This window comes from Pezoporus flaviventris, unplaced genomic scaffold, assembly GCF_033815535.1.
Source record: "Pezoporus flaviventris isolate CSIRO_AGI_PZ_B2104156 unplaced genomic scaffold, CSIRO_AGI_Pfla_v1 ptg000054l, whole genome shotgun sequence".
Lineage (NCBI taxonomy): Eukaryota > Metazoa > Chordata > Aves > Psittaciformes > Psittacidae > Pezoporus > Pezoporus flaviventris.
The window spans coordinates 7,163,474-7,235,183 of NW_026892602.1; the positions used below are offsets into that span (position 1 = coordinate 7,163,474).

General features: G+C 42.2%; 2 protein-coding genes across 6 annotated transcripts; one reads left to right on the plus strand and one right to left on the minus strand.

Moving 5' to 3' along the window:
• Positions 1-5,376: 5,376 nt before the first annotated feature.
• Positions 5,377-32,140, minus strand: LOC133277345 (uncharacterized protein F13E9.13, mitochondrial-like). 2 transcript variants are annotated; one of them, XM_061469102.1, is made up of 7 exons: positions 32,065-32,140; positions 31,795-31,869; positions 30,750-30,832; positions 23,179-23,359; positions 15,006-15,156; positions 12,730-12,857; positions 5,377-6,726 (listed from the first exon to the last, which is right to left on the minus strand). In XM_061469102.1, exons 2-7 carry the CDS (start codon positions 31,865-31,867, stop codon positions 6,536-6,538), a joined length of 807 nt encoding a protein of 268 aa, XP_061325086.1. In that variant the 5' UTR covers positions 31,868-31,869; positions 32,065-32,140; the 3' UTR covers positions 5,377-6,535. The 2 variants fall into 2 exon arrangements, with proteins under 2 accessions (XP_061325086.1, XP_061325087.1); XM_061469103.1 differs by having other exon boundaries at positions 6,565-6,726; positions 12,710-12,857.
• A 121-nt stretch (positions 32,141-32,261) lies between these two features.
• CCNE1 (cyclin E1) lies at positions 32,262-47,265 on the plus strand. 4 transcript variants are annotated; one of them, XM_061469104.1, is made up of 11 exons: positions 32,262-32,731; positions 32,848-32,938; positions 33,178-33,246; positions 39,505-39,647; positions 39,721-39,856; positions 40,681-40,827; positions 43,933-44,028; positions 44,394-44,528; positions 44,649-44,760; positions 44,847-45,004; positions 45,794-47,265. In XM_061469104.1, the coding sequence occupies exons 1-11, from the start codon at positions 32,718-32,720 to the stop codon at positions 45,914-45,916; spliced, it is 1,224 nt and encodes a 407-aa protein (XP_061325088.1). In that variant the 5' UTR covers positions 32,262-32,717; the 3' UTR covers positions 45,917-47,265. The 4 variants fall into 4 exon arrangements, with proteins under 4 accessions (XP_061325088.1, XP_061325089.1, XP_061325090.1 ...); XM_061469105.1 differs by having other exon boundaries at positions 33,187-33,246; XM_061469106.1 differs by lacking the exon at positions 33,178-33,246 and having other exon boundaries at positions 32,263-32,731.
• The last annotated feature ends 24,445 nt before the right edge of the window (positions 47,266-71,710 follow it).

A 71,710-nucleotide genomic window follows, 5' to 3' on the forward strand; every position in this document is an offset into this window, starting at 1 on the left:
CCTCCCCTCTCCCCAGGATTATCTTTAGTTATGCCTCTCTGAAACAGCAAAATTGCTACAGACTTGCATGTACATAAACTCTTAAAATCAAGACTCAAGTCTAAGAACACCAAATGCAGGCCTTTAACAGTCAGTATACACGTGCGAGCTGAAGATTTGTGCACATCCAGGGATATCTGAAAGTTAAACACTTTGTAGAAAAAATCATTGCAGGCTGCCATGCAAGGAATAAAATAAGTGTTAAAATATTGAGCTGGAAGTAAGGCCAGACTGTATTTCTCCTCCTGTAATAAATCAGCACTATATGTATATATTAAATCCAATCCCTTGAAGTGTCCAGTTTCAGTGATAAAAACTTAGTGAGCAGGGCAGAAGTTACTGGGCAGAGATCAATATGCCTGTTTGTTGTCCTTGATTGGCAATAACGCGACATTTTCTCCTTGACTATAAGAGGCGCTTTTGTGATTTGGGAGCATAAAGAAATTCTGTACTTGACAGATTTATATAGTAGGAATACACTAATGTCCTTTGACCCGCTTAAGAATAAATACGACCTACCAAATTGTCATTTTTATGGGTATTTACAACTGAGGCACTTTGTAAACCAAAGAACTAATATTTCCCAAAGGAAATCTTTACTCTCAAATCTTGATAAATTATTGAAAAATACAAGCCACTACCAGCCCTACAAATTTTCTCTGCTATTTCTCCTATTTTTAGTTACATAGAAGTTGTCGAAGCAGATTGGACCACTGATCTATTTCATCAGGTATGTTGCTGCAGTCAGGGCTAGTGCTTAAAAAAAATCCTATATTTTTGGCCATTTGCTCAGGATAGTGTACAAAAAAAGTTCTTTCCTGAAACTTGAAGGTTTTCAGTAATAATTGAAATATTAGTCATATAACTCTTTAAACTCTCAAATTAGAAAAGCATTACAAAATGTAATTTCCACAGCTGAAATGTCAGCAGCTGCATTTGCTCTTGTGAATGCTTCAGTTGATACTTCAAAGATACAGTGCCAGGAGTGGAATAAGACACCCAGTTCACCCAAACTCCAGAGCTTGCCACCTCATTTTGATACAGATACTTTGTATATTTCATAACTCCTTATTGACCAACTACATCCCTAGTTTCTTAATTCCCCAGGCCAGGTGACCCAGGAAGCCTACACTTGATTGCTATATCTCAGCTCCAGTTCATCCTACCTGCCCACACACTTGCCATATAAATTTTTCTATCACCTTTATGGTGTTTCTGCCCCCAAAGGCTTTCAGTAGAGACAAACCAACTATCCACAGAGGAGAGATGGAAGCTAATAAGACTATGACCTTCACCCTTCAGAACCTTCCTCTGGAAGATGACAGCACACAGCTATACTTCTACTGCTTGGTCTTAAGGAAACAGAAGGCTTTGACATGAAACTGATTATTAATATTGTCATCCTTAACAGAAGACTTGGAAGCTATTTCTTTTTATCCTTATTCTCCACCTGAAAGTTGACAAAAAAGTCAACAATACTCAGGACTGTATCAAAGACTGTATCAAGGCAGTGTTTTTCCAGCAGAAGCTTATTGTTTCTCCTCTTGGTTATATCCCTGTACAACAGTACAGATCTTCTCAAAGACTTCAAACACATCAGATTTTGACTAAAGCATCATGACGTGGCAGTCATCTCTACTTTTGCTCAATTTCTAAGGGCAGCTGCTTTTCTATTTTTCTTTGCGCATCTGTGGACAACAAAATCTTTATCACAATAATGTCTTCATTAAATCAGTTTTTGCCTTCAGCTTATTCTTAGTCTTCTGCATACTATAATCTATGTATATGCACAAGAAAGGCTTGAGAGGCAGGCTGAAAAAGCAGGAAGCTGGAATAAACAATGAAACAGGAACTGCAAGAAACTTGAGCATCTTTCCTTGCCCTTACTGTGCTGCCTTCCTTTTCATCCCTGCTTACTGCCAAATTTGGGATTCCTCCTATATTTGCATGAAACATGATCTCCAAGTTGTCTATTCTGTGACCTCATTCTGATAGCAGTATGACATGGCACAGCTAAAAGACTGACTGTAGCACAAAGTTGAACAGTTCTGATTTTAACTACTATCTCGAACACTTAATTTTTGTATCAGATTTGGCAAATTTAGATATTTACAATTTCTTGTACACTTGATGTTATTCCCTAAGTAATAAAAAGGTCCTAAATACCTACTCTCCTACCCTCTACACTGAATATTCCATCTCCCTTTGCACAGGTAGTAGGACAGAAGTACACATTGCATTTTAATATAAAAAACATCCAGTAACCCAGTGATCCACGCAAACAAATGGCATCTCTGTCCCATTCATTTCAAGAACAGTGATGTGCCTTGGATAAAGAAATTATGAAACATTAACTTCTCTTGTCTGACAACTTACTATAGTTCTGAAACAAGGAAAATTTGATAGTAACAGGGAAGAGGGAAGTTAAACATACAGTGTAGTAGCTTCACCCCAAATCAATAAAATCCCATTTTGACATCTTGAAAGACACCTACCTGTTAATAAGATCAACAGATTTTTAATCAAGTTAATTACCCTCACACATCTCTTCCTACCGTCAAGTGTTTAACAAGAAGCATCTTAGGCTCTCCTTACCTTTACTACTTCTAAAGCTTCAAACTGTAAGCAAAGGAACACACTATGTTGTGAAGTGCAACTTATGCCTCATGTGAAAGGTTTTCCTATTTGTGTTGCAGAAAGTCTTTTCTCCCCAAAGTTATCTGTGTATTTAAAGATTGGGGTGACAAACATCTATGACTCTCAACATTTGATCAGAAACCATTTGGCCTTAATTTAGCTCAGTTGTGCCAGGGAGGTTTAGATTGGATATTAAGAAAAATTTCTTCACCTAAAGGGCTGTGAAGCACTGGAACAGGCTGTCCAGGGAAGTGATGGAGTCATCATCCCTGGAGATAATTAAAAGATGTGTAGATGCGGCGTTCGGGGACATGGTTTAGTGGTGAACTTGGCAGTGCTGTGTAAACTGTTGGACTTGATGATCTTAAAGGTCTTTCCAACCTAAATGACCAATGATTCTGTGTCCTCTATTTGCTGCAGACCTACAGAGGCTGACAGGAAGGAGTGAGGCTTCTCTGACTGTGAGCAAAGCACAGGGGAGAAAGTGACTCCTCTATGAATGCTGGAATATTTCAGTGCCCCAAAGGCATCAGTCTGAGATAGTGCATGGGCAAGTAGCAACTTTGTCAGATGAAGAATAATCCAAGGAAAGTGTCTAATTGGTCTGTCCAGACCTGAGTGAGAGTGTGACAAAGTCTTTTTGACAGAGGAAGTCAGGAATATAAATGCAGTCAGGAAACCATGCAAAATTTTCAACTTAATATTGACCAAGTATGGACTTTTCAACAGAAGAGTCCTAACCAGTCACCATATGAGAATAATGTGATTGAAGTTATTAGTCCTATCATAGGTCTTTTAAAGACATCCTAAGGGAAATAGGCTTTTCATTGCTAAAGCAAGTGTTCAAGGGTTCAAATAATCTTTGTCACTAATATTCAAACAATGGTAAAGAATAGGGTAAAAGATGGAGCAAAGTTTGATTATGCCTCAACATGAACAATTTCTTGCAAGCCTTGGCACAAGCACTGGTTCTTATAAAGGCAAGGAGCTAATGGGTAGGTTTCCCTGACACCCCCATGGCAGGAATCCAGCTACGTCTCTCTCTGAGGGATTTTAAGTACTGACAGTATTTCTACAGTGCTGGCTGTAGAGTGGAGGGGAGGGTCAGTTCTATGACACAGCATGCCATTTTAGCCCTTAATAAAATATCTCAGCCCAATTTTCCATCCTTTCTGAAATATATAATTTAGGTTGCATAGATAAGGACTGCAATTGTGCAAGAAAACAAAGCCATGGAGGGTTCTGTTCCTATAATCCACTTTCAAGTTCATTGGCACAGCAAATTCTGACTAGATGAATCTCTGAAAATTATCAATAAATCTTACAAGCTCACATATTTGCAGCACTGAAATAGGTAAAAAAACATTTGTCTTATTAGGTCCAGATGAAAATACTTAAGTTTTATGAATGGAATTAATAAGGTTTATTAGGAAATAATAAGGGTTTATTAGGATTTATATATTGATTTGGACCACAAAGTCAATTACTACCAGTGAGGTTTACTTATCTATAATTTCACTTGAGACCCCCATTTTACTAGGTATCTTTCCTGTGCTGATTCAGGTGATACTGAATCTTCATGAAGTGTCATTTTCTTACACAGATGGACACTTATATTTCCTCTGCTGGTTCATAAGTTCCCAGCAAGAACCACACATGAGGTTTGGATGGGCATGTGAAGGAATTGAGCTGTGGGCAATTACTGTTGTATTTTCACAAGCTATTTTTAATTCTTTTCTGTTCAGCACGGAATAGACACAAGTACAGTAACTACGCAAGAGCAAAACCTGAGAGAAAGAAGAGATCCAATAAGAAAAGAGAGGCCACTATCTGACATTTTAAAAGGGCAAATCGAAAGCAATCAACACCCAACAAAATGCTCAATGTAGGATGAGGTGATAGCTTAGGATATACTTAGGATACTGTAATGAGGCTAACAAGTGCTGTGTGTTTTAATGTAAATTAACACAAGATAATCTCTTCACATATTTAAGTGATGCACTTCAAATTAATTAATACATATTTAATAGAAGTCTTCTTGAACAGCTGTTATTTACTTCTGGAGTTTCTACACATTAGCACTGCCTGCTTTGTTCTCCTCTGAAGTTGTTCATGTTCCGAAGTACTTTAACAACTTGGTGTGTATAAAAATTGAACAGTCTTCCCAAAAGAGACAGCCTTTCTGATAACTTAATATTTTTACATTAAGTATTCAAACAGTTTCTGAACAAAAGGTCAAATTTAACTTACAGCATCTGTGTGAAACAGGCAAGCAGATGCTTAATGCTGCTAGACAAATACTTTCAGCACAAAGAATGATAAAGAGTTGGCCATCAGTCACATTTCCAGGCTTTAGAATCTGCTTTCCTCTACTTCTGTTCACTAAATTCTGCACTTACCATTCACATGTAACAATACAGACCAAAAATATGTCCTCTTCCTTTCGTAAGTGTTACACAGAGGTATGTTAAATGAAATCCTGACAGTGGAAGTGCTGTCTACACTGTTCATTGTGTGTGATGAGCGTTACACCAACTCATGAGGGTTTTTGTCTTACAAAGACTACTACATCTAACATTACTCCATTTAGACTTGCATACAGCATTGAAGGAGTTCTCATCACCCATTTTATGCAGATGAAAACCCATTTGAGTTCCATTCACTTCTGAGTTTTTTGGATGTGAATGAGTAAAAAACGATTCAAGAAAGATGCTGGCAACACATTGTATTTTCACACTCACAGTGATGAATGTGACTTTGGCAACTGTAATCAGTTTCTTTAAAGATAATTATTGTCACACAACAATCCTTAGCAGTGTACTGGTCGTAGTTTTCAGCTGACTATTTGAAGATGGCTACTGTTCTTTGGGTTCTTTTAAACTTCCATATAGCTAAAAGATCAAATTCAGGGGGAACCTCTCACAACACACATAGTAAGACTGTAATATTTTCCCTCTACATTTTACAGGAAAAAATAAAAATCTGTGTTTAGCTGTCAGCTTTGTTAGAAAGGTTTCCATCATAATTACACTTTGTGTATTGGAGGGAACCTGGCAGGTTTTAACATCACTAATACTAGTCTGGAGAGGTACAAAGCTGTAGGAGCTTGCTGAAAAATAACAATAAACCTTTATTAAAATTTCCATTTTTTGTGAAAACATTTTGACTAAATTCCAACTCTACTTAAAATGTAATTAAATGTTTACATTAACTACCTAATAAGTATTGTAAGTAAATCAATTTCCCAATTATCCTAAAATTTTATATGGGATACAATGACTACATTTTTGTAATAAATACACAATTCTAATGAAAAAAAAAAAAAGATCTTGAACTTTAAAAGAGCCCTTCATTTGAAGAGATGAAAGAGCTGTACATTCATTCATTTATTATGTCTTACAACCCCCATGTGACGTAGGTTCTATTATCATCATTTTACAGATGGGGAAACTGAAAGAGTAATTAACTTGTCCAATTTACCACTCTTACCTGTAAACTAAGGGCATTCTATTGTACTCACAAGCAAAAAAAAACTCAGCTCACCTGTGATGAGTATTTACTACAAATTCTTAAAATCCATAGCATTTTACTTATAGGAGATAATACATTATACAAGACTTCAGAGAGTTGGTTTTGTGTTAACGCTGGCTTTGAGTGCCACAGAAATGTGCTGCCTAGAAGCATATATCAGAGCAAGTTTATTGTAAGCGCCACCCTGTTTCCCAGCTAGTTATGGAGATGATGAGTGTTTTCATTTCAAGTTATTAGCCCTTCAACCACACATTTGTGCTTTAATTCTGTATGATGTATCATAATACATTTATACACACACATGAAAAAATACTGTTTACTGACAATTTCACTCTCTCAGTTTACGTATATGTTCCATAAATTTCTTTACTCGGCCAGGATCAACAGCATTTGCCCAATAACCTTCTTTCTTGAAATACGAACCAATTATTAGAGCATTTGCATCCAAGTAAGTCATCACGTTCTCCAGAGTCACTCCAGACCCAACCAGCACAGGAATCTTCACAGTATCTTTAACCTCTGAAAAGAAGAAAACCAAAATTAGGGTTAAGTCCGTCTTTGAAACTCTACCAAGACTTTAATTTACACAGTTTTTCAACAATAAAGTTGAGGATCAAGAAAATAGTGATCACAGTATTTTGTACTACTTCTATAGAATGAAACAACTTCTCTAGAAAAAGAACTCCTTTAGTTCTCACTATTTTGTAAGATACAAAATTTGGGTCTTGATACCATACCTGTATCCCTCTTTATTCTCAAGGAACAAGATTTAACCACGATTAAGTAGAATTGGCTGGCAGAGAATGTACTGCATTTTACTATAGTCCCCTCACCAATTCATCTTTACTCCACATCCCTGGTAGGCAGAAATGCTAGATGCAGGAAGTTTTTGCACAGCACTTTTACTTACTGTGATTGTTACCATCATGCTTAGAGGCTCCGTTGTGCTTGAGGTACTACACCTACACAGATAGGAGCTATTGTTTACTACCGGGTTGCAATAGCACCCAGTATAGATTCCAGGCAAACCATATCTATTTGCCTTGACAAAGTATGCACTGGAATGACTGTGTGGGCTACTATGCTCCGTGTGGAGTCTCAACACTGTTCTCCATTTCCCTCACCTAAAGACATGTCATCACCTCCAGAGTCTTCCCATTAAGTAATCAAAATACAGCTACAAGAACAGGATGCCATTCTTGTTTTGATTTGTCATATCAACTCAGATTCTTTCTTGCAAGTCTGGTGAGAACATTACAGTGGCAGAACTACTCAGCAGAGCTGTGCTTATTACAATTCTTCTGTCATCAGTTTAAATCACAACATGGTAATTGAACTGGTGTGTATTTCTGCCAGGTATCCTTGCTGAATTTATGCTATGTTGACAAATAGTAGAAGATCTTCAGTGAAAAAACAAGAGCAGCCTTATTCACAGGGAAAAGGAATGTGTCCTCTACTTCATGACATATTTCAGGGACTCAAAAGTAGGAAAGCAAGCAGCAGTCATATAGACTACACTGATAGCTCCAGAAAGCAAAAGATAATAGTGATAAAGGCTACTTTTCTCTCCGGGAATGGCAATGAAACAAAAAAGCCCTTGTTGTTTTCTGTATACAACATGTGTTACTTTATCATCTGACCCTTCACCTGGCTCCAAAAGGAGAAATAAACAAAATATCAAACAGGGCTCAAAATATTACAGAACCCCTTCGTCCCTCACACACAGGGTGGATTCCAGTGCATGGTTCACTGTAAAATGCATACATTCCAACAGATCTGGCTGTAAGGAAATGGATCTACGGCTCAGCTACCACACTTCCCATTTTTTAGAACAAAACCAAAACGGGATGGCTGTTTTAAGCATGGAAAAGTTCCCCATAGATAGAAGTTATTTAGGAGTATTTTCTGCAGAACTTGGGTCAGTACTAGCCCTGGAAAAAGAAATAAAAATTAAAAAAATATCCCAGTCCAAGAATTACTAAGCATCCTTCTCATCCTCTCATTTCAATCTGACTGTCCTCAGAGTTACTTCTAGGACTGGATGCTTCATCCCTTACAGAAATGTTGTGAGGCGTTATTTCTGACCTTTAAACACATATGAATTACTTTAATGGGTGATAAACTGATGTGAGATCGTCAGAGCTTGTGGTAACTGGAGAAAACACATATGCAACATATAAGAGTCTGCTTCAAAACACTTTGTTTAAATGAAGTTTCATCAGCAGCCTTACTTATTAATTATGCTTCAGGGAAGACTAATTATTTATCACCTTCCTACTTAACTGAAGAAAGGGGATCAATTAAAATGCTCTTGAATCTCTTTTTAGGTCACATGACCTACCATTTTTCCATGTAGGAACAATAACTCCTCCTTACAAATATTTCAATACAAAAATAAAACCATTCTACACAGTCGTTATTGAAAATTTTAAATAAATCAGGTGGATCATGCCTATATAATTAGAACTTCAGTTATTTTTACACGTTTTTTTATTCTTATAGTCATCCTGCTTACAGGAACAAAATAATTACAGTTTCATTATTTACAGTATGATTACTGAAATCCTGTTCTAGAAAAATCACAATACCTATATAGTATCTATGTGCTCTTAGAAGCACCACATTTGCTTTACATAGATGCCAATGCATAATTAAGGTTCTACAACTGACCAAAGGTGTGTGCAACAGTACTTGTATACTGTATTCCTAAGGGAACTGCATTCCAAGTCAATATTTGTTTTTAGGACAAGTGTATAAGGCACATTAGCGGTAGTCATTTGATAATTATTTCATATTGCCAGGAAAAATTAAGAGCCAAATAATTAAACAGAGCATAATCACCTGGGTGTAAGACAGTCGCGTAGCCCTAGCAGAGAGGAAAACTCAGCAAAACCTGAGACTGTTATGAAACCACAAAAACCCCAAAGCTTTCCAAAGGAGAAAGGTATCCAACTCCTGCTGTCACCCATACATGACACATGGAGTCCACACACACCTCCTGAGCTGCAGGTTTATTTAGAGTGATGATGTGAGGAATGGCAATGGGAGTGCTCAGTCTGGATTAAGACTGGGGTACCGAATTAAGTATGCTACAGATGGTACTTCTACGTCATTTCCAAGCACATCAAGGCCTAAAGTTGATTAGTACAAGGTGATTTGTCTGTTGGCTGGGTTAATACAAATGCTAACTTGTAAAAGAAAATAAAGCAACAGCAGTTTGATATGCTGTTGTATGGCAATGTTCAGTCACTGTCAAGATGTCTCTAAACACAGAGATTTAAATCTTTCAGCTTTCTTGCCTTTCTTTTCCTGTGTGTGTATATATAGATATATATTATTTTTTTTTACACAAAGAGAGAGGGAGACAATTTTTTGACGTTACAGTAACAAGATCCTAAAGTTTACAGAACTTCCACGTTTCTCTATTTCAGTAAACTGTAACTAGAGGGCACTGTGCTCTTTCTTGTGGCAGTACATCCGCAGACATGTCTTTAATAAAATCAAATAAAGTAGTGCTTGGTTGCAAAGCACAATGAAAGAATTTAACTATGGTACGCACAAGTTACATGAAATAAAGGCCAAATGCTCCTAGCTTGAAAACAATGGTGAAGAGCAGCGTAAAAATAAGCACCACTGTGCCAATAACTTGCTTGACTACTCCTCTTTTAACAGCTTTTTCATATGCAGTAATCACTGTACCGTACACAACACTATGTTTATGGTAATGCTTCACTGAAACACATTTTTTTTTAATTCAAATGACTGTTATTAAATGTGGGGCTTACAAAAAGCACTGATCAGACTCACATCTCTTGTTTATTTCAAGAGTACCACAAAGGCAGCAGCCTCTATTTATACCTAAATGTATCATCAGAAGGTGAGAGGGTAAATCAGCCTTGATAACCCTTTTATGAACAATAACTAAGGAGGTGACAGTCACAGCCAGTTGTTGAATTCCTTGCTGTACCCTGTTTGCCACTGGTTACTCAGTTGAGGCCATTTGCTTTGTTTAAAGAGACAACTAAGCAGTTGTTATGCAAAGATTTAGTCACTTAAAATACAGACTAGATGCAAAGTAGGTATTTCTGCAGCTGGATCCAAAGAGAAAACCTGATAGATTACCACACTCCAACCAAAGAATGTTTCAGAAGGTAGAAACTGGAACAAACTTCTATAACTTCCTGAATGAAAATATGGTTTATTAATTAATTGTAACTAAAAATGCTCAGCTAATTCCTGCTCCTTAATAACCTGAAGTCTGATTTTTAGACCTTGTACTACATCAACCACTGGTGCCCTGGTATGCCCTGGGCCCTACCAGCCTCTGCGAGGGGCAATACTGATGGTTGCTTACAAAAAGGCAGTGACACAAACTACAAACAAAATCCTACTTAACACAGTTTGGTGGTTTGACAGGGAAACACTCATTTCCCCCACCCCATCACGTATCAGTCAATTCAACACAAAGACACAAAGGCAAAACCACTCTTACGTTACCGCACAACAAAGCTGAAAAGAAGACATGACAAAAATCTCATCCATCTCTTGGTTCTGCTTTCAAGAGATGCTTTGCAGTGTGATGAAAGGTGCCCAATCGTGTGTATCATCATAACACAGCACTTCCAGAGCTGCATAAATTCGTGAAAAGCAGAATTTCACTCACATCAACACCAGCTTTGTAGACTGCAGATCTGATTCCTTTTAAGAATCTGCTGACATAGTTATGCCTAATTTGTCATTTCCTTATACCCCGGAATACTGATTTTTAAGTTCTTCTCTTAATTGTTTTAAGCCAACATCGTTCTCATGAGAGGGTCTGCTAACATCCAGAGTGCTTTGACCTAAGTTAAAATAAACCCATGATCTTCAGACTCTTGTTTTCATAGCACAAATCCAAACACAAAATTAATGCGTGTATTTCATTACAACTGCCAACTCTGATTCATTTTGTTCTTTGGATCCACAAAGAGAGCAGGACAGACTGACATGTTTATTCACATAGAAGAAAAGCAGAAGCCAGGGTGCTATTTGTTTGGCGTCCTGTGATAAAAAAAACTTTGGGCCTGGAGGTCAGGTTTTGCTCTTTGATGCAGGAAATGAATGGCGGTTGCACATGCATTTGTGAAAGTGGAGTTTAACCTAGGATTTTGTCCTAAGAATTATACAATATTTTTTTTAAATTATTTAATCTGTATTGAGAGTGATGAGAGCATTAATTGCAGACAGGGATGAAGCTTATGATTAAGGAAATTTTGCAGTCTCTAAAATAGGCCTAGCTTTCGGGTCACCTGTTTCATGTATCATTTCTAGTTTTCTATGCCAAAAGACTCACCTAATTCAAGAGCTCAGTGTTCACACCAACCCATCATTTTAACATTGGTGACTGAAGCATAGCCATTTATAACCCATTATCTGGCAAAAAGTTTAACGTGTGAAATAAGAATCCATTTTGACAAGTTCAACATTCATTTTACATGCTGTTAAGCACATATGATATAGACAAAAATCCTGAAAACACTGAATAATTTCATGTTATTTCAAAAGCTGTTTGAGGCCCAGTATCTATGGCAAGTAAAGTATGTTTTTCACGCTGATCAGTGAACAAAAGTTGAATACAATACACTCTGCACTAGAACTTCAAAACATGACAAGTTAAAGCATGTCAGCAAAAATAAACCCTAAAAAAAAAAAAAAATTACACGTTCTATTTTATGTAGAGAGACCCTCGAATTCAAGAGATTAAATTAAAATTAGTGATGAAAATTAAATGCCACCATGACAGAACTTCAATTCCAGCATGGGAGCAATCCAATTTCATAACAGCTCAAACTTATGCCAATAGAAAAATGTGAAGAAACTTGTAACACTTTGGAAAGGGTAACAACTTTGGTCGAATGACCCTCCCTTGACAAAAAGTCCACACCATTTAAAAAATATTTTGATGTAATATCTGTGTATCTACCAGTGAACCTGTACTCTTTCTGAAATCTTCCAAGCAGTACTTCCCTTGGTATTACTGATCAGAATGTTGCCTTATCGAAATTCCCCTTTTCTTTCAGGACTTGAATTTCAGTTGTGAAAGATAAAAATGCCTTATTCTTCAATGGAAAGATTTATAGTTAGGTAGTTTTCTAATAGGGCTATAAAGTAGCTTTTTTTTATATGAAGACTTGTCAGAAATGAAAAGTTGTGGGATTTTTTGACATGGTTTTGTGGACATTTTTAATATTTTCTTTGTAGTTAAACCTCAGCATCATTCAGTGTTACAAAGGCTTGAAATAATTCTCATTTTCATCACAACAAATTGTTGTTTAGAACCACAAGACAGACAATCTGAGTAGCACCTCAATTACATAAGTTCTCCTGTATCAAATCAAACCCAACAGTGAGAGGTTTTTTTCTTGCCTCTTCATTTTTTTATTATTTTTTTTTATCCCTTAAGGAACAGCAGATAAATAGATTCCTTTCTACATTAATCCAGATTTGCTGCCCATTGTCTTACCTTTGTCTGACAGCTCTCACCTTTCAGCTCCTGGGGATCTGCAGGCAGTCCAGTTGCTGTGCCAGTCAGTATAACCCCATCAGCCAGGAAGAGCTCAGCCGCCGAAGCGGTCTGGGCCACGCTGACATCCGCCGTCAGAGCGTGAGCACTGTCAACAGTATGAACATACCCTGTGGTTACTGTTGGCACACACGTTTGTTATTCACCTTGTTGAACGTTCAGTCTAACATTTTCTTCATCTTTCCTGCTGTCAGAACAACCAAAGGCAAGCTTTGTGAGAGAGGGCAAGCATACTGTTTTAAACTAAGAAGTAACGTCACAACATGAACAAGAAGGAAAAAACCCAACCTTTTCCATCAGGGAATTATAATTGATCTGTCTATCATTCTGGGTCTCCTGTCTCTAAAGACTGATTGCTGAGTGTGAACTACCAAGTGTCAATTGAGACAGCTACTTACATGTCGAGCACCTGTATTTCAGAAGTGTTGAGCACACATGGCTCTGACTTCAAGTGGGAGTTATGGATGTGCAGTCATTCATAAATCAGATTATGTTGCTAGAACAGAATTAACAACCTCCATTTTACAAAGTCCAACTAACAGCAAGTATAGTTATTACCTATGATTTAATCACAGGAATCGTCTTACACAGTAGTTGCAAACATCAATTACCTGCAACCTAGCTTTTCAAAAGCAGTCTTTGTTATATGGGTGATGCATTTTGTATGAAACCTATGGCAAAAGCAGCGTTTAATTTAAACAGTTCTAAACTTTGTAAGAAGTCCAGCAATTGCTGGTTCAACAGCTGACTTTGTTGTTTCAGTATTTACATTTAAGTAGAAACCAATGGCTACGGCTGGCATGTTGCACTTATGAGCGGTGCTGGAGACAGCCTCTTTCCTGGATCTGCCTGGATGGACAACACTCCTGGGGGGGGGTGGGGGGTGGTTCATGCTCTGGCCGTATTCAGAGGCAGCATATATGTGCAGTGTGATGGATGGGAAAGGAAGTACACTAACTCCCTTTCTGCAGCTGGAGAAAGGCAGGCTTAACTAATAAATACATACAATGAGATTGAAATGAGGTTTAAGAGTAATAGGCACCCTAAAACTAGCACATGGAGGGTAGCCGAAACACAGCAAGTAGACAAATAAATAGTTTCTGCACATTTAAAGAAGAGGAGGCTAGCAGCTCTCGGTGGCAGGCACATTTTTCTACATTAGAAAGCTCAACCAACATGTACTGTAACATTCCCTTTTCAGCTTATGAATCTGCCTGAAACAAAAACATCTTTTCCTTTACTCAAAAGCAAACCCTTTGAACAACAGAAGTACAATCCAAATACCAATTCATCAATTGTCAAGACAGTCACATGATGCTATCAGGGTTTTTTTTAGAAAAAAATCTAATGCACTGTATTTTCATTCATATATACATATATCTTTATATATATAAATCATGAGAAAGAAACTATTCTGAAGGGACTGTAAAAGCTTAATTTGGCCACTCTGCATTGTTTCCATTCTACTTTGAAATTTATTACCTGTTTATTAGGTTTTTAAGATCTTCCAGACTTGGTTATTCCCACAATTACACACATACTACACACAAACATTTTAATTAGGTTGTTTAGCATGTATAATACATAACACTTGAGCAGTTCTTCTGGGAAAAAAAAACAACACAAAGAGTGACATCTAAATAGCTGAAAGTACCAGGTGACAGTTATGATAAAGTATCAGCAGAAAAGAAACTGGATTCATCTGTCATAAATTCTTTCTGTTTGATAATCATAGAATATAATCCATACATAGCGCTGATTTAAGTAGAAGAAACCAGTATTATTGGCAGGAAGGAGAAAAAAGAGAATGGCTCTTTTAAAATACCATAATATTATGATTTGGGTTCTTTTATATGGCAACTGCTTGCATAACTAAAAACAACCTTGTATGCCTAGCCTGCAGAAAGAAAATTTGTTTAAACATAACAGCCAAGTATACAAAATCTCACCTAATACCAGATGCAGAACTTTTTTCAGTCTGCATTTATAAATCTTGAAGGTTAAACAATGGCAAACTTCACAGATGCAGCAACATGGAGCTAACAGGTGCACATTCATTTTTAAATATAATAGCACATAATGACCTTAATAGCACTGCAAGACCTTGCTTGATCAATAAAGTTATCCCTATATCATTAACCTTCCTGACACTAAATAAGCATTTAAAAAAGCAAAAATTTAGAAAAATAAAGTCATTATTACATTCATATTTGCATAAAATATTGCTTGTTTTTACCTATGTTTCTTTTTAATATCAGCAAAAATCTGAATGTTCTCTGCTCCAACTTGTTTTCTGTATCGTAGCAGGTTACCTGCACAGGCATTTATAATCCCTTCATCAGCAACATGAGAAAACACAAACCCTTCAGCACGGATAAAATCAAGACCTGAAAAAAACACAAAATTAGCAATATCTTAGCTAAAACTGAAGCCTGAAAAACAGGAATTCTAAACCCAAACAAAACCCAACCTGACTGCCCCCCTTATCTAATCCTAACACAAGTTGTTCCATAAGCTCTAGGACAAACCAACCTTGCTTTTTCACATATTTAAATTTTACAGTTTTTATTTTCGCCTATATTATCTCCAACTTCTTTCCATCTTACTGCCTTCAACTCTCACCTCCTGCACAGAGACACCAGTTTTCCCCCTACCCCCAGCATTTCCCTTCTCTTTCCCTGCCCTTATCGGTTTGTCCCTGAGAAGAGCCAGCTGCACACCCTGTTGTAGAATAATAGAATAGTTAGGGTTGGACAGGACCTGTTTCTTGCTCTGTGGGCATGTGATAACAAAAAAGCAGGTAGGTCAAAACACAGCTCTTCAATCTCAATGATGCGTCTTCTCTCCGAAAGAGTCATTAACTTGGGTCTCTCTCCTCTTTCCTGATCTCTTTCACTGTATTATTTCCTTCCCAACATCTATTTCATTAAATACACCTGAAGTTGCCCATCAGGTCAAAAAGCACCAGGGATATGGGCAGAGAGGAATAGTATTTTCTTCTTTCTTTAGGAAAGTAGGCAAGAAACACAGCCTATATTATTATATTATATACAACCTCCATCTGAATGTATCTTGTTTTATCTACACAGCACCACATCAATAAATTACTTCTAGAACTCTGTCAAAGGTACAAAAAGAGAAGGTTTGGCAAGACTGAAACATTTTCCGCCCTACTCCAACCATCAACTCTACCATGTCTATGTTTTATACCATATTAAATTAATTTTTTGCACTAGGAAGGTTTTGTGGAATAGATACTGAAGATTACGAATAGCAGTGACTTCACAGGCCATTCATCTACGCTCAGGGACACAGCCTTGAAATATCTCTGTGTTGAAATCCTGAAGCCTTGGGCCAGTGTAGCAAGCCCACAGCTGTGAGGCACCAAGATTGAATTCTGACTCCCTTATTGTATTCCCCTCTTTTCTCCAGTCTTTCATAACCTCGAAGTTTATTTCACCTGTCACTTAACACATGTGTAAAAGCTCTGCATTCATCTAGCCTTTTGCTGTTCTTCCAGTATGCTTTAGAGGTCTCTTCCAAGCCCTTCTGAAGCTCTGCTGCTGCTCCAGCTTTGGAGTCAGCTGCACGTTTAATTAGAGCTGACATCATCCCAAGGAAATGAATGCATGTGAAAGCAGCCATCAAGAATGCAATCCCACCCACCAGAGAACTGCTTCGGCAACAGAGGCCTCACTTTAGCACATTTCGAATACAAACATAAACGATCTTTAAAATGTATTTACCAAATGACAAGGTGCCTGTTTATTTTATAATTTCAGTTTCATTCCAAAAGCCCTGAAGTTGCAGAAACAGAAGCTTATGCCTTATAGAGAAGAGCCTGTATTACTTAGCAACACAGAGAAGAAACATCAAGCTAACAAGAAACATCACAGATGGATGCCAAATCAAATGCAAGCTGTCCTGTGCCTTGAGACTACTGAGTGAAAGGCATGGATAACTCTCAGGATCCAAAGACAAGAGTGTACCACAAGTATAGTTACATGTGCTAGTAGATGCTGGGTAATAAACACACTGCAAATAGCTAGACTGAGATTTCTGCATCTAGGAAAGCAAGCTATAGGCGCAATTTCTATAGATACTGCATTGTATAGCACAGTTCAGAGTTATACAAAATGACTTCTCTAATCATAAGACTGTTGATGACTCTAGAGATATGTTACATTTTCACAGCAATCAATGTCTAACTCAGAACAGGGGCTATTCACAGAGTAATTTCATTTATTGAAGTCACTGCTTACATGTTGTTTGGTGATGTTTGGTTTGTTTTCCCTTAACTTAGTAATTTAAGACTTTCTGCTAAACATTAGGATTGTTTACATAGTTTAACAAGGCTGTACTCTTTATCTGGGTTTTTGGAGGCTATGAAAATACAAACTTTAACCAAATGTAATAGGTACAGGCACCAAATCATTACCCTGTGAAGCCATAATCAAATCCCATTAATGAAGTCATTCTTATGCTCATAAAATTGTGAGAATGATATTATTGCTTACTTTCACATTTGGCAAGTTGAAAAGTAATAGCCATTGAATAGTTAACAGACAGTCCTATTTCTGACTTATGTGGGAACAAAGCAATTTTGTCATCTCACTGGAAAATAAAAACAGGAAATTTCCAATGAAACCTAATAAAGAGAACTTCAAGACTGTATTAAGAGCATGTAAATCAAATAATTAGCTGCGGCAGGGCCTGCTCAAAGAACTAAAGTTCGTCTCTCTTTCACAAGTTAGTGTTAGTCCACTTAATTTAGTCATATTTAAACACCTTTACCTGAACAGCTGTGGTCTAACTGTAGAGAAAAGCTTTATTTCTTCTTTTATATTTTCCTTCCTATGATAATTTATGATTAAAAGGGGAAAAAAAAAAAGACTGAAACACTTCTTTTGCTGGGTAAGAAAATACTGCAAGATGGAGCTGATGGAAGAAACATCCACCTTAAATGCTGCAAATGTGCATGTAACTGCATTTTGACAACCCAAGACAGTGAATTGGATGCAGCCACTGAGAAGCACTTTCTCAGGTATGTTTCTTCTCTTCAGCTGTAAAGTCAAAAGGAGCTGAGAGCAAGGATGTACTGTTTCACAAAGATGGGATCCAGCCCCTGCTCCTGTTGCTGTTGAAATTTGGACTTTACATGAAAGCAAGATGCTGCAGGTTAACTTAACTGGTGGTATCTTGTTTTATAGGTGCAGTAAATCTTGGCTCCCAGCTCTTCTTACCTTCTTAAAGCAAAAAGAATTGGAAAGACTAATTTTATGCTGAAAATGAAAACTCAGAGGAGTATCAACTTTGGCTGCTATTGATGCTAAAGGCACACAGTCTCCATGCTGTGAAGACCTTTTGCTACTCAGGACATAGTCTTGTAGCAGCTCCTTCCACACTCAGCATGGCACCATGGCACCCACAGATGCTCCCAGGAATGCACATGCCTGCTGAAGTTCTCAGTTTTGCTGCCTCCGTGCCACCACAGCATTACTAATCATAAAACAGTTAAGACTGGAAAGGACCTTAAGATCATCAAGTTCCAACCCCCCTGCCATGGGCAGGGACACCTCACCTAGACCATGTCACCAAAGGCTCTGTCCAGTCTGGCCTTGAACACTGCCAGGGATGGAGCATTTACCACTTCTTTTGGCAACCTGTACCAGTGCCTCACCACCCTCACAGCAAAGAACTTCTCCCTTATATCTAGCCTGGACTTCCCCTGTTTAAGTTTAAACCCGTTTCCCCTTGTTCTATTGCTACAGTCCCTGACTGAGAGTCCCTCTCTGGCATCCTCGTAGGCCCCCTTCAGGTACTGGAAGGCTGCTATGAGGTCTCCACGCAGCCTTCTCTTCTCCAGACTGAACGGCCCCAACTTTCTCAGCCTGTCTTCATGCAGGAGGTGCTCCAGCCCGCTTATCTGACATGGACAAATATTTTTGAGTTGTGACAATGCTGGAGAGAATTAACCAGCAGTGGTAGTTTAAAAAGAAAAACAAAAAAGCAGTATACAATTCTGTCCAATCGTATTCCACCTTAAACAGTATCATGAGCTGCAGCACATGAATTCCCATGCAGGATGTATCTGCTGGTGGGTGAGGGAAAGCAACAGTCTCAGACAACAAAACTGTATTTATAAAAGACATGGAGATATCTGGGTACCTGGGATATTTTCTGATATGAAGTCTCATTTAATCAGCTATCAACTGTGTCATTATCATTGATGAAGACTAATTCAGAACTGGTATTTCAGTAACATGATTCTTAAAGGAGAAAAGGGCAGTCAGGTGGAGATCCAGTTGGACTAGATGATTAAGTCCCTTTGTACTGAACTATTCTAGATTCATAAGATCAGAGAAGATAAAACTTACAAACTTAGACCTGATTCATGCCAAATGTAACACAAACTCACCCAGGTGCAAGGAAGCTGCACCCTACAGCAGACCCTAAAATCCTTTCTCCCAAGACCCAGACTGAAGCTCTGAATCTCCACAGTCAAGTAGGGAGGAGTAACTGGAATATGAGTATTCCTGTGCATCACTACAGAAATACAGCCCTGGGGACTGTTTTATGCCTGGAAGATCAGCAGATGGCCAGGCCAATATTCTGCAATGGCAATTTTTCTTGAAATCCTTCTTCTCACCATCAACTTTGACTTTATTAGGTTAATGATGGGCCAGTTATCTATTTCTTCTTAATCACTGCTACATGTTGGTAATGGAGAGCATGCAGAATGTGCAAAATAATAAAGGGAGTATCACCAGCATATACTCCCTGTACTAGAAAGGATTGGCATCTCTTTTGCAAAGGCCTACACAGATAGTTTAGAGCCAAGAAAACATTTCACTAATGCAAAAGAAAACACAGATATCAGCTTGAAGGCCTGTGGGCAATTCCTTTAGACACAACAGTCCCCTCGAATATGAAGCAAACAACAGAAGCCCAGGTAAATAACACAATGGTTAATTGCAAGAAAGAAGACACACTGATAAATAAGAAAGAAAAACCAAACACTGCGCCTAAATATGACCCAGACTCAGTGAATATATTGTGGCCATTCCTGAGCACTGAGAGATGATAAGTAATATCTGCTAAACAAAAATAAATAAGGGAGCATTTCTACAGACGCTCATGGAACCTGCTTATATGCATCATTCTGTTTCAAGCAGATGTAGTTAATTAAATCAGAAACTACAGACAGGAAATTATACACTTCTAAAAACCACATGGAACACCTGTTAATAATGAACCATTTGAAAAGTAACTGTACAAACAAAGTCTGATTTGCTTCTCCACAAAGAGCATTTTAGGAAAGAAAGAAGATAATACAGGCTTTGGAGGATGTCATTAAAATAAAGTATTAAGTAGTGTTGTCTTTTTTCTGAGAATAAGAATTTGAGATTAAGGGGATTCCAGTAAAAAATACCGATACAAAACTGTACTATTCTGTGTTGTCTCCATGTTTTGTGGTCTATGGCTCCATAGTGACATTAGTGTATTTTAAATTAAAATGTCTACATTAGAAGAGTGAAAAGTTGAGTGGCAGAGGACTTTAATATTAAGGAAGGTGTGGCATGGATCTCCCCCACTATCAGTATATATAATGACACTAATTTTTGGGTGGCCTAATTTTGACATATTTATCCTTATGAACAGACAGCTTTCGACATAACCTCTTGAAGACAGAAGCAAAACAACAGACACAACAACACCTTGCAGCGAGGTCCAGGGCCGGAGGAACCATGGCCCACCAGATTGATGCCCTTGGGCAACTGCATCCTCAACCCCCTGTGCTGGAGTTGGTGTGCTGAACCAAAAGCGTGCAGCACTGGAGTCTGCAACAACCTTCTGGAGTGGAAAGGCTGTCGGCAACAATAGTTTTGGCTGGACAGTTGTTATTTGATTACATGAGAAATCACTTGCTCCTTAGAAGAGTGGAGACACAGCAGTCTTCTTTTCCTCAAGATCTCCCTCTATTTACCTGTCATTGCCCCACACCTCTGAAGAACTCAGCAGAAACATGTTTTTGCTGGCACTCTCTCCTTTAGGTGCCTAGTTGAATAAATAAATGCCTCCTAAAAAACCAAAATAAATAAATAAAATCTCTCAGCCTTCTCAGATGCCTTATCTGCTGATGTATTACTGTTATTTTCACATTTATCCAGTACTTTGTCAATATGCTAGGAAAATTCAGTAATTTCATCTATTACTATTTGGCTATCCTCAACAGGTTTATTAGCATAACCACATGTTGCTGATGTTGAGGTTCTTCTAGTAACGCTGTATACTGCTGACTTCTTTCCCCCTTTACAAAATAATATCATTACCTTCACACAGGTTTTTCTAGCTAAACCACCTTCAAGTATTTTTTCTAGTAAAAGTATGCAGAGCTTACTTTACTTTAGGGCAGAGCTACAGGTTGGGCAGAGAAGAGATTCAGAGCAGCCCTGCGGAAAAGGACTTGGGGGTGTTGGTCAATGAGAAACTGAACATGAGCCAGCTTCAGTGTGGGCTCACAGCCCAGAAAGCCAACTGTATCCTGGGCTGCATTAAAAGAAGCATGACCAGCAGGTCGAAGGAGGTGATCCTGCCCCTCTACTCTGCTCTTGTGAGACCTCACTTGGAGGATTGAGGGCAGTTCTGGTGTCCTCAACATAAAAAGGACATGGAACTGTTGGAACAAGTCCAGAGGAGGGCCACGAGGATGATCAGGGGACTGGAGCACCTCCTGTATGAAGACAGGCTGAGAAAGTTGGGGCTGTTGAGCCTGGAGAAGGCTGTGTGGAGACCTCATAGCAACCTTTCAGTATCTGAAGGAAGCCTACAAGGATGCTGAGGAGGGACTCTTCATTAGGGACTGTAGTGATAGGACAAGGGGTAATGGGTTAAAACTTAAACAGGGGAAGTTTAAATTGGACATAAGGAGGAAGTTCTTTACTGTGAGGGTGGTGAGGCACTGGAATGGGTTGCCCAGGAAAGCTGTGAATGCTCCATCCCTGGTGGTGTTCAAGGCCGGGTTGGACAGAGCTTTGGGTGATATGGTTTGCTCATGGCAGAGGGGTTGGAACCAGGTGATCTTAAGGTCCTTTCTAACCCTAACTGTTCTATGAGTCTATGATTAATAGCCACCTATTATAACTGTGTTGATATTAAAGTCACTACTAAGCTGCTATAGAACAACTAGTCAAAGATTTGCTACCTACAAAGCAGCACTCAGTTTACTACCATTTTGCTTAAAGTGATTTTCTTTTCTTTTTTGCTTTCCTGCTCAGTGAATTCGAGACAATTATTTTTAGAGAAGTGTAATGCATTCAACACAGGCCTTTCCTAGTGGTGTTCTGCAGTTACAGAGCAAATAGCGCAGAACAGCAGCAGAGCTGAGCAAACCCCAAGCTTTCCAGGCATTCTCTCCTTCATTAATAATTGCTGAGAAGTAAGAAAAATACATTGTTCCCACACTATTTACCTTATTTAGTGATCAGTTTTGCTCCTAAAAGGAAACAAAGCTCACTAATGGTTAGACTATTGCTTTTAAAAATGTGTAAATATTTTTGCAAATGCCTCTGTACCTCAAATATTCTACATGCATACAATTCCTAAAAATTAAAACTGGATTTGTTAGCATTTTTGCTTTAGGTTTTTATGTAGGTTTTACTGCAGCAATGAATACTTGGTTTTGTCCGTTTCTCAACTGGCAGGATACCTTGAAAGTAGCAACTTACATAGTACAAAGCCTTCCATATTAAAACAGACTCCATATCTTTAAATCATGGAATGTTACAAATAACTAAAACTGCTTCAGCAAGCAGCAGGAGCACAAAGATTAGCAAGTCTAGGATTCATGCAATAAACATAGATTAATTTATATTTAATTTCCCCAAACGTAATTTAATTTTAAGTAGTTTGGCTAGCTATACACTCAATTTTTTGTTATTACATAAAAGCTTAATTCCATCCATTCATTTCAAAAAAGGCAATGAAAACTTAGTTTTAATGGATAACAGTAGTAGCAATATATAATCAGATGCTGATACAGGATACTTATCCACAGTGGGTTAAATTGATCCTTAAATATAACTTCACTGAAGTAAACAGAGTTACAGCAAAGGTGGCTTTTAGACATGAGTGGGTTTAAACTAATCATTATATTTAGACAGGTTTCACCTAGTAAGCTGTTGCAGTGGCCTTGGGATTTTTAGCTGCCTCCAACTGAAGCAGTGCCCAAGTACCATCGATTATAATCAAGCAGGCATTTTTCTCAAAACCTAATTTCTGCTTTTTCAGGGTACAGTGCACTTTTCATGTCTCATTTTTCATGGTATCTATGTTAGTACAATACACAATTTGCACAGAGTGAATGCCATAGCAAACAACAGTAATAACTGACGAGTCATTTCTATTACCTGCAGCAAGAGCAACTGCTATCGCCTGTTGATTTGCAGCACACAGGATCTGGGCACCCAGTGCTAGATGGGGGCAGGCTCGTCTCACTGCAGCACTAATGACTGTCATCGCTGCAGTTACTTCAGGCCCAGGACACACCGTGTAAGGAAGATCATGCATGTTTTCTATTATCAAGCCATCCTGGAGAGATTATTATAAAGAAATATCATTAAACTGGAAAAAAGGAACTTAAAAAACATGGCTAGTTTACCATTATGCTATTCTGTATTAAAAGACACAGGCACTTAAAGGTTTTCCTTCAAACGAAGGATTATCTACAGTAAATTGTGTTGATGCGTATTACCGTTCTTAAAAGTGCTTTCATCAACAGCATGGTATTTGCAGGGAAATCATGAAGAGAAACAAATGTGATTTTAATTATACATTCATCAATTTTGTTTCTTTTGATCCATCCTAAAATGTGAACTATAGGCAAATGAGTTAAACCTTATACCTCATTAAAAATAATGTAAAGTCAAACTTCAATTATCCGAGTGGAATATAGGATATTGAGTATGTTTGGATAACGGAGGATGTAGAGATAATCAAGACAATTTCAAATTAAATTAATGTCAGAAAATGTGTTATTTTTGATAAATAAAGGATTTTTTTGTTTGACTATTACTGTATCTATTTGTAGTATTCCTAATACTATGGTTTTAACTGAGACATTTTTCTCATTCCAGATTCAGAATTACTTGAAGATATTGCTACTTATTATCTCCTACACCATTCACTCCACACAAACATACTCTTAGCATACAATGGAGTGATTAAAAAATGTTCTGCAGATATAATTTATGTGATTTATTGAATATCTTGTACTTTTCCTATCATTGTAGAGTATATACCAGAAAGTTTTCAACAACTGTAAGTCATATATAATTTTGTCAAGGACTAATAACAAAAGTATAGCTGTAAAATATATTTCAAGTCTGATGTTCTGCATTTGCAGAGAGGATGTTAAAAGAAGCTAAACATTTCTCACCAGCTTCAATCTGAATATAAAAAAAGTCTAATAGATTAATTGTACATATAGAAAATAAATTTCATGCTCTCTGGAGTTCTATCACATATCTTAATCCTTTAAAATGAGAGCTTTACATTTCAAAGACATTGTAACTGAGCCAGAATAGAAGGAACAATGTTTCAGAAAAAAAAACAAAACAAACCAACTAGAGATTAGAGAAAGAAGTCTGGTTAACAATAACATAGAGAATCAGGAAGGGGGAGTGGGGGAAGATTTCTATTTTAAAAAAACTTTTATATGTAATGCTTCTTTAATCTTTGTTGCAGTGTAGAAGCTCTTTTGGCAGTAAAAGATAAGAGAGTATATAAAATGCAGTCAGCATTTAATGGCTGAATTACTGAGTGAGCTACAGACATGATAAATAAACACCTAACATGCAGGATGAGAACAACAGAGTGGAAGTCATTGGTGGGAGAACACGGTCAGACTGAGCAGACGACCCACATGCATTCATTGCAAGCATTCAGCCACCTTTAACAAATGGCTTACAGCTGAGTATTTAAACACTCAAATGCATGCTACCTTAAAAACAAAAGGACACAAATGATAATGAAAAAAGCAATCTGATATGAGCACCCAACGTTAGACCTATGCACTATTTGCTACTGTTCATCAACGTATTGAATTACAGAATTCCAGTCCCAGAAAACCTCAACTAGGCAAAAGAAAACCAGATTTGACAACTAATCAAAACATCTGTCCTGATTTTGTTTCTGTGTCCAATTCAATGTATAGTCTAACATCCACACTTCTCTACCTGTGATGGAAGGTAGCCAATACAACAAAGGTGACAACCAGTCCTCAGAAAACTCATAGTATTTTCAGAAATGGAAAAAAAAAAAAAAGGAAAAAAAAATCACAACCTTTTAGTCTGTTCCTCTGGAATGGGGTCACAACTGTTCCAACAAACCTGAACTGACCAAATGGTGTTGAAACCCAGGTGCAGTTACCAAATCCTTTGTGGGACCAACAGAAAGAGAAACCCCTTGGCCTTTTGTCCTCTGTATACAAATTTATTAGGTCAGTCTAAGCAAGAATGCAAAGTTGGTCAGTAGCACTATTTGGCAAAAAGATTAATCTAAACCTATACCATTTTAGCAAAACAAAACAAAAAAATGCAATGATCCCTCAAACCCAGGTATTTTTCTTGAGACCACAGAATCTAGAAGCCCTTGGTGCTTGCCTTAAGTATGCTTTGCTAGGCAGACTTCACCAAAACATGGGTATCTATGAAACTCCAAGCTTATCAAAAGGGCAAGGAGATAGGGTCTGCAAACCAGCTGCTTTCAGGCAGTCAAGAATCAACCTCAATAGGACACACATGAAGAAAAACACCTGGGAATGGGACGTCAGATGCTCAGCTCCTGAAGAGCCATGCTAGTAGCAGGAAAAGCAGAATAAGCTCACAGAATTCCACAGAAATTCCACAGTGAAACTGAACTTTCCATGGCTTCCTACTACTTCAACAGCTCAGGATTTGCATAAAGCAAATTATTCCATTAGATTAATGAATTGATTCATTTTAAAATTAATTAAAAACCTAAGCCATGCTACTGTGCATGTGAATTCTTGTTCTAAATGCAGGCATATGGGAGGATTCCAACATTCCTCTCTTCTGCCTTGAACTTGCTATATTCACTTTTCAGCAGTTGTCGCTTCCTATGGCCTCAAGGCCCACAGTTACAGTGAATATTTTTGGTATGACTTTAATAAAGTCTTCTTCTTTTGGTACCATCCAATAGACTCTGTTCTTTTGCATATTATATTTTATTTAATTAAAAAAAGAACAACATACGTTCTGCAATAGTGAGAGCTGAATTACAGATGCATTAACTCAGAACTTTCTTTCATATTTTATATAAAAAATAACACCACAGATTTCTGTGTTTACTGAATTGATATGTATATAAAACAGATATCATTACTATCAGGCAGCTAATTAAAATGGTGGAAAGAAAACCCTTATGCTGAATTCAAGTTCTTGGCACTTAATCTTACAGTTTAGAAGTTCATAGGAACAGCTACTGTATAACACACTTCAAAGAAGAATTTACTCGGATAATAAAAGATAAACTCTAGCAAATACCTTTTGTGTTCCTTTTCTACTGAATATTATGATTATTTAAGTGTTGCTTATATATAATGGCCTCATTATAAACAATTCTCAAACGACATATTTTCTTTTTACTTTGAATGACTTCTGAAGTGCTATGTATGCGTGCAAAGTGCCTCTTGTATCAGAGCTACCTACTAGAAAATAGGTCATTTAAACAGCTCTCTGATTTTATAGAAAAATAATTTCCATAGCTTTATTCCACTTATAGAAATAACCTCTTAAAGCACTTCAGCCTCATACACACATATCATAGTAGAAAAATCTCAAATGTAGTCACAACACTATAAACCACAAATATAACAATCTTACAAGCTTTAACTCAGTATCTACCTAATGTAACTTTTATCTAGGACAAATTTAATCTTAGTGTTTCCTTTAACAGAAAGGTCTTACCTATAAACACATGCCTACTAATACAAAACTTTACAAACTTAAAACAATTCCTCTTTCTTCCAGGGAGAAAAGGGAACTATACCTTGCACTATACCCACCATTATACAGGCTCAGATGTACACTGAGATAACCACAGCCTTTCCCACCACCATAGTCATGGGCTCCTTATGAAGGAAATCAGGTGCCTTTGCAAAGTATTTATGACCTGTGTCGCAGCACAGCTTTGTAGCTATTACTTTTAAAATTCTATCTCTAGAACAAGAGGTTACTGCTTTAATAGACATAATTAAATATATTACTAAGCAATTCTCCTGCATATGATCCAATGGCTGAAGCACCTCTCCTATGAAGACAGAGCTCCTATGAGCAAGTTGGGCTTGTTCAGCCTAAAGAGAAGGCTCTGGAGACACCTTATAACAGTTTTCCAGTACCTAGAGGGGCCCACAAGAAAACTAGAGAGGGACTTTTTACAAGGGCAGGTAGTGGCAGGACAAGAGGGAATGGTTTTAAATTGACAGAAGGGAGATTTAGATTAGACATTAGGAAGAAATTCTTCCCTGTGAAGGTGGTGAGACACTGGCACAGGTTGCCCAGAGAAACTATGGCTTCCCCATCCCTGGCAGTGTTCAAGACCAGGCTGGACAGGGCTTGGAGCAGCCTGGTCTCGTGGAAGGTGTCCCTGCCTGCGGCAGAGGGCTGGAACTGGGTGAGTTCCAATGTAAACCAGTCTGTGATTCCATTATATACCATAGGAAGTATTTGTCTGTTTTATTCTACTGTAATACAGCGAAGATTTGAAATGTTAATCTCTGTAATCCAAGTTATAACTACCTACATGTTTCTATGAAGAAACAGTACTTTATTCAGTTATTAAACAGAATATTATGTTATTATTATCTCAACTGTTATTAAAGTCTAATTTGAATCCAAACTATCATTGTAGTTAAGAGTAACAGGGTTGAAATTCTTTTTTTTTTAATCAATGTAAAACATGTAGTAGCAAATCCCATTCCAGTTACAAAGACAAATGAAGCATCAGGAGGATGAGCACTGGTAAAAAAAAGTGAACCAAAATTTTGTGTGGTAAGAAGCACCATAATATTTGCAATTCAACATAACTTTATGTTTTGGGGATTTTTTTTAAATAGAAATAGTTTTACTTGTGTATCTCTAACTGTTTTTAACGTCAGCTACTCAAGTAGCTACAGCTAGATTACAGCAACTAGTAGTAAAGTGATCTATTTCAATGAAATTAGAGGGAACTTGTGCTCTATTTTCTGGCTACAGAGAAGCATCAGAGACTGAACAGAATGAATAAAAGTTTACTTGAATACACATTTTGCATTTGTCTTAAGCAAAAGCAGATACAAATTGGAGGGATCATAGCTTGCTGCTTATAAAATCTTGCCTAGGGAATTTCATTGTTTAGCAACACACGAGTACAAAGCATATACATTTTGAGCACAGATGGCTTCCTAACTGAGCACTCACTTGTTTTCATTACTGTGCTGTAATATCACAAATCTTTCATATTTATTATGTTAAGCTGCTAATGTGCCAGACAAGTCACCTTTTTCTGAAAATACTAGGATTTATCCAAGTGCAATGCATATTGAGTGAGCAAGACCATATACTTTATTTGTAAATGTTAGCACAAATTCAAGCAACTTGAGAAAATATGTAAACATCTAGTTGTGGCAAGATGGTTACTTATCTTCTAAAAGATTTGGAAATGCTGTCATTAGAAACATCTGTGGAAAAAACCTGTAAATTTCTAGCTCTTCTTTCGCAAGAAAAAACAGACAGCTTAGCAGATCACTTGAGATACTGAGGGGCAAACCCAAATATATTTCCATTACATATGCTGGATAGTTACTTTGGAAGAGTGGTGATCTCTGTTCAGAAGCCAGGAATTCCTGAAAGTATCTATCACAAAAACTTACTTTTCTTTTAAAGTACCATGAAAAAATACACAAATAAATTGCAGAATATGTTAGGCAGCTATACTGATATTTATGGATGCTCTCCTGATTATTTCTGACCTTTATGGCACTAATAAGGATTTGTTTGTCATACTGCTGCTATGACTGTTAGAACAAAGATTGGTGTGGAATGTACACTGATGTTCTTGTGACTTCTACAGCAAATCAACTAAACATAACTTCAAGCCTTGTATTTGTCCAAATGTGCAGAGAAATGACTGCATTTACCTTATCTGTCCTACCCAAGAATTATGCTTAAAAATACATTCAAGTTCAGAGGCTGTAATACGGGAGGAAAAAATGTAAACCAGTTAGACCTGGAATAGCAAAATTTATTTCAACTCTTGAAAAGGCAATAAAGTATAAACCCCAAATTAAAATTCTGTGTTAGAATGGATTTTAAAGCTTGTCTTAAAATTGTTCCAACTTCGTGTATGTCAGCAGTGAAAGTAACTGCTTCTGTACCTTCCCTCACCTTTAGGTATACTTGGTGTTTTCTATCTGCTGATAAAAGTTTTGATGTGCAATTAGTATGTAAAGAAATGGGTAAACAAGCACTGAAACTTGAGGGAATGGCTTTACAAATTAGAGATCACTTGTATAACCACTTCCTCTAACACAGGAAGACAAAGACTAGTACTTGCCACTCTTCTGATGTAAATTAAATCATGTTATACCTCATATCATCATGATACTGTAACTGTAAAGTCAAAATATAAAGTCACGGTACAGAATACAGAGCTATTGCACACCTGCTCTGTCAACAGGCACAAAAAGGAAGAAAACTTACTCATCCTGTACAATTTGCAGTACGAGATTATTCTAACTGGGCGGCCATCTTGTACTTGCCCATCTGATTCACAAGCCCAACTATGTAAACATCATTTTTTCACACTGATGTTTATCCTTTAAACAATTCCCAGGATTCTTTCTAATTTGCTAGCTCTCTCTGCCCATAATCTACTTCATGTGACTTGTCTTGCATTGTGACCTTGGTCTTCTATAATTTAGACTAAGTTCTTACATTCAATTTTGTTCAGTCCCTAAAGTCTCATGGTAACTTACACCATTAAAAATGTTTCAACCAGCTTGTTGTGCAGACAGCAACAGCCCAGAGTAGTGGCTACTTGTTCATTTAAGATATTTTTCAAACATTGGACATTAGGACGTCACCTTACCATGCCAGAAAATGTACATAATACTGTACACCCAAAGACTGGTGCAATGAAATGTTTAAAACATGTCTGACCTTCAAAAAGTACATGTTAAAATCTATTGACCAATGAAGATTACTATTCCACTTTAGGTACAGTGGCAATTCAGTCAGTAGTACTTGCCTTGACTTGCCTCTCACTGAGACTGGCCTTTTGGGCCTTCTCTTCTAGATGTGCAAAGCTGGCATACTTCCAGTCAAGCGGCTTGAATAGAAGGGTTAAAGGGCAGAAAAGCTTCTAAGCTTACCTCTTAGTTTTTATTCCCTGAATAATCTGTGGTGTTTTGGTACAAACCCAAGCATGGGGCAACCCTGCAGCCTGCAAGTGACTGAGATATGCAATGCCTTGGCTGTGTGAGAGTGTGCCTCCATGACTACATGAAACCAGAGTACTGCACAGAGCTAAAAATACAGTGGCTTGTCAGACTGGATAATGAAGGATTCTACAGCCAGATGCCTAGAAGGTCAGCAACTGTCCATGTTGCAGTCAATGTTACTTTTTTTCTTTCTCCCTTAAATTGACTTGATTCTTAGAAACTGATGGTAATCCAACTGAAGCAATTCAAATTACACAGTTTGAGTCTAAGCTTTTTCAATCGTTTTGGGTGCATGTGATGCTTATTTTAGGTTTTGTAATCAATCCCTACTTACGATATTGAAATGAAAGATGTGGATTTAAGCATCTTCCTAAACTGTGTTAAGACTCTTTGAATTACAGACTCAATTTAAAAAATATTGCCTATGCAGAAGCAGCTTTGTGTAAATGCTGCTATAGGAAGTAGGAACCCAAAACTTACAACTCCAGCATTCTTGTAAACTTCTGCCTCTTGACAAGCTTGATCAATGATCTGGGTCAATGGAAGAGAACTTCTTGGTGTCCCTGCAAGAGTAATGCTGCTTACTCAAGGATTGCACAAACCAAAACCACATACAGTAACAGCTTTCAGGTTAACTATAGAGATTGGCACACTGAAATAGGGAGAAATAGAATAAACTTGCTACAAGGTTGATTATGACATGCCTTAGTGGCATCTCTCTCATTAGGAGAACTTCTCAGGTCTGCTGTAACTGTTCGGCTCCTAAATGTAACTGACAAACTCGATAAATACCTGCTGTATTCTCTTATTGTACCTGATCTGCTCTTGGCTTGTTATTCCTGTACTTATTATACATTAGTGATGTTCCATGCAATACAGCCTATGGCAAGACAGATATCTAGGTCTGCAGAACACCTGTGCTACACACAAGTCAATTTAAAATTACATAAAGATATCTTAAACTCTAATCTGCAAGGTTGATTATATCTGAACTTCGGTATAAGTGCTTCATAGCAGAAACGAACACACATGGATTTTGCAGAGTTCAGCGAGTTTCACTTAAGAATAGCTCCAAAGCCTTTTCTGATGTTTGGGCTCCTAAAGCTCAGAGTCTGAAATGTGGACTGTGAAGAGCTCTCTGGCAGCTTGGTTACATGGTCTGTTTTCATGGAAGGCTGGCCATGCTGCCTAGAGCCTGCTTCTGGGAAAATGTGGAGCTTGGTGAGCTCTGGGCACCAGCCTGTCAAGGGGATCTGTGAGAGCTCTACCTGACATGTGGTAGAGTTGTCCCCTGTCCCAACGCCCCTTTGTGTGATTTTATAACCGTTGCCTCCTCAAACACGGCTCACCAAAACCACCCCGTGTTCCCTGTGCTCCTCACCCAGTAGTACCTCCTGCCTCTGCTACTGCTGGAAAGGGGGAACGTGCAAACCTATGGTACTTTATGAGGGGCCCGGGGCGGCGGGCCCTCTTCCGGGCCACAGCCGGGCTGACAGGTGCCGCTGCCGAGGGCGCCGCCGCTCACCTGGCAGCGCTCCCACGTGCACCACCCCGACGACCGCTGTCTTCAGCCGCCCAAAGAGCCTGGGTAGCAGCATCCCTGCGGGGAGGAGAGAAGGGATCAGGGCCGGCAGGGGAGGGGTGGGAACGACAGGTCCCGGAGGCGGCCCGCCTCTCGCCGTGGACAGGCCGGGCCCGTTCCCGCTCGCGGACGGGACCGCCCGGCCTGCTGCCACAGCTCCGTCCCTTCCGCTCCCTGCGCCTTGGGTCACCTCACCCCGCCACCGGCATCCACCTGCAGCAGCCCTAAGCGCTCCTGCCGCTTCCGCGTCGGTGCCGCCGGCCCCGCCCCCGGCCCCGCCCCGCCCCGCCCCGCCAGCCCTGTCGCGGGGTTCCGCGGCGCCCTGCGCAGCTCCCCGGGTCTCGCCGCCGAGCCCGCCGCGCCCCCCGCAGACCCCGCCCCGGCGGCGCTTCAGAGCAGAGCGCGGGGCCACGTGTGCGGGCGGGCGGGGAGGCGGCCCCGCGCCGCTCGTTTAAATGTCCCGCTCGGCGCGGGTTGCGCTGTGCGTAGGGACGGGAGCGGCCGCGCCGTGAGGCAGGAGGCGCCCAGCGGAGCCCGCCCGCGCCGCGCTCCCGCCCTGCCCCCGCGCCCCGCCAGCGCTGCCCTGGGCACCCACCTACCCAGTTACCCTCCGCTCTGGTCCGGAGCGGAGGCGAGCTACCGAGTGCGGTGCCGCTGGGCAGCGGGTGGTGGGTGCCCCTGTCGCCTCCTGGGGTGACCGGCTGCGGGGTTGGGGGAGCCGGCGGGGCCGGCCCGGGGCTGCGGCCGCCCTTTTCCGCGCCGTGCGCCCGCGTCTCCGCTGCTCTTTGTGGGGGCTGAGGCTTGGGCCTGCTCGGCTGATCCCCGCACAGCGTTCCGCTCGCCCCGACCCGGTCCAGGCAGGCACCATGCGCCGGGAGAGGTAAGTCTGCTTGCTGGCCCTGCCGTGCGCGGGGCCCTCTAGGCCGAGGTCTCCGCAGCCACCCCTGAGGAGGCTCCTCGCTGCCGCAGCTCCTTTAGCTTCTCCTCTCTTGGCAGTGACTGCTCGGAGGAGAAGGCGCCCGCCAATGGGGACGGGTCCGCTGAGAGCGCCATGCGAGCCCGCAAGAGGAAAGCTGATGTGGCTACGGTGAGTGTGGGCCCGCCTGGCCCAGCCGCCCACCCTGATGCCCGCAGGCCGGCGCCTGCTCTGCCGCTGGGCTTGGCCTCCGAGCCCTCGCCTCCTTTTGTTGGGTGTCTGGAGGCCATGTGGTGGTCGGGTGTGGGGTGGTTGGGGGGTCTGCTGCGGGACTGTGGTCCTGAGGGACCAGGCACACGGATGCTTGTCCTGTGGTTTGTGCTTCAGAAACTACATGTTACTTTTGATAGTTCTTGCAGGATCCTGATGAAGAAGTTGCAAACATGGAGCTGACTAGAAAAAAGCAGTGTGAAAGCCAGGTAACTCATTTGTCTTTAGATCGGACAGCTGTAATCTTGTTTAACCTTATTATTACTTTGCAGTACCCTATTCTTGAAAACGTGGTAAAAACAGGTATATATAGGTACCCATGCTGTACAGCACTGGGCGAGGGGGACTATCAACGCTGGCTGATGAAACATGCAAAACACTTCAGTCTGTACCAGTTGCTCTTGAGTCTTTACAAGAGATGGGGCCCCTGTTGGTCTAAAGCATTGTTAATACTTCACTATAACCAATTATCCTGGGATTGCAAGGGTGCACCTTACAAAAGCCTTCATTTGCCTTAAGTTCTATGTGGAGGGATTCTGCACTGACCTCTTTAGAGAGCTGCAGGAGTACAGTAAGTGCTTACATGCTGTACTTTGCAGGCCAAAACACAAGACCCTTAAGCATGCAAGCAAAATCATCTTTTGAGGTGGTTCTTTTCACAGTCATGTCTTTACTTGTATCATATGGGAGAGAAGGATCCCCAGGACACTTTCTACTCTGTTCCATTCACATTGACAAGGGTCATTATTAGACTGACAAAAAGTAAGGGCTTCCTGATCAGAACTTTATAAAGTTTTTAGTAGATGCTAATGGGGAAATAAAATAGGTTTCCTTTCCCTGTGAAATAAAGGGATAATTTCTATCAAGTCACTTAACTGTGGAAATCAGGCCTGCAGTGGAGGTTGGTGGTGACAGTTGCCAGCTTTCTCCATAAGTCTTCCAGAAAGATCTGAGTTAGTAAAAACTAACTTTAGTAGTATCCTCTTTCCCCCCCTCCTTTCCTCCCCCTGGTGCCCTTTCCATATTCTTCAAAACTGAGGTGCTCTTGGTACCTATATCGGATGCTGTTTTGGTATACAGTATTGAAAGCATGATGCTTTTGTATATCAAGGTGCCCACTCTAAATAAAGCAGAACAGCCTGTTTTCTGAAACAGGTTTAACCCTGGCTCTTCCTTCCCTTCTCCTCCTCTCTGCCCACCTCCCCCATTTTTTTTTCCTGTGTGTACACACACACACACTTACTTAGTCAGTGGCACTAAAACTTCAGCCTGTTAATGCACATGCAGGGTGATACTTGAGCTGTAAAAGTCATGATCAGGGAGCACAGACCATGCTCATTTGGTACGCGAGGCTATGCATAATGTGGCACATGTAACCAGAAGTGGCAGCTGGAAGTTCTAAGACTAAAGTGCTGCCATAACAGATGGGCATCATTGTTTGGAATGGCCTCTGCTTGTTGCAACTGCGTATACTAGTTATCAGTCAACATATTAAGCAGGGCTCAAATGGTGAGCATTTAATGAGGGGATCTCTCCTTCCCTTCTGTCTTTCTCTTGTGTGGTATATTAAACTAATTTCTCACTTCTGACAAGGAAGAGCTGCCTGTCCTTCACCACTGCTTTCTCCTTCACCAAAAGATTCATTCCGCTTGATCTAAGCTAAGTTTGATCTACCGCTTCTTATGCATGTTTATTGCATAATAATAAGGTATTGTTAAAAACCTCACAGAAGCCCAATTCCACCTTCTTTCATAAAGACAGTGAAAGAAACTTGAAGTGTTTTCTATACATTGGCCTTCAACTTTGAAAGTAGATAAAGGCTTTCATTTCTGTGTTCCCGGCTTGGTAGGCATTCAGAATTGGCTCGGGAATGATAGGTAAATTAAAATGTAGATAATTTAGGCATCCAAAATATTTATTTGTGAATTTTTAATTTCATGATACTGGTGTGATTTGCCCCTTTGATTTTGTAAACAATAAATAAAATGTGTACCTGTGTATCAATCCCTACACACAGGGTTTGTTTTGTTATTTTTATTGTGACAAAGTAGCCAGATTGTTACAGATCTGGTTTAAAAAAAAAAAAAAAAGCTAACATTTGGCTGCACAGCAGCAGCTCCTGAGTCTGTGGTGTGACACAAGCTATTCTGATATAAATTGCCATGGGCCACTAATGAGAATATGTTTATGGTTCCAGCAGCAGTATAGCAGGCTTGTATGATAGTCAGTGAGACAGCTATTTTGTTGAGGCACAAACAATTCTAAAATGCAAGTAGCTATAAATCCACTGCAGCCTATACCACGTGACTTCTACATTAAATAAATTGTTTACTGACACTAGTTTATACACAAGGCAAAATATCATAGTCGCATCCCACTTTATGGCATCTTCATAGTCAATTCATTAGTTTGTTTCTGTTGAACATAAGGCCGGAGTTCTTAATTAGGATACTGTTACCCTTTATGTGATGAAAGGGTGGCTATATCATCAGGTTTGTGACAGCAGAATATTGCGTAAATTCTATGATTTTAGAGGACTGGCACCGTAATTCTGCTAGCAATTCTCCTACTAATTCTGGATGCTTTCTGTGGATGGATACACTTCCAAGGGTCCATGTAAAACAAAATTAATCTAACTAGATTAGAGTCATCCATGCAATTGTGATACAAATTATATGGCCACCTCCATCTAGAGTGGAGAATTGACTATAGAGGTTGTTTTTTTTTTTTTTTTTTTATATGAAACGAACTAATCTTTTCAGGTGAAAAGAAGATGAAGTAAACCCTCTGGAAATAGGTTTGATTTCTCATGAGACACTTTTCCAGAACCTGGTCTTACTGTTGCCAGGATGTTCCACCTAACAGGTTTGGAAATATCCTCCAAAATGTTTCTTTAACCAGCCTAAGTTACCTTTGAAAAATCCGATTTAAACAAACAAAACAACCTCCCTCAAAAGCGGTTTACAGTTCTTCAGGCAAACAGATGTGAAAAGAATGTAAACTATATCCAGACTGAGGTCTTGACTTGGCCCTAATCTGGGGTAGGACAACATTCAGACTCTTTAGAAAATCAGAAGTAGCAGAAGCACCAATGCTATTTGGAAAGACTTGGAACAACTTCATCTGAGTTGCTCTTCTCTCTCCTACTTATTAATTCTGGAATCTTTCTGATGGCAAAGAAAAACCCCTATACTTCAAACTAATGTATCCTATGAAAGAAAAATGGCTAGAATTATAGGTCTTATTATTTTTGACAGACAAACTAAGGCTGCAGTCTAGTAACTGGTATAGATGTCACTCTGTTACAAGGTGCTTTTTTTTAGGGTGGGGCAAACAGACATGTCCCCTTCCTGTTCCTTTCCCTTCAATTTCCATGCTGGAAATCCTTGCTGTTTCAATGGAGTTGAAGGCACCCTTTTCCTCTGCTTTCCTGCTGCCCTCTTTGCCCTCACTCAGGAAGCTTGTACTGGGGGGGTCCAGCTCACGTTGAGATGCAGGGAGTGTCTCAGCAGCTTGTATTCTTAAGTGTGGCTGCTTCACTGAAGCCTTTGCCTGGCCTGTAACCTATAACCCCAGTGTTTACTGCCTCCTCCATTTTTTGTCTGGCCTATATGCTTGAAGGATGTCCAGAAGATCTGTTTAAATGGACATTTGATATATCAGTGAGTGATAACATGCTGCAGAAAACTGAGGAATAGGAATATCTGAGCTTTTAAGAAAGCACCCCTGGCTTTTCTTTGTTTGGAGCTGTATGGGCTTGGCTGCTCTGGTAACTTTCCAATCTATTTCTCAGGATGGAGAACTTTAACTCTGGACAACCATTCCTATTTCTGTGTCTGGAATACTGTAGGTATCACCAACCTTTCTTGCTGGGCTCCATATAGATTTGTAGAGGCAGGTTTCCCCACTGATTTTTGGCTTGCATCCTACTTCAGCCCCTTGCCTAAGAAGTAAGCCCAGGACTGTAGGATTTCCTCCACAAGGCAGCACAGATTCTCTGTAACATCTGTTGCTTTTTGGCAGCTCTCTGTCAGGTTGGCACTGTGCAAGCCCAAAGGAAGCTCTTTGTGGTTTCCTCACGCCCTCCCCACCTTAAACTGTTTCTTTTTGCAGTGGTGCCTCCTGCTTCTTTACAGTTACAATGTGATGTAATGCAGTTTCTTGATATTGTTTCTTAATTTTGGTCTAACATGTTGCTAAATCTGCTTTTAAAGACTCAAGAGTCTGATTTACAGCTATGGTGCTCCCTCACCAATGTAATTCAGACTCCTGTCTCCTTTCCCAATAGCTGCCCTCTTTTGAGGCCCCTGCATGTTTCCTTCTTGTCCCTTGCTAAGCCAAATGCTTTTTTCAGTTACTTGCATCTCTTTCCCAGTTGTTGTGGTGAGCAACATTATCTAATCAAAAACTTCATTTTCACTTCTTAAAATACCTAAGAGGCTCCTAACCCTTTATTTGTATTTTCATACTGAAGATTTGGGGTGGGGGGAGATGGGGTGGTGTGGGTGGGTGAAATCTTTTAAATTGATCCTGCTGCTGTGTAGCATATGAGACACCTACTTTGGTTTAACTCGGGACAAAGCAGCTTCCTTCCTCTTCAGAAGATGCTGGTGTAATAGGCACATATATGTGTGTGTGTATATATATATGATCTACTGCTTTTCTATTGGTTTGATGATTAGCTGTTAAGACAGCACTTCTCCAAAGGCTGTTGGTAGCTGGGCTTGCCATGCAGTTTGGAGAATAAAATGTGACTGAATTCTAGTTTTGAGAGAGGACAAAAATTAACTTATAACAATGCTGATGTGACACTTATTTAAACTTTCAGTTTGTAGGGAATCTGTAACTTTTAAGGTAAAGATATTATTCCCTCTTTTTGCCTTACCCCACCCAAATTAAATTGTGGCATGGCTGGGTGTGTACCTATGCTAGATTTGCATGTAGAACTCCAAGAAGAAAAGCTATCCATGTCTGTTTCAGTAACTCAAAAGTACAAAGTCTTAGTTGCGAGTGAACTGTGAAATGTGTTTTTTGTTTCATCAAGTCAGTGGTTTCTGTTTCTAAAGCTGGTGTTAGCAGGTAGCCATTTTGCTGGAAAGTGATGTCATTTGTAGCAGGGACGGCAAAAATTAGGTGTGGAAGCTTCCTTGCAAGAGGCAAAACTTCATGTAAAGCATCTTACTTGTTAGCACCTGATGATTGTTCTGATTATTTTTCCTAAAGCCCATCAGAAATCTTGTTAGGGAGCTCTGTCCTTTTAGTGGTGCAGAACAGATCAGCTTGCAGCAACATGGCTGGCTTCACTGTTAGGCAGAAAAGCCAGAATTTTAATTTGCTTAGGTATGATGACATGGGGCTGGTTTTGTTTTCTACTGACAAATAGAATAGTAATATTTTTCCTGGGTAGCTGCATGAAGTGTACACCAAGGTCTTTGTTAAACAGATTTAGGCAGGAGAACGGTGAACATCAATTTTACTTCTGGTCCAAATAAAAGTAAAAGGATACTGTGGGTGAAGTGTCGGATGTCTGATGTTGGCAGACCTGGCCATGTATATTAATGTACATGAAAAGGTCAAATTAATGCTTTAATGAGAACTGATTAATATGTACTTGCTTTATTCTGAAAACATTTGTGTCATATGTGCTTTGTTTTTCCATCACTGCTGGATGAATGAGTAAGAAATTATTTAAATGATTATTCTGTTATGTTCATTGTCAGGGTTGCTTTACATGGAACCATGGCTTCCAGTGTTTCATCTACATATTCCTTGCCAGAAATCCTGACCTTTTATTTGGGTTTTAAGGTTCCATCTGCTTATTCTTTATCTGTAGGCAAGCTTATTTCTGGTAAAAACAAAGTGCTACATTACAATAGGAGACTCTGACTTGGATATTGTTCCTTGAAACAGTTGTGGTCCCTCAAGAGGAGGACAGGGTAAGTGTTCTTCAGCAAACTCAGTACTGGTGAGGCCACACCTGGAGTGTTGTGTCCAGTTCTGGGCTCCTCAGTACAGGAGAGACTTGAACACACTGGAAAGAGTTCAGCAAAGGTCCACTAAGCTGATTAAGGGACCAGAGTGTGTTTGTTATAAGGAAAGGTTGAGGGAGCTAGAACTGCTTAGCCATGAGAAAAGAAGGCTTGGGGAGATTTTTGTCAATTGCATATAAATACCAGAAGGGAGGATGTAAGGAAGATGGAGCTAGGATCTTTTCCTTGGTGCCCAATGATGGGACAAGAGCTATCTGGATGTAGTCCGAGGCCACTGGCTCCAGGTGGCCCTGCTTGAGCAGGGATGTTGGACAATATGTCACACAGGTCCCTTCCTATCTCAACAACTCTGATTCTGTGTGGTTTAAAGAGGTAATCATAGTTCTTGTCATAGGTTTTTTGGCTAATGTCTTCTATTTGCAGCTAAAATGATTATTTTAAAAGGCACACTTTAAAATCTTGTGTTTCATTTAACAGCCATCCTGGAATACTGATCCCAAAAATGCCCATATGCTGATTCCTACTCCAGATAAAGATGATGATCCAGTTGGTGTTGATTACTCTCAGTTTCCACACCTAAGTCTTGTTCGAACTAGAGTTTCACCATTACCAGTTCTTGGGTAAGTGCTGTTTTGCTGCTGCTAGTTTGCCTTCCTTTTTTATGATTTGAGACTAAACATTGATCTATCTTAGCTGGGCAAACAGAGATGATGTATGGAAAAACATGATGAAAAAAGAGGAGACGTATGTGAGGGATAAATTTTATATGCAAAGGCACCCTCTCCTGCAACCTAAAATGAGAGCAATCCTTCTAGACTGGCTAATGGAGGTAAGCTTTTCTGTGCTTGTATTTCAAGTGTGCTTTTGTTGAAGTGTACTAACAACTGTCGTGAGTGCACTTAATGATATTTGCATAACCCATTTAATATTAGACACTCATCTTTATCTTGAAGTTTGTCAATGAATGGCGCCAAACTTTTAAAAATATATGTAGTGGATTGTGTTCATGGTGTACAAACTGACAGTGTTTGCTGTTGCTCATTGATAGATTGATAGTGATTAGCAATAAACTTGTCCCCAAAGTGATGTGAGCTTTTTAAGGTCACACAGTAGATAAAAGCTGCAGGAGTGATTACGATAGTCTTTGCAAGAAGGAAGATGTGTGGTGGTTTGGAGATCAGAAGCATCTTGCAACCTCTCTGTTATTTGTCACATAGAATATAATACAACTCTACTGTCTGTGAGTCTTTGCTGTTCAGATGAATTGACAGCATAGTCTCTGTTCTTAATTCTGAAGGATTTCTGAGAATTTTCTCTTTGGAGGTGTTGGAATGATGCAGTTTTGCAAAAATGATTAACTGATGTTCTGACATTGCTAGGACATGTGCTTGCATTTTCTAAAAGGATATTCACTCTGATCTTTTTTTTTTTTCGGGGGGGGGGGGAGAGTTACTGAAGTGGCAGTCATCTTGTGTCAAAGGAAACTTTAACTCATGCTCCTAGTTAACATATTCCTTCACAATAGCAGTGAAGCAGAAAGCCAATATGAATTTTACATTTAGCTTTTGATTTTGTTCTTTAATACATCTGTAGCATCTGGTTTTGACTCTGCAACACTGTTCTTGACCTTTGTAATCTCTGATGTCTCTCCAGGTTTGTGAAGTCTACAAGCTTCATAGAGAAACTTTTTATTTAGCACAAGATTTCTTTGATCGGTTTATGGCAACACAACATGATGTTGTAAAAACACTATTGCAGCTTATTGGTATCTCTTCTTTATTCATAGCAGCAAAGCTTGAGGTAAGTATCTCCAGCTTTACTTAAACATAAAAATGTGAATGGGCAGACAGCACACTTAGTGTACGCTAGATGGGTTTTGGCAGGCTTTATGGAGTTTGTTATGACATTTCAGTTGGAAGAAAAAGCCACATTTTTTCAGTTTCTCCTGTTTTTTTAAGAAGTGTCTACAACCAGCTATCATCACAGTATACCTGTAATTTTAAAAGGATAATCTTTTCAGTGTTAATTCTGAATTTTTTAATTACGGTTGCTAAGTGAGTTTTTGGCTGGCTGCTGTATACAGAGACCACTTGTTGCAATTCTGTTGTCAGTGTAGTACCTATTGGATAAGAGTCTGAGCTATTCTTTATTTAGAATCATAGAATCGTTAGGGTTGGAAAGGACCTTAAGATCATCTAGTTCCAACTACCCTGCCATGGGCAGGGACACCTCATGCTAAATCATATCACCCAAGGCCTCGTCCAACCTGGTCTTGAACACTGCCAGGGATGGAGCATTCACAACCTCCCTGGGCAACCTATTCCAGTGCCTTACCACCGTAACAGGAAAGAATTTCCTCCTTATATGCAATCTAAACTTCCCCTGTTTAAGTTTGAACCCGTTACCCCTTGTCCTATCACTACAGTCTCTAATGAAGAGTCCCTCCCCACCATCCTTGTAGGCTTCCTTCAGATACTGGACGGCTGCTATGAGGTCTCCACGCAGCCTTCTCTTCTCCAGGCTCAACAGCCCCAACTTTCTCAGCCTGTCTTCATACAGGAGGTGCTCCAGTCCCCTGATCATCCTCGTGGCCCTCCTCTGGACTTGTTCCAACAGTTCCATGTCCTTTTTATGTTGAGGACACCAGAACTGCCCTCAATACTCCAAGTGAGGTTTCACAGGAGCAGAGTAGAGAGGGGCAGGATCACCTCCTTCGACCTGCTGGTCACGCTCCTTTTGATGCAGCCCAGGATACGGTTGGCTTTCTGGGCTGCAAGCTCACACTGAAGCCGGCTCATGTTCATTTTCTCATCAACCAACACCCCCAAGTCCTTCTCCGCAGGGCTGCTCTGAATCTCTTTTCTGCCCAACCTGTAGCTGTGCCTGGGATTGCTCTCACCCAGGTGTAGGACCTTGCACTTGGCATGGTTAAACTTCATGAGGTTGGCATCAGCCCACCTCACAAGCATGTCGAGGTCCCTCTGGATGGCATTCCTTCCCTCCAGCGTATCAACCGAACCACACAGCTTGGTGTCATCAGCAAACTTGCTGAGGGTGCCCTCAATCCCACTGTCCATGTCACCAACAAAGATGTTGAACAAGACCAGTCCCAACACCAATCCCGGAGGGTCACCGCTCGTTAATGGTCTCCAGCCAGAAATTGATCCGTTGACCACAACTCCTTGCTTGTGGCCCTCCAGCCAGTTCTTTATCCACCGAGTGGTCCATCCATCAAATTGATGTCTCTCCAATTTAGAGACAAGGATGTCGTGTGGGACAGTGTCAAACACCTTACACAAGTCCAGGTAGATGACATCAACTGCTCTACCCCTGTCCATCAGTTCTGTAGACCCATCATAGAAGGCTACCAAATTGGTCAGGCAGGATTTCCCCTTAGTGAAGCCATGCTGGCTGTCACCAAGCACCTTGTTGATTTTCATGTGCCTTAGCATGCCTTCCAGGAGAATCTGCTCCAAGATTTTGCCAGGCACAGAGGTGAGACTGACTGGTCTGTAATTCCCTGGGTCATCCATTTTCCCCTTCTTGACAATGGGGTTTATATTTCCCTTTTTCTAGTCGTTGGGAACTTCACCTGACTGCCATGATTTCTCAAATATCATGGCCAGTGGCTTAGCAACTTCATTTGCCAGCTCCTTCAGGACCCGCGGATGGATTTCATCAGGACCCATGGACTTCTGCACGTTCAGCTTTTTAAGATGGTCTCGAACCAGATCCTCTCCTACAGCGGGCCCAAGGTCTTCATTCTCACAGTCCCTGCGTCTGCCTTCCAAGACTTGGGTGGTGTGGTCAGAGCCTTTGCCAGTGAAGACCGAAGCAAAGAAGTCATTCAGAACCTCAGCCTTCTCCAAATCCTGTGTAGCCAGTTCTCCTGAGAGCTTCCTGAGGGGACCTAGATTCTCCCTAGTCTGGTTTTTATTTGCTATGTACCTGTAGAATCTCTTCCTGTTATCCTTAATACCCCTAGCCAAGTTTAATTCTAACTGGGCCTTGGCTTTCCTAACCTGGTCCCTAGCTTCCCAGTCAACATCCCTGTATTCTTCCCAGGCCGCCTGTCCTTGCTTCCACTTATTATAAGCCTCTTTTTTCATTTGAATTTTCCTCAGGAGCTCCTTATCCACCCAAGGAGGTCTCCTGGCCCTCCTGCTGCACTTCCTTCTGGTTGGGATGCAACACTCCTGAGCTTGTAGCAGGTGGTCCTTGAATATCAACCAAGATTCTTGGGCCCCTCTGCCCTCTAGGGCTGTATCCCATGAAACCTTCCGAAGCAGGTTCCTGAAGAGGCCAAAGTCTGCTCTTTTGAAGTCCAGGGCAGTGAGCTTGCTGCACACTCTTCTCACTGTCCTGAGGATCTCAAATTCGAGCATCTCGTGATCACTGCATCCAAGGCTGCCCTGGAGCATCACATTTCCAATGAAACTGGAAATTTACTGGAACAAATTCAACTGTTAAAATACATAGTGCTTTTTAAGTTCTTACTGTTTGTCTTTTAAGAGAGCTGTTATTCTTCTGTTATTCTCCAGCAGGGGTTAAGTGGCCTTAGGATATATAAAAATATCTTGATGTCAGTTATGATGCCATCTCAGTGATGCTGTAGTCAAACATAAAGCATGTTGTACTGGTGCATCAGAAGTGAAAGGTGAAGTCTATGAGCAGGAAGGTTGAAGAATAAATCTGGACATTAAAGGCAGAGGAGAACACCATGAGTTAGGATGGAGAACTTGGTTCTTTTTTAATTTTTTCCTCTGTTTTCAAATGCTGAGGTGGTGGTCCATTATTTTTCTTTTTCCCCTTCCCCCCCTCCCTCTTTTTTTTTTTTTTTTTAAGCACATAGAGATTAGTTACTATGTATTACACAAATTAAATACTTGGTTTCTTATCTTTCAGGAAATTTATCCACCAAAGTTGCACCAGTTTGCCTATGTCACAGATGGGGCTTGTACAGAAGATGAAATCCTCAGTATGGAATTGCTCATTATGAAGGTATTACGTCAAAGTGGAATTAGTTCTACTTGAGTTTTTAAAAATGCATAGCATAATCAGACTAAAAGCAGAGAGCCTCAGTTTGTCTTATGTGCTGCTAAGGTGCACAGTTTCTCTTACTAATTAGAAAATATTCTCTAGGTAACAAGTAATTTAAAGCATCCACCAATATGTGCGTGTTAACAAAACTAATTGTTCCCCACCCTATCAGCAGGAAGAGGTATAGGAGAGGACTAGATTTGTGTGTTTCAAAGACGCCTTGACAACTGGAATTACAGCTTCTGATCTGGAGTAAATATATTTGTGTGGTTTAAGTTAGGACCTCTTTATTAATACTGAAGTCTTCTAAATGCTTACTCTTTCAGGCTCTCAACTGGAACTTAAGTCCACTAACAGTTGTATCATGGCTGAACATTTACCTGCAAATTGCATATTTAAACAAGCTTTATGAGGTATTACTGCCACAATATCCACAGCAAATATTTGTACAAATAGCAGAGGTAAGGCTGATTTTTTTTTTTTTTTTTGTTGTGTTTTTTTTTTTTTTTTCCTTCAGATGCTATTTCACTGGAAATAAAGTGCTCTTGTCATAGACTTATTAAGCATCTGTTGTCTTGTAGCTCTTGGATCTCTGTCTGCTGGATATTGGCTGCTTGGAATATACATATGGAGTACTTGCAGCTTCTGCTTTATATCACTTCTCCTCATCTGAGCTGATGCAGAAAGTTACAGGTATTGGAATTTATAAGCTAAGTCTAGTGTGTTTACAAACATGAAGTCTTCATTCAGGCAGATAACCATACGCCTTTGTCTTCCAGGTTATGAATGGTGTGAGGTAGAGGAATGTGTAAAATGGATGGTTCCGTTTGCAATGGCGATAAGGGAAGTTGGAAGCTCCAGACTCAAACACTTTAGAGGTGTAGCTCCTGAAGACATGCACAATATACAGACACACATAAATGGCTTGGATTTGCTGGTATGTATGTGCATAATGAAGACAAAAATCTATCTGTGAAATCTTCAAGTATTGTTTCTTCTTTGGTTAAAACATACAGTAAACTTAAATGAAGCATTACTAGATAGATACTGACTGTATTCAGGTAATAAAAGGCACAAGGTTGTACTCCAGTTACAAAATTCTTAGGACAGTCTTGTCTTGGGACTGACTTGTTCTGTGTTTTCATAAAAAGGTGATTGTGACTTAAGTGTCTCATCTCAAACAGCAAATAATTACCCTAGAGATCAGAAGTTTATTTCTACCCTTCGGAATACTTCAAATACTGTGCTATACCTTTCTCTCTAGAAAATGCAGGTCATGTAAACTTTTCTGATGAAAAAGAACACTGATCACTTGAGAGTGATCTTGTAAGACTGTTTCATGACAGTGATGGCTGACAAGAAGTTGAGCAAGAGTAGTTTTTAGCATGAGAAACTTGCAGAGGATCAAAATCTTGTCCAGCAAATTGTAGTTAATATTATCTCTTTTTTTTTATTATTTTTATTTAGATTATTTAGAAGTTAAAGTTCTTCCTGTTCAGTTGGTTCTGAATTTTGCTTTCTTTAAGATACAGGTACCATAATGCTGATCATAAGGTTTGAAAAGTTAATGCTGATCTCTTGAAGTTTGTATTCACTAACTAATGTGTACCAGATGATTTATTTGTTGCTGCTATCGGGGTTAGATACAGAGATGAATTACATTGCTCTGTTGCATAGATATACCAAAGTAAAAATCTTCTCTTATCTCCTTTTCTTATGCTTTCAGGACAAAGCTCAAGCAAATAAAGCCATGTTGTCTGAGCAGAATAGAACTTCACCTTTCCCCACTGGTGTCCTTACACCACCACAAAGTAGTAAGAAGCAGTCTTCTGGACCAAAGCCAATATGACTTTAGAAACAGTCAACAGTGTTGCTGAAGTGCCTATTCTGCTGGTTCTAACTCCTGCTCCATTATGAACATGCTGTCAGTGAAGTTTATAAGCCTTTTTAGAATCTGAAAAAGAAACCATACTTTTTTTCATGACAGAAGAAATTTTCTATTTTAAATATTTTTATTGAACATCAAAATCTTCTAAAGAAGTGGATCAAGTATACCAGCCGCTTAAAAGAACACCGAAGAGTGCTCCAAATGCTGCTACAGAGGGTGATGCTTGATGTGACCAACTGTTCAGGAAAAGGGTTTGAAGTTTAGATTGGTTACTGTGCCTGTTAGTCCGTTGGATAATCTGCAGTCAGACTGTCCCCTGTTGACAAACAGGCAAAAAGTGCTGTGGAAGACAATGTTTCAAAGCCTCTTTCAAATGGTTGGCTTGCAACTTGATGCCTTTTAAAAACTCTTTATTGTAAATGCTGCTATGTCTCTATCCATTTAGAATAAAAATGCTGTCTAAGACAGCTAGTTTTATGTATATTCCTATTTTTTCTTTTAATTATGGTCAGCTAAGGTTTTTCAGATTGTGACCACTAGTAGGGTGGGAGTTGGGGATCAATAATGTAGTAACTGTCTCTTTATTTATTTACCACTACTGCTTATCAATTACAACTTCCTTTTTGGATACTAAGATAAAATGGTCATGTTAGGCTACTTGGATTTTCCTTAGCCAGATGCAGGTGGCTAGGGAGGGGATAAAAGACATGACAAGTATATGGGGAATGCTTCCATAGCACACTTCCTAATCAGTGTACTGGGAAATTCTTGAATCGGATTGTCTCTATTGTTATGCCTCATAGCAAGAAGTGATCAGTTGCAAAAGCTTACCTTTCCTTAAAACATAATCATTTAAACATTGGGATTTTGGCATTGTCGTTGACAATTATAGCCTTCTGTGCAAAGCTAGTTGTGGAATGGTGTGTGCCTTTTGACAGGAGGAGTTGTCCTTCTTGACTTTTGCAAAATCTGAGAAATTACAGTAAGATGTTTTCTGAAAGTCACAGTTCTGGAGAGAAGAACAGAGAAATAGAAAATTGGTTTTCTCAGGATGTTCACTTTGAAGGACTGTTCAACAACACTGAAAACTTCTGTGAGAATACCAGGATTCATCGTGTTGTCCTGAAGATAACTTAAATGCTTCAACACGTTCAGGAAGCTCCTGTTCTTTCATTTTTATAAACATAGTTCCCAGCAAGGCTGCTTTTTATTATTGTTAAGTTATTCTCCCTTTTCCTCTTCCCTGTCCCACTATTCTGTCAAATGTTAAAGCTTTAAGGTAATAAAAATGCCTATGGTAACTAATAGTAGGCAAATCATTTGTCTTTTTCTTTTTTTCCTTTCCTTGCAGTAACTGGTTGTATGTCCTGTGCTAACAAAATAAGTGTAAGTGTTAGCTGGACAAGTTTGGTGCTGCCAGTTCAAGGATGTTTTAGTTTCTTGGAGAGCTACATGTCCTAAACAAAGGAATGTTATATTTGCCTGTTATCGAAAAAGTTTGTAACAATGAAGGAATTTGTCAAGAGACATTTTAGCACTTAGTTCCAAATTTAAGCACACAAAAGCAGGGGCCAGGGAGGTGGTGATACACAATATCCCTCCTGAAATGTAGTTTCTAGGCTTAATTCCTATATCACCAGGTAATTTTGCTGATTTTTATAACTTCCCCCTCAAAGGCCAACCTGCTTCATTTCAATGGGAAGCTGTCGTCTGGCCCCCAAAGCATGGACATCACCACTTTTCCAGCTTCCTAGGGGTGTGATACTTCCCAGCAGCAGTGACTTGTATGAAAAACCATTTTCTTACTTTCTGGACTTTATCTTGTGCTTTAAGAATCTTTGTTTCTGGTTGTCTTGCAGCATGTGTGGATGCTTACATTTGTCTGGGTGTGCTGTCATTCTAGGGTAGCTTGAAAAAATTATGTACTGGTTGCCACAGGCTGAAAACTATTTCGGGGAGGAACGGGGTAGCTAATTTTGAGAGAGAGTTGCCCCTTTGTGTGGGGGGTCAGAACAAAACCAACCACAACCAAGCAAAACACGTACAAAAGGTAGTTCCCTCCATGTATTTCTTGCCTGAGGATCCCATTCTCTTAAATTCTTTCTGGTCACAGACCAATCTGGAGGTAGACTCATGGCAGGTGGGAAGAAGCAAGTGGGCAGTTCTGCCTGGCTGAAGAAGAGACAAAGGTTTAGTGGCTTTTCAGGTAGGCTGAAGTTTGTGCCACTAGGATTAGCTACTACTGAAAGATATGTTCCTGCAAGCAGCTGGGCGCATTGCATGAGGCTGTGTCTCCTGCACAGGAGTAGGGGGAATTCTGTGGAATGGGAGAAACCCAGGAAAGGAATTTAGCTGTGTGCTGCTCAGCTGGAAACTGCTTCTCCCCCTAATAGCTACAGACCAGCATAAAGCATGCTGCAAAATAAATTGAATTCTGCATTAACCCAGGTGGCATATGATTATCTTCCTTCCCCTGAAAGGTTTGTCACCGCTATGTATCAAAACCTCACCTTGGTCTGAAAGCTGGGGGCATTGGAGAAACTGATTGAGAGAAATGAATCCCTTTTTAATTTTGGCCAAAATCTTGCAGAATGAAGAATGCACTGAGGAAATGTTAGCTGATACTGCATGGTTTTATTAGTATTCTGGGCTTCAGTCAGGAGATTAATAATGGCCACAGACAGCGTCTCTTCATATTAAAGTGTCTTCACATGAGTAGTTTGGGTGAGTGCAAACGGACTGCAAGGCACAAGCAGGCTGTCTTGTCTGGCCCCAACTGACAATGAGTCAACACTTTAATATAAAGAAGAGACAGTTGGTAACAGTCATTAACATAACAAAGTGCCCTGTGGATCACTCCGAATTCATCTGACTGTTTTTAAAGCAAATGTTTTCCTCTGAGAAGTGGCCACAGAACAGTATCAGTGTTTCGCTGCCTGGCCTACCCTGTTCTGCTGGGGGTAGGTGTTCCTATGGGATGGCTGGTCCTGAAGCCTCCTGGTTGAGAATGGTGTTTCCTTGAGGTGATAATGTGCTAGCTTTTTTTTGTATTTTATCCTGATCTTGTATTAAAACTGGGCTTGGGTTGATGGGCTTAAACTGAAACAGGGGAAGTTCAGGTCAGATGTAAGGAAGAAGTCCTTCACTGAGATGTGGTGAGGCCCTGGCACAGGTTGCCCAGAGAAGCTGTGGCTGCCCCATCCCTGGTAGTGTTCAAGACCAGGCTGGATGGGGCGTGAAGCAACCTGCTCTAGTGGAAGGTGTCCCTGCCCATAGCAGGGGCTGGAACTGGATGAGTTTTAAGGTACCCTCCAACACAAACCAGTCTGTGATTCTATGACTCATAGGGTTATTTCTGGTCCACCCCATCCCTGCCGGCTTCCTCCACTGGACAACTGTGAGGAAATCTGACTTCTGCTAGAACAGGTAAGAAGAAAAAGGAGTCAGACAGGCTGCTGGTTCTCTGTGTGAGGGAGAGGCACAGGCTCTGCTACTGTGCTCAGTGCTTGGCTGGACCCCTAGAAGGAGGGGGCTCTGTGATGTTCATCTGACATAGAAGGGGGATGCAGTAGAGGCTGAGAGTAGCTCTAAGGAAAGAAGAAATGCTATGAGGAGTAGAAGTACAGAATCACAGACTGGTCTGGGTTGGAAAGGATCTTAAAGCTCATCTAGTTCTAACCCCCTGCCATGGGCAGGCACACCTTCCACTAGAGCAGGTTGCTCCAAGGCCCATACTACTGCCAGTGATGCAGCAGCCACATCTGTATGGAAATGGCAGGTCTGTTAGTTGGGTGCCCAGGGAGAAATTTGCTTGACTTCTTTACCATTGTACCATTGTGCTGGAGCAATGTGAGAAATGTACTAGTTGAATGTACGGAGAAGCCATTGTGTGTCTGCGAAGAACAACCTGGTTTTGTCACTGCTGTAACTTGCCTGTGTTCTTGAACTATGGAAAGACTGCATGTTTCTCCCATGGTTTCCAATCTGGCAGCTGCAGTGAGTTTGGATCCTCCTGCTGCCAAGTGGACCTTGCTCCCCAGCAGCCTGCCTGAACAGGAACCCTGCTTCCTGAAACTGATGTAACGGGAATGTTCAGTGATAGGGAAGGTAAACTGTATGAGTCTGGGTCACGTTGTTGACTGGCAGCTGAGTGGCACCAAGGGTGGAGATACCAGAGCAACCACTGGGGTGTAGTTTTTGGAGGCATCACTTCACTGCTTATAATAATTGCATACCTGACTTCAGTGTTTACAGAGGGGTTATCACCTCGAGGGCAGCTACAGGCACGTGGGGCACTGGGTTTGGGATGGCTGAGTGTGTTCTGGGACCTGTTGCTCATGAGCATGAGAGAGACCCCTGACTGTCCCCCAGCTGTTGAGGTCAGGGGAGCAGGAGGGACCTCTTCTACCCCTTCCCGCTGCAGCCGCACACCCCAGCACACAGTTATCTTCCAGGGTGCAGAGGGGGAGCATGAATGCATCCCTTTGTGCAGGGCTGTTCTGGGGCTGGGTGCTCCTTCAGGGATGTGGAGAGCGGGCTGGGAGGCTCCCGGATGGGACCTGGCTGGGAGAGGAGCCGTAGAAGGTGGCGGGAGCCGCTCAGTGGCCCCACGCTCATTGACTTAATTGGGGCTGCGCTGCAGGGCTGAAGGAACGCGAGATGGACGGGATTCTCACGGAGACGGCCGGGACCCCGCCAAATCATTAACGTCAATTAAGTACCGAATGTGTAGATTACTGACATGTTATTGTTAGGGCCCTAAAGGAAATATAATTAATAAAGCTCCCCCACCCACACCGAGAGGCAGCTCTTTGTGTTCCCTGTGCTTTCCCCTGCCGGCAACGTCTATCTCCTCCCGCAGCCCCACGCTCCTTTTCAGCAGCCTTGGACAGCATTAACATTTGAATTAACATAAAATCACTTTCTGAAATCTGTTAACATTTATAATGCTGCTGTACTTTGCCTGATCATCGCGGTTTTTCTGTCAGATTGAGCTTGGTGAGGGTTGTTTTTTTTTCAAGTGATACCAAACATAGACCTATTATGCTGCAAAAAATTGCATATTTGTTTAATGATTTCCCATTGGTATCTTTGTTGCTATGAACCAAAGCATTAAATAGAAGCTAGGATGTTAATGCTCTGTTGTTCTACATAATAAATTTGAATATCCCCTGATGAATGTTTTTAGCAGGGATTTTCTGAATAAAATGCATACGTGCCAGGGTATTAGCAATTACTTAAAATCGGTTTCTGACATTTAATGTTGATGTCTAAAATATTTCCTTTAATTTTTGGTTGTCTCTGGAAACAGAAATGATGGCACTCGTCCTAGGGAGGGCTGGGTGGACAAATAACACTTTTACGCGAAATGAAAAGCAATGAAGAAAATGTGCTAAATGTCAACAGTAAAGCATACCTTCTCTTCACATATTATGAGGAGAATATACCCCAAAATAGACATACACACACACAAAAAACCTTTAAGTGACTTAATATGTTTGAATATTAATGGTTTGAACGTTAATCCATTGCAATTGTTCAAATTTTTGAAAATTGGTTATTTAAATACATTATTACCTCAATAAATTCTCTATGGCCACTATGGTAGCCATAGTATGAGAAGTAATCATCATAAATCTGAATTTACAAAATATGTCCAAAATTGCCCAGTTTTGCTGAGGGAAACAAAAGATGAAGTACATGTTATTTAATTCGATATATTTTGTCCTTGCGGTAGTTGCTTGTCTGAAAAAGAAGCAGTTCGAGGACAGGAGGCTCTGGCAGTAGCTGAAGAGCTGTGGCACTTGGGGATTACATGGTAGTAATAGTGATTTTAACTAAAGGAGGGAAGATAGCTCCATTGCTAAGTTTTTCCATTCCCAAGACATCTACCCCTCACTACCACCTTCAGCTCATGCCCCCTCAAGGCACCTCCCATCCAAGCCTGAAGATCCTTGTGTAGGTATCTGAGGGTGTTTCCTGCTTTTGCATTTCTTTGGCTATGTTGTCACTCAGCTAATAGTGCTCAACAAAAGCAGACCTCAGTGAGGCCAAATTCAAGAAGTCTGATCAAACACTGACCCCTGTAAATCAATGAGAACTTTTGCTGTTATCCTCTTCTCTTCCACTCAAACTCTAACAGCCAGTGTAACCTATGCATACTGTGTTAGGTAAATGACAGAGAAGGTGATCAGGCATTGGAATATGCTGCCCAGGACAGTGGTGGAATCACCATCCCTGGAAGTGTTCAAAAACCATGTAGATGAGGCCCTCAGTGACATGGGTAGTGGTGGCCTTGGCAGTGCTGGAGTAATGGTTGGACTGGATGATCTTAAAGGTGTTTTCCAACCTAGTTGATTCTATGATTCTGTGTATCCAGGCTGCTCAGCCCACATATGCAAGGATGAGGAAAGAAACCAAATGACTCTTGAGTCCTTCCATTTCCAAGAGTAGGGAAATGGCAGCAAGATGCAAAGAAGAGAGCCCGGGTAGCAGACACCCCCTTTCCTAGGGTGCAGAGTCCTGACCTGCTTACACAGGGACCAGTCCTGGGGTGCCCTTGCCCAACCCAGAGTCAGGCATCTCTGTGGATTTAGGAATATAGCAGTGGGATTAAATTCACTGGTAAACCCGCTAAAAGCTGAGCATCCTAACTATGAAATAGAGCCTTTCCTTTCATATCTGCAGCTGAGTTTGACATGTGTAGCTGCAGCTGGCCCTACCTCTACAGTTTTATTTGATAAATCTGATTGATGAGAGTTTTTTAATTCCTCTCAATCTTTTTAAATTTAAAAAAAAAAAAAGCCACGTTGAAAAGAGCTGTAATTGCAGTGAGCACTATAGAAACTTACAGCCAGCAGGCATGCTTCAAAGGAAACAAACAGGGCCAGCCTGAACCCTTTAGTTGCTGGCTAGTGACAGCTTCACATATGCCTGTGTTTTCATTTTGATCTCTACCAAAGTAGCTTAATTGGAAGATTCTAGAGGTTTTGGTACCCATGGCCCCTTCAATTTGGTGCGTGGGGCTGCTGACAGAGCAAGTGCCAGGGGTGGTGTGTGGTGTCTTCCCCAGGGCAGGCAGGCGCAGCCCTGCCTCCCCTGCTGCTGCAGAGCTTCGGCTGGGGCTTAGCCAGTAGTGGGGAAAGGTTTCCTCCTCCTCAAGAAGCAAGAGACCCTGTTGGTGTGTTTGAACCCCGATGCTGCAGAGCAGTCCAGCTGTGCTGGGAGCCCATCTCTCCAGTCATGCACTCTGTATGAGTAACTTCTCTATGCCCTTGTGTCCATGCACACAGTGATGCAGCCACACGGACACGCACAGCCAGCTGCCTGCACACCCTCCTGCGTCACCCCCAGCCTGTCCCTCCATCCAGCCTCAAAGAATGAGTCACAGAGAGCACCAGCCTTCCTCTGCCTCCCACCACCTTCCCTGGCATGCTCCTCTATGTGGCTGGGGAATTAAGCAACTCACTTTCATGTGTCAGTGCCCCTTGCAGCTTTCAAAACTGGCAATTAATGTTATGGATTCTGATCAGCAAAGGGACTAAATTCCAGTTGGGACAGAAAAGGCAGGTACTAAGCTTACAGAGACAATCTTTTTACCACAGCTGCAGATTAAAGACACTGATTTATAATCTTTGTACCTTTACAAACACCAGTCTTCAGGATGTGGGTCTAGATCAACACCTGAGTGTTTAAAGTCAGGTTTTGAGCTGCAGCGCTCCAATGGTTGCCTTTAATTGCTACCTCCTCAGAAACAGGTTGATTTTTTGGTTGCTTTTATTAATTCTACAGGATGATTAATTATTGTGTAAGGATAATTTTGTGTTTATTGGTTTGGGACATGAGAATTTATTGCTTTATTTCCTGATCCTGCAAACACAGGCAATAGAAAAGCGTTATTGTGGATTCTCAGGTGGCTTTTCTCAGCCTGCTCACTGAATTTGGACCTTAGCTTGGGGTGTCTCCATAAGGTGTTATCAGTCCATATATCCGTGCTCTGAAGAAGGCATTGAGCATGTTTCTGTGCTGATTTCATCTGAGTGAAGGTTGCATCCAAACAGTCATTGATTGTTAGAATAACTTGTCCTGGAACATATAAAAAACATGATTCATCCTTCATGAATCATGATCTGAGTTGATTCAAGAGGCATGAATGTCAGCATTCCTCTGCAGCAGGAGTGATCTGTGTCTGCTTGATGCATAACAGTAGTTTAAAAAGCTAATAGTATATTAGGACTAGAAACGAGGAGAATATGAAAGAATATTATAATTGTGCATTACAGAAATTTCTATAATTAAAAATGGAATTCTCTGGCATTGGAGCAGAAATAGCAATTTTCTACCCAGTGAAGCTCCAAATTATTTTAGAGGGAATTAGATGTATTCTCCTGGACTGTGATCACTCCAAAAGATTTTTTTTTCTTTGATGCTAAGCTATCTGAATATCAGAAAGAGCGAACTGTGTTGTCCTCTCACCTGCTGCCAGCTTGAGAGTGGAAATATCAGAGACAAAAGTGCCTCTGGCTTTTGGATTTGTTTCACAGTTACGTTACCTCTTCATGTGATGGTAACATGGGAAATACCTTCTCTAACCACAGTGTATTCTCATGCACACGTTTATTCACCATGTTTGAGCCAGGATGGCTATTGGCTTTATATGCAGTTGCATCCTGAGAAACTACTGCTATGGGTTGGTAGTTGAAAGGTGCAGGAGGTTCCTAGCAAAGGACAGTCAGCTCTGTGCAGAGACCTGTGGAGTGGTTGAGCATTCCTAAGATGAGACACTGGGTGGCTTGGTGATTCCCAGATGCGCCGATTCACAGTCCCTCAAATGCAGCTGCAAAACTGAAGAACCCTCTTCCTATTTCTTCTTTTCCCTTATTTGTTCAAAATCAGCTTGTGCTGTAATGAACCGCTGCAGCATAACTCCCAGCAGGTTTCTGGCTTTCGTGATCTTCCCGCACGCCAGAAGGCTGCCTAGATGAGCTCTGGAGATAACGCCGCGGAAATATTCGGGATGTGTGCATGCGCCAGGACCGGCACTAGGTTGCCCTCTAGTTTATTTCCACTGCAGTTCATTCAAGGCTGCTGACATCTAGCCTGATTTGGCTGGTTTGTCCGAGCAGCGCTTTCCAGGCTGAGCACCTTGTGTGGTCTTGTCTAAAGCATCAGCTAGGGTAAACTATGTTTGTGTGATTCATTCTACTGAATGGGGAGGAAATTCAAGTGACCACTTGCTCTCATGATAAAACACCCCAAGAGTCTGACTCTAGCTCAGTCCCACCAGTACAGTGTGCTCATGTTGGTCTCCTGGGCATCCTTCAGAAAGGAGGTGGATGGAGCAGCTCCAGCTGAGCTTGGCTATGGAGTGTCCAGCGTGAATCATACAGAAGAGACTGGCGTTAGCCTCCATTAGCTCCGATATAAATATTACTGCCTTGCCCTCACTTTTGACAGCTAGTGTTCCTCTGCTCAGAGGCACAGGGCCAAGCACTGACAAGCTGTTCCAGTACAAGGGCTGCCTGACCCAGCTTCTGACCAAGTGCTGCACAGCAGAGGGTTGAATTTGTGCTTAATGTACTGGGAAGACACCCAGGGGGACCTCTGAAATTCCCAGTTCTGCTACAAACTTCTCCTGTGATCTGGGATAAACCACTTAATCTCTCTTTCTGCAACAGCAACCCTTTTGGGCAGAGAAGAGGGAGCAGCAATAACTGCCTCCCTTCATCTTATCTGCTTTAGGGCTATATTTTTAATAATGTGTGGCACCAGATACCTTCCATTTAAAAAGCTGCTTTCTCCAGACAGGTTTGGTTTTACTTGGCACTTGAGAATTAGGCCCACACCTGACAAGGGGTATCAGGGACCTAAGCTGGAGTATCAGGGCTTCACTGTGATAAACCACATTGCTGCAAGAACCCATCAGTGCCTCTGGTCTCTCCGACTCTCCCCTTGCTGGCTGTGCCCTGCTCTTCCCCAGGAAACTCTCCATCTGTCCATTGAAGTCTGTGTTAAAGCAAGAGAAGGTCAAATGCTGGCCTACTCAGCAGCATGGGGAAGTCAGGCAAGGGAACAGATTTTACTCGCAGAGCTGAGATAACTGTGTAAAGCAAACACACAGCTCAATATTTTTGCTAACTTACAAAGTCTGGCATCTTGGGAGAACATGTCTGGACTCAGCAAGGCCATTTTCACCAGCAAAGCATTGTCACTGATCTGCGTGTTTGACATTGCTGCTGAAGAGCCTCTTTTTTGTTTTGAATGAGATGTGTATTTCTGTATGGCCTGAGAGCCGCCTGGTTTTGTTTTTATGCTGTCCGTGTGGTTTGAATGGGGTGGGATCTCCGTGTGCAGGCACTTCACTCTCCCACCTGCACGTGAACAAAAGCTCTGGTCACTGCTACGGGATCATCAAGCAGAGAGAGAGCTGTGATTGTATGGAGGCCACTGCCATCAAATCACCTGCCAGTCCAGGGAAAATAGGGCCTAAATAAGATGATGAGTGAATGATGTGGTCAGAATTAAAAGGATAAACAGCATCTTTCTCTTAATGAGCTCTGTTTAGTATGTGAGAAACCCGCACATGCTTTATCTGTATTCTGACCAGCAAGGAGTCCTACCCAGACTTCATACAACAATTCATCACGGCTGATTTGTGCAAGGCACATTTGAGATGTAAGATGTGTGACTCAACCTCTTTTATTCCCTCATTAATTTTCTATTCTGCCTGAAACGGGTTCTTGCAGCACTCATCACCAGTGTATGAGTGCTGGTGGTAACAGGGTGTCAGGATTTCTGCCCTGATTTTTGTCACTTGTCCCCCTGATTTGTATGAAGGGGAAGATATATAACCACCCAGGCTAGTGAGGCTGGGGGTGTCCTGTGCACCAGCACCTACTGCTCTTGTGCACATGCAAATCCCATAATAAGAGCATGACACCGACATTTCTAAGAAATCTGGTGACTGAACAATTGGAGTTTGAAGGTTTAAGTTCATGTTAACCCATTCAAAGGTCTCACCTGAAAGTGCTTGAAGATCTGGTTTATTTGGTCTGCTTGCCTGCACATCTGCTGGACTGTGTACACAGTTCAGCAGAGCTTTTCTGCTCTAGTTCTTCTCTCCCCTTCAGTGCTTCCATAGGTATTTCTTGCTGTGTCTTTGTATTGCCTGCTTTATACAGCTTGCTGCCGTGATATGTAGTAACAAGTCAGACTCCCAAGGGCCTCAGAAGATGAATGACTTTATCTGTGAGATTCCAGCAATAATCCATTTGTGTCTGAGATGTGCTTTTCAGTATTAGCACATAGCAGAATGATGGCATTATCTGACAGCTGCAGAGGAGGCTGTGGGCAGCAACTGTGTTCTTAGCTGCACTTTGGGCTCTCCCAGCAACTCCTGACAAGTCACATTCTCCGCAGGTCAGTGTATCCAAAGGCAGACATCGCTCAGTTTGCTCAGTGTGTGGGGTGCTCTGTGACCTCTTCAGCTGCAGAAGCACCCCTGCCTTTTGGGGAACTGCAACCAGTAAGCACTTACACACCAAGCAGCGAACCCAAGCATGTTTCCAGGGGATGCAGCAGTGGTGGTGCTAGTGGTGTGAGTAAGATGGGCTTGGTGCCACCAAGCATGCTGTGTGTCGGTATTAGAGAAGTCCCCCATCCTCACACACTCTCCTGCAACTACTCACCTCTGATGGAATTGGGCTCTTCCAGCCGTTTCAGGTGATGGCTGTAGCAGCTTGCTCCAGCATGCGGTGGTATTCTCAAATTATTGTCCACTGGCTTCTGATTTTATGTCAGATTATCTTAGTCCCAGCAAAAAAGGCAGTCTGTGCCAACCAAGGAGTTTAGAGCACACAGTATGTACAGTTCAAAAGCTGTATCTACCAGTAGTGATCTATTAACATGGAGGTCACTTGGCGGCTTGGAAATGAGTCAGATAAAAGAAGGGCAGAAGGCAGAAGGCAGAAGGCAGATTTGAATGGAAAGGAAATTCTTGATTCATATTTGGTGTTTAAAGTCATAACTCTGTAACACTGAGGGCACAGGGTACTGTTAAGTAGTCCTGCTGTCACAGTGACTCAACCAGCATGTAAATCATGGTAGAGAGGGGGCTGTAGCTTTTTCCTAATGCAGAAGCATCATATTGCAGCACAGAAGGGATTGAAAGAGGCAAGAAGTCCTCCTTGCCCTCCATCACCACCCTGAAAATCCCTGGCCAGCTTGATCTCTCTGGCATGGCACAGCACCACAGTGCTGGTGGCTGCTCTCAGTGTCACCAGAAGCTTAAAGTTCTGGTCCTTGGCTTGCACCCAACAGACATGGGTCAGTGAAAGGTGGTACAGGACAGAGACATGCGGCCTCTGCAGTCTCCTGAGCATCATTTGGGCAGAGGTATCACTCAAGATAATGTTAATGTTTTGAGGGAAGAATAAAAGATGACTTGTAACTAATTAATTAACTTGCACAGATGACCCAAACGTGTCATATCAAACAGTGACCATCCTTTGCCAGCGTGTATGTGCACACTGAGATAAATAAAGAGGTGTTAGAAAACATTGCTAAGAGTTACATGTGCACACCCTGGGTAATGTGGGCCTGAATGCGAGCATGTACTGCAGTCTGGTTTCCACTGTGAGCTGTTATGGTTCAGGCAGAGAGGACAGGGCATATCACTGTGCTGGGCAGCATCACAGTGCACTGCCTAAATGCTCCTTACCCTGACAGCTGCCCTAAGTGTGCTCAAAATGGTTTTATCTTCACCTGAGTCTTCCTCTGTGAAAGCAGCCAGCAAGTGGCTGAACAGACAGGTTAACATGGGTAAGAAAAAGAGGGTGTTTTGGTGTAACACCCCATTTGAAGGAGAGTTGATGCAACGACATGCCTGGAGGGACAGCGTGTGGTTCTCCTTGAGCCCGGTGATGGCTGCAGGGAGAACAGCACCCATGGCTGCCCCAGGCCTAGAGCCTCCTCTGCAGGCTAGGTAAGAGGGAGCTTCCTCAGAAGATACATCAAAGCTGTCTCCAGCATGAGAACTGATGTCTGAGGTGGCTTCTCTGGAATAAAACAGACAAACTGTGGAGCTTGCCACAAATTTCAGATGGCACCTTTCCTATGAAGGCTCAGGGGAGGCTTCCAGCAGCTTCCAGTGCCTAAAGGGGCTGACAAGAAATCTGGAGAGGGGCTTTTGACTAGAGCATGTCATGATAGGACAAGGGGGAATGGCTTTAAACTGATAGAGGGTGGATTTAGATTAGATTTTAGGAAGAAATTATTTCCTGTGAGGGTAGTGAGACCCTGGCACAGGTTGCCCAGAGAAGCTGTGGCTGCCTCATCCCTGGCAGTGTTCAACGCCAGGCTGGATGGGGCTTGGATCAACCTGGTCTAGTGGAAGGTGTCCTAGTTCACGGCATGGGGTTGAAACTGGATGAGCTTTAAGGTCCCTTCCAACCCAAACCATTCTATGATACAGTCCTTGTTTTTCTCAAGTTTATGTATCCCAGAATTTCACTGTAGCTGTGGGGCAGGTTGGTGGATGGGTGAAAATAAACCTGTCACTTTTTAGTGTGTGTAGTTTATTTCTCCTTATTTCTCCCATGCAGACATTCACACGCACACCAAGGCTTAACAGAACACTTCACCTCCTTCCATATTAGGTATGTGAAAGAATACACATGCACTGTGCTCCTGAAATACCGTATGTGCTGACCTAAAACATCCTGTCGCACTGATGTTTTAAAGAATGACAGCATCACACAGAGAGTTTATTTTCTAGTATCTGGAGGCTAATTAATCCCCTTAAAATAGAGAGATAGTAGTGAAATAGGTGCTCTTGGTACCAAGCAACTGCACTGCTTGCTGAAGATGATGAAACACAAGTACAAAAGAGAATAGGTAGGGGTAGGTTAAACCTGGTGTTCCTGCCTCTGACAGTTTACTTTGATGAATGCACTCATTCACTCAGCTTCACCATTTGGATCCTGCATAATCAGAGATAACAGGCGGATGGTTTGCATGAATAACCAAGTTTGTCATGTTTAATTTTCTTTTAAAAAAAGAAACAGCAGTTGCTTTACCCTCATCCTTCAGGCCCAATACATATTTATAAATTGTCAGGAAATGAAAAGCCTTTTAACAGCATGCAACAAGCATGCAAAGCTACCAGGAGGAGTAACTAGGAGCACAGGAAGCAGAGCAGCCTGTCTGCAGCTTGGGTGGGCTTGCCTCGCTTTAACTAGGAGGGTGCTGCAGGCAGGGGGTGCTGAGCAGGTTGTCTGATTTATTAGGATGTGTGGCACCGGTACTGGTTTTGTGTTCTGCAGGCAGTGTCTTCTGACAACCTGACATCGTGCAGCAAGAAGCGTTAAAACTGAAAAATAAACCTGCGTTTGGCAGTTAGCTGGTAGTTCAGTGACTGGCTGTGCTGCTTAATATTTGATAGGTGCTTGCTTTATAGCACCTACCCCATCAATGACAGCCTCTTAAAACATACAGAAGGTGCAGCTGGAGTCTGCATGGATCAAAATGGTGGAGGCGTATCTTCTGCAGAGCACTCCATGTGAAGGTGAAAGGCCTGACTAGCTCCTCAGATGGCTTTGATCCAGGACCAGCCCTTCCCAACCTGTGCCAGGAGTAGGTGTGTGCATCCTGTCTGCTATCAAACACTGCTAATGTTACAATTAAAAAAGAACCAGTCTCTTTATTGAGCAAATGATTTCTGCAGAGAATACTGTGATATATGAAAATGTCTTTGTGGAAAGCTCTCAAGGGAGAAATTCAGAAGAAGAAAGATTGGATCACTAAAACGGAGAGAGAAGCCAGGAGTCGTTAATGTGAGGCTGAAGGAAGAAGACCAAATCTAGTTAGAGGGTCTTCTAACCAGCATGGCTTTATTCATAATCATCCTATCAAGATGATCTTTGCAATAGGCAACCTCTGACTTCAATACCAATATATATGTCACCAGACAAAAATCCCTCAAGAGCTAACTCGATATTTCAAGTAAAAACTACTAGGCAGAAGCGCAATCTGATTATCAGCGTGTGTGCAGCCTGGGAGGCATGGAAGATCTATGAACACCAAAGCCTGAGAGAGGGGTGGGAGCACACTGAGCCCATGCAGCTGTCCTGCTGGCTGGCCACTGCTGCCCCTCCAGAAGCCCCACTGACAGCATGTGGCATTTCACACTAGACACCCAAAGAAAAAGGACCTTGAGCTGATTAGGGATCCCCTTGCTGGGTTCTAATTTGACTTCAGCATCACTTAAAACAGTCTCAGGGTTGCTGTAAATTGTAGTCAGCTGCTCACCCCCTGTAAAGCCGTTGCTGGCTGCCACGGTTGGTGCCAGGATCACCTGCCCTTCCCCAGGGAGCCTGGGTACTTTGGGTACTGCCTGTGTGGGCTGCGAGACCACTGCTGAGCAATGTGGTGCTGAACTGATCTGTGAGCATGTATGTGGGTGTGGAATTTGGGTTTAGTGGGAAAAATGATAAATCTGACCAAAAATATCGCCGAGATCAAAAAAAGTACAAAGTGTTTGCCACTAGTAGTTGTCTAGGGAGTACAGAATAATGAATTAGCAAATTCAAAACCACAAGGACCTGTAAAATGTTGTTTCCCTGCTAAAAATATCTCTCAGAAAAATCTTTAGAGCACCAGACTTCTTTTTTTTTTTTTCTCTTCATCCAAGTGCTGATGCATGTGCATAGTTTCAACATGTGAGCTGTTCTGCGTATGCTGTAGGATAAGCACGGGTTTAAAGCGCTGGCATGTGGTAATGTTTGGCTGGGTCAGCCTGTGGCAAATGCTTGTGGGAATCTGGTAGCGGGTGGATGTGCAAAGCCTGATTCTCATTTAGGCCGAGGCTGCTGTACATGGCTCCCCGGGTGAGTGGGACTCTTACAGCAAGCGTAAGTGTGCGCAAACACTAAATTGTGTAATTAATTTCAAATCCCCTGAAGTTAACTCAAAATAGCCCCGTGCAGACATCACGGGGCTGGCAAACCGCAGGCATCTGTGGGCGATGCCCCTGTCCTTCCCTGTGGAGGTGTGGGCAGGCATCCCATGGCAGTAGTGGGGCTCTCCCCAGTCAGTGCTTTTCCTCTCCTTGCCCTCTTCATCCCCAGAGGAGCCACATCCCACCCCTCCGCTCCAAGCATCTCATCTGCTGTCTGGACTGGAGAGCTTAGTCTCAAGCAGAGACATTAACATTTCTGTTAATAGGGATCTCTCTGTTGCTACATAGTCTGAATTGGCCTCTATTACTTATTAATGAAGATCCAAAAGTGCATGTACTTAAGACCTTGCTTAGCTAAGGGGAGTCTTCTAGGGGCAATCTGAGTCCTATTTAATGACTAATGGCTATTGAGACATAATGTCCACTAAGCAGATATCACATCCTATTTAGTATTTAATGTTTAAATATTTAATTAATTAAACACTGCCAAATATTTAATTAATCGTCATAAGAGCCATCCTGACACTTCCACTATGCATAATGCAAAGGGAATCAGGGCTTTCCTTCCTAGCCCCGCAAGTCTAGCAGACTGTGCCTTACCCAGAGATAGCCGGGGTCTGTGTAGCCAAAATACCTGCAGTCAGACACAACAGAGAAGACGAGTTTTTTAAAACCCTTTTTATTTTGTGTGTGTTTTTCTGCAAAATGATCTGAGCTAAACGTTTGATTAGTAAATCAGACTCTGAAGTGACACATAGGCAGAGCAGTGGTACCGGTACACCACACAGCAACAAGAACGCTATGCTTGTATATTGACTTTTAATTATTTAAAAGTAAATGACTGCTAGTTAGCATGGCATACCTGCCAACAGTTTACACTAGTTTTGCTTAAATATTTACTCTGCTATTCAATAAAGAATGAGTCTACTGAAGCAAAAAATGAGAACCTTCCCTATCACGAGGTCCCACTTCTACCTGTGGCATGCCAGCTTCACATAGATTTATTCACAAAGAGATGGTAGATCTTGATGGTTTTCCTGGGCTAAGCCAAAATATGGCTTTAAATTATCCAGTTAGACTTCCAATCACAAACTGGGTCATAATTATCAGCTTCTGACATTCAGCTTCATATTTACTTATGGAAACTTGGCACTTAGAAACACAAAGATCTTTAAATCCCCGTTTCAAAATCCAGACACCCAGCAGGTACCGAAACATTTAGGGCTGCATTGCTTATTTGAATATTTTATGACCAAGCTCCATCCTCTGATGCATGCTGAAGCTGCTGGGTCATGTTTCATCGCTCCCAGTCTGTGCAGGGATGTCTTATTTTAATGTTCCCACATGGGATCTCTTGCTAACAAGGAATGTGGCTACCAGTTGGAGAAACCATTAAAGTAACATCGTTTTTATGCTTGGATTCAAGCCATTTATTAATTAAATGAGGATACATATGTGGGGCTTACTTTAGAGGATCTTGCGTGATCTTGTTGGCTGCTCCAGCCAAATGACTTTTCACTGTGAAGAGGTGATGTTCCAGTTGCTCGAATTGGTTTTACTTATATAAAAATTAAAAAAAGAAGGACTCAGAGGGTAAAAAGCCTCTATTGTCAGAACCTTTATCTTTCAGGTTCAGTGATGCTTCTCTTTGTCCCTTTGCATTTTCTGAAAAATCAGTTGTCTCAACTGCCAGGAGTTTGCCTACATCTATGGGCTGCTGGGATGTTTTGAATTTTCATGTGCTCCTGCCCACCCAAGCAATAATCTCAATTATTATTAATTCCTTTCACTTCTTTGCTCCTTACAGTCTTTTCAACAAAGGTGTATTGCCACCCAAAGTGGGAGTAAAATGTCATCGTGCCCATGCTTTGCCCAAAAATAAATGCTAAAACTGAGCAGGACGGGGGACTCATCCACCTCATTTAATGTAACAGACACTTGATGGTCTTGTTTGATGTCATGTCTTTTAATTAGCATGCACTTTATTCTCGGATGTATACATAAAGCCCCCCATAACTCATTTAGGGCGGACAGCAATCTATGTATTGGAGATGAAAAGATGACATGAACTGGCAGCTGTGAGCAGAGCGGTGAAGGAGGGGGACAGTGGGATGCTTGAGTCCTGAGGTTTGGTCCTCCCCACCAGAGCTGCAAGGGTAGAAGGCACCGGCTATGGTGAGAGCCGGGCCCTATTGACGGGAGCTGCTCTGGCAGAGCCCGGGGCTGGAGCGCTCTGCCGGCGCTGCCCTCACAGGGGACTCGTTCCCAGCCGCCGCCCCGGCCTTTCTGCGCTCATTTATTATTCAGCACGTCTTGGCTGCTTAATTGAGGAGGCGCACAGCAGTCTCTGCTAGCGCCCGAGCTCTCTGCGGGGGAAATCAGCGCGGGCAGCAATTCAGTTTATATAGAAAACCACCTTCAGCCATCTGCCATCACCCCGCAGGTCCCCAGGTACGGTCACCATCTGCTGTATTCTGATGGTTCCCTGCCTGGCTTTGCGCTGGTGATTGTGCCTTGTAGGTAAACCAGCCCTACTTGTGCCACCCCACCGCAGGGGCCTCCTGCTCGCCTGGGACGTGGCACCACGCAGCCCCCACACACCCGTGTGCGGCTCTTGGAGCATCCCCGTGGCCTCCTCTGGAATTGCTCATCTTTCCTGAGGGATCGCTTCCAAGGAAGGTATTTAACCTACAATCTTCTCCTGTGGCTACGTTTAAAACAACGTGAAATTCCGTTATCGAACCAGCAGCAGGCCAGCGAGCTCTGCTGAACGTAGCAGAAAAACCGGAGCGCTACCCGGTGGATGGCTGAGGTGGGCTGGCAGCGGGGCAGCACGGCTCCGGTGCGTAAGGGAACGCGGCAACACTCCCCTGCCGTCCCTGTTCCACCACGAGAGGTCTCCGGAGCACGGCTGTCCCGCTGCAGGCCGCGCACCCCCGGCAAACCCTCAACCCTCCCGCCCAGCGCGGGGCCCTCCGGTCCTGCCACAGCCCCCGCCCGCCGCTGGCCAGCGCTGCATTACAAAGGGTCTGCTGCCACCTCGTGGGCTGGGCCGCGCCGAGCCCTGGGCGAGCCCCTCCGAGCCGTCACCGAGCCCCTCCGAGCCCTCACCGAGCCCCGCCGAACCCGCACCGAACTCCGCCGAGCCGCCACCGAACGCTGCCGAATGTCGCCGAGCCCCACCGAACCCCCGCCTAGCTCTGCCGCGGGGCCACGTCCCCAGCCTCTTCCCGCCGCTCCCGCGCCGCATCCTCCCGCCATCGGCATCTCCTCGCCTCATCCGCAGCCCCGTGCCTGTACCCCACCACCCCACTGTACCCTTGCGGGGAGTTCCTCGGTGAGCAGCCTCACTCCGGGGAGCTTCACTTGCAGCTGGCTTCGCCATGCTCCTCCGCACGGACACCATGGTCTCCGACGGGATTTTCTTCTCCATACAAATAGGGTTTGGGTTTCAGTCCCCCCGGAGCGGGAACGACTCAGAGGGGCACAACCAGTGTGTCCTGTGAAACAGCTGGTGCAGCTGTGGATTGGGATTCTCTGCATGACAGAGTCCGAACTGAACTAGCTCACTGCCATGAAAATACAAAGCTTAAAAAGACTTCACTCGTTTGGGGTTCATATTCTCCCCTCCCGATATTGGAAATGATGCTGGAAACACAGCGGTTTTGGCCATGTAGGTTATGGGCAGTGATTTTGTCCTTACATAAGGACTTGAAACAATGTGTAGGTGGAAAACGCTGTTTTTTTCTCCACAGTTTCAAAATGTATAGATTGCATTTCATGGTCTCCCATAAGATTTTACCAGGCATGTTGTTTTCACTGCACATCCTGACTTAATGCAATGTGGCCTACAAAAATTAGTCATAACACAGTACATTAGCTAGGAAGAGACAAACATTTCCATAAACTACATGTTCCACCAGTGTGCTGGTGCAATCTACGGGCAGATGGTTTTGTCCAAATTCAGAGGAATCATGTGTTTTCCATGTGGCTCCATGTTCACAAATAATGTATTTCCACACAACTCTGACCCAGACATGGGTCAAACTTTGTCTTGAAGTGAAGGTGTATTAGTCACAAACGTGCCTCTCTTTCTCCCTGCCCCATTTCTGGGTGAGCACACTATGAACCATTGGAGAGAAATGTCCTTAATCCTAAAAATAGGCTCTGGTGTAATAGAATATCTGCTGAGATTCAGTCTGATTTGTTGGTTAACAGCTCCTTGACTGATGGGTGACCAGGAAGGACATGTGCTGGGTGGCCCCATGAGCTCCATGGACAAGGTGAACATTTGGTGGGACCTTGGCCAATGTCCTGACCCTGTGAAGCCTGGCTGGGCACAACCCAGTTTTTGCACAGGACACTGCATTCCATGCACTGTGCTCATCTCCTGGCAGGTATCTCCTGGCGCTGACCCACTGTCCCGCTTTGTCCCCCCATTTTACACAGGCAAAACCCCCTGAAGCGGTGAGCTGCTCTGGTCCTCTCTTGGCACTGTGCACCCCGTATCCTAAGGGACCTGGGCTGGTGCCCCAGCAGGGCTAGCGGGATGTCCAGGCCATGCTGCAGGGCACATGGGGTGAGCAGCACTGTGCCCCTGTGCCCGACACCCCCCCCCCCCTCCCCCCCCCGTGCTGTGTTCTGCAGGTTAGCCCTGCTCCTCACCGCAGAAATGATTGTCAGTTGATCTTTCACTACTTCAGCGATGCTGATCAGCTTTTGAACTGCTGTAAATGAGGCCAATCAGCATTACTTTCATGTCATTACTTCAAGAGCTTACTCGTAAATTTCCTCTTATCCTGCTTCCCCTTTGGTCTGGAATTAGCCACAGCACTTGCTATGAGCTGCTGTACCCAGTTCTCCTCCACTGGAGCCGTTTGATCACTCTTAGGTTTAGTAATCAACTGGCAAACACACCTTATCATGTTTGACTTAAACCAATACACCTTCTTGCCCATTCTCTGTGTTGCCTGCGCGGTGCTGCTGGGGAAGCAGGGGATGTGCTGCAGCACTTCACTGACCTCAGTATAACACGGGAGAGAATGAATTGGCAACGAGTCCATAAAATAATTAACAACATCTTTCATTTAGCTGTGTGAATTTTATTACTTGGATGTTAAAAAATGAGGAGGATGGATTTCATTGCAAATGAAAGGGTGGATCCCCCCGTTACTACCAAGCAGCCTACAGCTCAGCGTGCAGCGGGGATGGGTTTGACAGCAACAGTCTTCTGGGTGAAAACATAGCATGTTCCCGAAAAAGTACAACTGGAACATCAAGTACTTCCTTTTCCGCATGGTTTCATTGGTGTTGGGGTTCACTGAAACGAGGTGAGGAATGGCTTCATCCATGCTCCTGCCCGAAGTGCCCTTGACTTGGATGGTTGGTCCAGGGAGCTGCACCAGCTCTTCCAAATAGCAGTTAATTAAAACCAGAGCGGGTGCAAACCAGTTGTAACAAATGCAAGGCCCTTCAAATGTGCTCCCCTGTCAGGAGAAAAGGGTAATTTTCAGAGGTAATTTGCCTTGACTTTCCTGATATGTAACGTAACCCAACCTGCTTTCAACAGAAACTGAGCAGAAACCAACTTTCTTCTTAATGATTAATTTTCATAAAATGCAACTTAAAAAATTATTTGCTTTTTTGATGTTAGAATCTCTGTTAAAGGACTGATGAATAACGTGAGCACTGAAACTGCTGAGACATATAAGAGGCAGCTTATTCGTGCGGGTGCCTGTGCAGTTGGTGCTGGTGCTCCCTGGCTGCTGTGGACACCGCTGATTGTTGGAGCCCTTGGGAGGCATCAGATCCCTCCAGCTCTATCCACTGCCCGTTTTGGGATAGGCCATTTCCTAGTTGAGTGTCAATGGCTCCAGCCTCCATAAATTACAGATTTTTCTGTGGATGCTTAAATTCATGGCACCTGGAGGAAACCCAAGCTGCCCATAAAAAAATCCTGTGCTCTTATGAGCCCTTTTGGGGGCCGAGCCCTTGCCCTATGCCTCTTTATTTTGCAATCCCTGCCTTGGAGGAGACCCAAGGCAAACAGTTACTGCTTGGTGCTTGCTGTTCTAATAGCTGGAGGGGTAAGGTGTGATCTCATCTTCCCTCTGTGTGGCACTGCAGGGTTCCTCTGGGTCAGGAGAGCAGCAACAGGGAGCCTGGTGCTTGCTGCATGTGAGGGCTGGCTCTGGTGGCATGTTACCATGGGTGGGATGTTTCCCACCCTCCTGCTGTTGTAGGGTGACAGTCTTTTACCCCCAAAACCTTCTTTTTCAGAGTGATGTGATGTGTGGTGCTGGAGTGCAGGCTGAGGGCTCTGTCCAGTCTAGGCATGCTCCAGCTGTGCTGCTAACCATGCGCTTGAGGGAAGCAGTGTTCTGGTGGCTCCTCTTTATCATGTGTAAAATGGGGATAATAATAACAACCTATGTCACAGGGGTGTTGCAAGACTTAATTAATTAGTATTTGCAAAAAGCTTTCAGATAATTGGATTAGAGTTGCTATATTAACACAAACTGTTATTGTTATTATTTATTTATTATGTACTTGTGGAGTTGGTCTGTGCAGGATATTTTTGCTGACTCTAGCTTGCAGATGGAAATAGAGGAAATTGCACTAGAGTTGAAGAGAGCAGAAGAAGTAAATTCCTATTCTGGCTCTTGCTTGTGACCTCCCTGAGGCTAACACACCTCCAGAGCCTGAGGAACACGTACAGGGAAGTTATGAGTGGTGCCTCCTTGCTGAAGCTGGGAGAATATCTACGTTTCTGGAAAATGCCCAGAAAATGGGTGGGGAAAGGTCCCACAATTCCAGAGCCTGGTGTATAACATGGCTCACGTGCCCTTCAGACACAGGAAAATGTGGAAAGAGATTGGATCCCAAGAATTGTGTGCCTTTTCCTGGGTGAGACTTGAAGCCCAGCAGCAGTAAGGCATGGGAAGCATGGCACAGCTGTGTGTGTAGCTTATTGAGGTTGGGCACACTGGGTTCACTTTTCAGTTGGGAATGTATTTGTAAGGCTCACCTACTGTGGAAAGGCATAATGGGAACAGTCGGGTGGAGCAGCCCGGTGGGGATCTGGTGCTTTGGCAATGGCTCCTGCCATGCTGGGTCATGGCATGACATGCACTTGTTCCCACAAAACGAAGTTGTTAATGAATATGTAAAATAAGCTTCCCAAAGCTGTGAACGCTTTTCTGTCAGACTCAAGCTTCTCTAGGTGATTCGCCCCTGAGGTGAATACTTGGGTCAGAGTTAAATGCAGCTGCTTTGGGATTCTGTGGATATGAGAACAGACTAATTTGGGTGCATAAGTCATTTTTAGTGCACTAATTTCCTGTTTTACATGCAGAAATGGTCCATAAATGGCACAAAAGTCTTGACGAAACTACGCTTAAAGCATCTTGTTCAGATAGAGTGAATGCTGGAGTCTTCCTTAGGAGCATATTATATGAAAACTCTTGGTGCTTCAGTTCTTACAGGAGACCAGCAAATCTTCATCAGTTTATAGCTCTGCATGGGTTATTAGTTGTCTCAGGTTTGCATAGCTCTGTTTTTCTTCATTAATATTAGGCTTTTATCCTTTCAATCGTTTTGAAGAGCTCTGAGTCCACAGCTGAAGATCTGAAGTCTTTCTTCATTAATAAGAACCACAACAAATGCAGTGTGCAAATGAGATGTTTAGGGAAACGGAGCAGAAGCTGCTGTGTCTGGAGCCAGGTGCTCTTCTGCAGTGTCCCTGCGTGCTGCTGCTGCAGCATCTCACCCTCAGCACTGAGGCTGGGCACTGCAGAAAGGCAAGGTGCTGTCCTGCAGTGTACCCCTGGGCCCCCAAAATTCCAGGCTCTGGGTGGAAATGCACCCATTCAGGTTCAAATCTACTGAATTGCCTTGAACTTGAGATCTCAGTCTCAATTTCCACACCAATACCTAAGGGTTCCCATTAACTGTGGGAATTTCTTGCCTTGAAGAAAGAACAGGAGGGTGAGACTGTCCTGTGGGAAAGGCACTGAAGTCTGGAAAACTTGGGAACATGCTGAAGGGCAGCCAAGCCTGTAAGGAAAACTTCAGGGTAAAGTTTACTCCAAGTTGCTGATGAGCCGTCAGCGCAGGTGAGCCCTTGGCAAAGCCGCCGTGTTAGGATTCCACATGCTGAGAGAAGCAGTCTCTTTGGGGGAGAGGTGCTGGCTCACCCTTTGCAGCCTCTTCCTCTCCTCTCCTGTGTTTTTGGCCATGCATCGCTCTGGCATGCCCTAGCCTATCGCTGAAGCTTTTCGTACCGGGCGATGTTGATCATGACACGAAGCAGTTAGTGCATAGACAGGATCCTTCCTGAAAGTAGCACCAGCAAGATGCAGGTGTAGAGTTCAGGGGCTGGCTGTGGGCAGAGTGGCAATGGGTCCGCAGCAGGCTTGGCATGCCCAATTTATGGTCATTTACATGGGAAATTGCTCTGATCTAATTTACATACGCAGTCATAGTGATCGTGGGCCAATTAAACTTGTAGTTCACAAAATCCGTATGTGAAACCTTTACAGTTCTTACAAACACACTAATCTGGTGTATATGTCACTTCATCAAATTCATGAAACCATAAATTGTTCCTGTCTGGCACCAACAGCTGCATGTGGGAGTCGCTGGGCCTGGGCTGATGGAGCCCTCGGCCCCATGCAGCGACTGGAGAAGATATTTTTAATGAGTTCTTCCCTATTCAAGGATTGAATCAGAGCTGTTAGGATGTCAGTGTAAGATTCATTGCATTATCTATGGGAGATTTATCTTTACTCTTCCATTTTAAAAAAAATGTTGTCCTGGAGGAGTTGTTAAGATGTCAATAAATGTTGTCTATATTTGTTAGTGCAAATGCAGTTATAAAATGTCAGAGATTTGCCTCAAGTTTTTTTTTCTACCTTATCACTGAGGAACAGAAGTGACTTCAAAATGGTGTGATGGGCTTGCGGCAGGGTGGGGAGCAAGTGTCTGGCCACCATGGCCCTGGAAATCCTGTTCCACTACTGAGGACTTGAGCAATGGGGTGATTTGTGTCTCCAGCCCCAGGATGGGGATGGTGAGTGAGTGGGGAGGTGTCTTCCCATGGCAACTCTCAAGTCTTCGACAGGCTGAGAGAGCTGGGTTTGCTCAGGCTGGAGAAGAGAAGGCTCCAGGGGGACCTTAGAGCAGCTTCCAGTGCCTAAAGGGACTGACAAGGAACCTGGAGAGGGGTTTTTTACAAGAACATGTAGTGACAGGACAAGGGGGAAACCGACAGAGGGGAGATTCAGATTAGGTATCAGAAAGAAGTTCTTCCCTGTGAGGGTGCTGAGGCCCTGGCACAGGTTGCCCAAAGAAGCTGTGGTTGTCCCATCCCTGGCAGTGTTCAAGGCCAGGTTGGACAGGGCTTGGAGCAACCTGCTCTAGTGGAGGTGTCCCTGCCTGTGGCAGGGGTTGGAACTGGATGAGTTTTAAGATCCCCTCTAACCCAAACTGTTCTGTGATAAGTGGAGCTGGGTGCTGCATTGGTAGAATCCCATTGGCTGCTCTCCAGAGTTGCCTTTTCCCCAGCTAGAAGCTTGGTAAGCACCCAGAAAGCACTGACCCCTGTGAAAGCAGAGCTGAAAAACAGTCTGTCTGCTTAGCTTTAACTGTCCTCTTCCATGGTCCATACTTTATTCAGTCTTCCCAGAGGACACCTACCCTGTCTCCACATACCCCTTCATGCAGTTCAACTCAGGCGTGTCCCATTAATTTAGTGGTGCATCTCCAAATAGCTGGTGTTGTAGCAAGGCTTTATCATAGCC

What these genes read in the sequence shown, in the direction of transcription:
- CCNE1 (XM_061469104.1), top strand. An exon ending in GGAAAGCTGATGTGGCTACG is followed by an intron (nt 32,939 to 33,177) that starts GTGAGTGTGGGC and finishes TACTTTTGATAG; the next exon opens with TTCTTGCAGGATCCTGATGA. An exon ending in AAAAGCAGTGTGAAAGCCAG is followed by an intron (nt 33,247 to 39,504) that starts GTAACTCATTTG and finishes TTCATTTAACAG; the next exon opens with CCATCCTGGAATACTGATCC.
- LOC133277345 (XM_061469102.1), bottom strand. Translation starts at nt 31,867, where the DNA reads ATGCTGCTACCCAGGCTCTTTGGGCGGCTGAAGACAGCGGTCGTCGGG. An exon ending in AGCAGTTGCTCTTGCTGCAG is followed by an intron (nt 15,157 to 23,178) that starts GTAATAGAAATG and finishes TGTTTTTTTCAG; the next exon opens with GTCTTGATTTTATCCGTGCT. An exon ending in AGATCCCCAGGAGCTGAAAG is followed by an intron (nt 6,727 to 12,729) that starts GTGAGAGCTGTC and finishes TCTTCTTTTCAG; the next exon opens with AGGTTAAAGATACTGTGAAG.